General features: G+C 40.3%; 1 protein-coding gene and 2 long non-coding RNA genes across 3 annotated transcripts; all 3 read right to left on the reverse strand.

The window, feature by feature from the left end:
• Positions 1-17,631: 17,631 nt before the first annotated feature.
• LOC121654649 lies at positions 17,632-19,509 on the reverse strand. Its single transcript, XM_042008867.1, has 2 exons — positions 18,730-19,509; positions 17,632-18,510 (listed from the first exon to the last, which is right to left on the reverse strand). The coding sequence occupies exons 1-2, from the start codon at positions 19,507-19,509 to the stop codon at positions 18,175-18,177; spliced, it is 1,116 nt and encodes a 371-aa protein (XP_041864801.1). The 3' UTR covers positions 17,632-18,174.
• A 1,431-nt stretch (positions 19,510-20,940) lies between these two features.
• Positions 20,941-29,331, reverse strand: LOC121654057. Its single transcript, XR_006012901.1, has 3 exons — positions 29,322-29,331; positions 26,661-26,665; positions 20,941-22,106 (listed from the first exon to the last, which is right to left on the reverse strand). It is a non-coding gene; the product is annotated as an uncharacterized LOC121654057 (long non-coding RNA).
• A 19,169-nt stretch (positions 29,332-48,500) lies between these two features.
• Positions 48,501-50,746, reverse strand: LOC121654055. Its single transcript, XR_006012899.1, has 3 exons — positions 50,637-50,746; positions 49,696-49,946; positions 48,501-49,397 (listed from the first exon to the last, which is right to left on the reverse strand). It is a non-coding gene; the product is annotated as an uncharacterized LOC121654055 (long non-coding RNA).
• Between the last annotated feature and the right edge of the window lie 21,124 nt (positions 50,747-71,870).

Genomic DNA, 71,870 nt, shown 5'->3' on the forward strand with positions numbered 1-71,870 from the left:
ACATTTGATCACGAGCTGTGGGTAGTGACCGAAAGAACAAGATCGCAAGTACAAGCAGCTGAAATGGGTTTTCTCCGCAGGGTGGCCGGGCTCTCCCTTAGAGATAGGGTGAGAAGCTAGATGAGGTGGCTCGGGCATCTGGTCAGGATGCCTCCTGGATGGACTACATCTCACGGCTGACCTGGGAACGCCTCGGGATCCCCCCGGATGAGCTGGTGAGCGAAGTCTGGGTTTCCCTACTTAGGCAGCTGCCCCCGCGACCCGACTCCGGATAAGCATTAGAAGATGGATGGATGGATGGAGGTAAGCCCGGAATTTTGCTTAAACAGCAAAGGTTTGCTCACCATGTTTTTCTCTTTTGACTGCAGTTCTGATTTGAAACACTAGGTGTCAATGCTACTTATTTCACCTCAACCACTTAACTCCTGGTAGCAGAGGGTGCAGGTACAAGAGGTTAAGCTAAACAGTTAAACAGTCAAGCTAAGAATGCAAGGTTAGAGAATTTTTCATAATGAACCACTGAAGGTGCATGGATGGAAGTTATTGTGCATATTGTGAATATTTCTCTCTCCTCACCATTTAGAAGCTGTGAGATTCTAATCCTGCTTTCTGTCTGTTCACCTGATGGCTGATATTCATCAGATATTCTTCCTTCTGTGTTTAGAAGGAAGCAGCTTCAAAGCTTTAAATTAATCCTGCTGACTTTTTACCTTTTAGTTAGTAAATCCTGAAAATTTCATCCTTCTTTGTCATAAATATTTAATTTTTTTACTTATTTAGAAATATTTTAACTGTTGCTGTTTAAAGAGAAAACTGCTGCTAAATCTGTGTAGTGGTCCGTCTCCATATCGCGGTTCATCTTCTGCGGTCTTGCTGTTTCGCAGTTTTTTTTTTGTATGCAGCACTACATATTTAAGTATATGTAAATCCTATTTCAACCATTCTATGTCCAAATTTTACTGGAGGAATCAGCCCACTGTGTTTTGTGTCTTGATTGGCCAAGTCAGTATACTTCGTGTCCCGCTGTCTTTTTCTGAAAAAGACAGCAACAGCCGGTGTTCTGTAAGTTTAACATACATTGTCAGATCAGCATACACATAGTGCAAACTGACGACTGCACCTAACCCTAACCTTAACCCACATGCACATCAGCATAATGTATGCTACTCTGATGCGTATGCTAAACTGACAGAACACCGGGCCTTCTGCGAAAAACAACGTTACAGACGAGGGTGGGGACGCAGTGCCAGCAGAGAAGTTGTAATATATTTTACAGGGTGAGTAATTATTAAGAAATTCACGTTGTAAAATATATCTAGGTTTTTGAGAGTGTATGAAGTGTGTGAGAATGTTGAAAATGTTCATTATAGTTTGGGAAAGGTCTATAAACACTCTGAGGAGGAATAATTAGGCCTTAACCTGCATTTGAATTGTGAAAATGAATGTCGTCATTTCACAGATTTCATTTATCGCGGGGTGTTTTCAGAACGTAAGCCCCGCTATAAATGAGGGACCACTGTTTGTGTTTAGTGCAGGGGTCTGCAGCCTTTCCAATCCAAAGAGCCATTTTACCTTAGCCAGCTAAATGAAACCTGTTCAGAGACGCAAATGTTAGAAGACCTTTTGAAAAAAAAGACAACCACATTTTTCTTTCTATTTTTAGTTTTCAAAATAAAGTAAAACAAAAAACTTTTGCAGTAGACAGACTTTCTTCTATGGGATGTAGATATTTGTAAAAATGATGTGTTATAAAAAGGGAAAAAACGCCCATAGTTTTCAACCTAAAGACAAGGAAATGAGATTAAAAAATATTCCTGGTACCTTTAGTATCATTATGTTGTGGAAATTCAATGCAATTATTCCATGAAAAAACAGAAAAATTGCTGAGAAAAACAAACAAACAAACAAACAAAAAACTTCATTTGTTATTATATCTATATTATAAAAATGAGTTATTTTGCATTTTTAGTCATTGTGGAAAGTCCAGAGCTCCAGCTGCTCTGGAGCTGCAGGTTGAACACCCCTGACTTAGTGTAAACCAAAATTTACTGTATTTTCTTCATATAGCTGTAGGCCTTCTTTTAAAGGAAAATGACATTTTGCGTATAACAATGTGATTAACAGCGATTAATAATTCTAATCGTTGCCCAGCAATAATATATATATATATATATATATATTAGTGCTGGGCAACGATTAAAATTTTTAATTGGAATTAATCGCATGACATGCTAAAATTAATCGCATTACGCGCAAAATATCTCTTTCCTTTAAAAGAAGGCCTCCGGCTTTATAAAGAAAATGCGGTAAACTTTGGTTTACTAACACGACATCAGGGGTGTCCAACCTGTGTTTCTGAAGCTGCAAGTGTCTCTCTGGACCTTCCACAATGCCTCTAAATACATGGCTAAAATATTTTTTTTTTATTTATTTTTTTTTTTTTAACTTGTCCTGTCCAGCATCATAGCAAGCAAAATGATAATCTGGTTGCTGTTTCGTGCTGAACAAATTTGCTCTGCCAAGGGGAGGCCTATGGGTAAGGCTCCTCTTGATAATGTGATTAAATAATTTATTTATTTACTTTGAATTACCGAATCTATGTAATCTTGCTGGACCTGACTGGAGGGGACAGAAAAAGATGGAAAATAGCAAAAAGAGCAAAAGAAGAAAGGAGACAAAAAGATCACAGACAGAAGGCAACGACCCTTCAATCCACACCATCACCAGACAACAAACTGTTATACCTGTACATGAACACACCAGAAAATTTCCTACAACTTTTACAAAAGCAAGAACACACACACAGAAAAATCTAGTCATTAAGAGTTTTTAAATAATAACCAAATCAAAAAGACATAACAGCGACCAGATACTAACTCACAGGAAAAAAAAAAAAATATCGCTTAGTATTAAAACCCACTGGACAACTCAGTGACTGTGTCAGCATGCAGAGCATGAGAGACAAGGAGTGATCAGTGATGAAGAGTGGTGAGTGAGATCATGCAAATGCGACCATGCCTCCACGGAGGCCAGAGACAGACCAGGGCCAGAGGCCCGGGCCCTCAGCAGCAGACCTGGAGCACCAACCCAAGCCACCCCACCACGAAGACGACTCCAGCCCCACCCGAAGGGCGGCAGAGGAGAGCCCCAGCAAGGGACCCCCACAGTCCCGGGGCACAGGTCCCAGTGGGCCAAGATCAGCAGCCGCACACAAACATACCCCCACATCCACACAAACATCATCCAAAGTACAGACACACACACACAACATACAAGCATCCCTGTCTCACACCCCGAATCCCACTCAGCCCTCCTTCAAACCCCTACACCCCCCCTGCCCCAGGGCCATACCCTGGGTCCCAGGGCGTCACCCAGACCCCAGGGCATGCACCAACCCACACCACGGCAGCACATCCGGGCAGGCCCAGACCCCCGGCACATACGGACCCCACCACCCCGGAGGGAGGAGGACCACCCCCGGGCACCAGAGCCCAGAACCCCCGCCCAGCCCGCCCCGGAATAGCCTGGCCGCCCGGCACAGGACCGACGCCCACCAACCCAGGCACCACCAGTGGCCTCACCCCTTGCCACAAGGCGACTCCAACCACTGGCCCCTACAGCCCCCGACGAGGCCAGACCCAGAGCCACCCCCATCGCAGAGCAGCCCGGTCCCGCACCACGGGCAACCACAGAGAACCCGCAACCACCAGTCACTCCCGGCCATTTCCCAAACCCCCATAGCAACGAGGTCACAGTCCTCCACCTACACTAAGTGATGGAACTAAGCACAGGGGACACGAGGGAATGAGATTCAGCTAAATAGTTCTTTGAGGAGGCAGACATTGTCTCACTACTCAACTAAGAGATTCCTAAACTGCTGAATACACAGATTATTTTTGTTTTTCCAGTTCACAAGGATAGTTTTCTTTGCAATGCATAATGCTGTGCGTATCATGTGTGCAGAGTTAATTGCCATATTAATGTCACCCAAGTCACCTAGTAGACATAGTAGGAATATTACATTTAAACCATGTTGACATGTCCACACATACCTGAAGCCAGAACTTTCATTGCAGTGTGGGCAGATGTTTGATTGTGACAGACCCATCCTGAACATCCTTTGTCCTGTATAATGAGTTCTATGCAGAATTTTGAATTGTATTAGTTGCATATTTGAATTCTTAGTCATTTTAAAGGTGTTTAAACATATTTGTGACCATTTATCTTTATTACAGGTAACGGATAAGTCACCCTCCCATTTTGAAGTTGGAAGACAGATTGAGTCTTCTAGTTTGGATAATAGTCTATGTGTTTTTGATAACAGCTTTGGGGCATTGAGATTCATGAATTCTGCCACCCTAATAGGTAGCTTTAAGTTTAATTGATTAATGGTGGCTTCGGGTCTCCGGTTGTCTCCTGGGTGGGGATCTCGGCTGCTCCGCTGCTGGGTCGGCTGGGGGTTCCGGTCTGGGCGGGCGGCATTGGGTGGGCCCCGGGGTGGGACTGCCTCGTGGTGGTGGGGGGTGGCTGCCGGGGTGCCTGGGTCGGTGTCCGTCGGCCCCTGGCCGGGTGGCCGGTCGGGCCCGGGGTGGGCCGGGTGGGGGCCCCGGGCTCTGGGGTGTCGGGTCTCCCCCCTCTCCTGGGGGTGGGGGGTCTGCCGCTGCTGGGGGGGCTGGGCCCGTCCGGATGTGCCGTGCCGGGGGTTGGTCCGTGCCCTGGTGCTTGGTCGCAGCCCCGGAACCTGGGTGGGGGTGTGTTTGTATATAGGTGTGTGTGTGTGTGTGTGTGTGTCTGTAGGTATGCGGGTGTGTGGGTGGGTGTAGAGGGATGTGTGTGCTGTATGTGTGTGTGGGTGTGTATGAAGGTCTAGGTGTGTGCGTGTATGTGTGTGTGAGTGGTGTGCGGGTGTGTGTGTGGAGGTCTATGTGGGATGTGTGTGTGGGTGTGTGTGAAGGTGTGTATATATGAGTGTGTGCACGTGGAGGTCGAGGTGTGTGTGGAGGAGTGAAGGAGTGGGTGGAGGCGTGAGTATGTATGGAGGTGCTTGTGTGTATATGCAGGTATGTATGTGAGTGCGTGTGTAGTGGTGTATGTGTATGGAGGGGTATGAGAGTGTGTGTGTATGTGGGTACCGGTGTGTGTGTTTATAGGTATGTGCGTGAAGTGTGTATGTGGAGGTATGTGCACGTATTGAGGTGTTGGTGTATAGATGTGTGTGAGAGGGTGTGTGAGTGGCTGGGGTAAAAAAAAAAAAAAAAAAAAGAGTGTGTGTGCGTTTGCAGGGGGTTATGACGTGTCCTCTGGGGGGCGCCCTGGCCGGGTGTTGGGGGCGTGGGCCTGGGGTTCCCTTCCTTTGCCTCGCCCCCCTCCCACTCAGAAAGAGGAAAGTGGCCCCTTGGGCTGGTGGCTGGCCCCTGGGGGGGTTCGTGGCGTGCCTGGGTTGGGGTGCCTGCTCCGGGCCTGTGACGCCCTTCGGGGCCGGCGGGGGACGGGGGCGCCCTAAGCCACTGGCGGGTCGTCTTCCAGGGGAGAGGCTTACTCCCCTCTGGACCTACATCTCCTGACCCCTCCCCTCCCCCACTCTTCACTACATACACAGGTAGGGCTGTGGGAGGTGTGCTTGTTGCGCTGGGCGGGGCAGGGGGGTCATCATAGTGGCCCTGTTGCTTCGCCGAGCGGCAGCATGCCTCCCAGCTTTTAATTCCACTTAGTCACTGAGCACAAATAACATTTGCAACATACAAACACGTTTTGGGGGGTGGAACATGCGAGGTCAGGTGGGTGGGACTGCTCAGGTGGCCCCACCCCCTCCTCAATGCAGTTACTGCCCCCCAATTTTAACCCTCTTTTTTTAATTGCAAACAGCACATAATATATTCCATCACTAGTGGGGGAGGGAGGGGGGATGGGGTCTTCAAGCGCCCCTGTCTCCATGGATGGCCCGGGGGCGGGGCGGGCCGGGTGGCCTGTCGCGTTGGCCCGGGGCGTAGGCGGGCTGTCCCGGGGGGTTTTGGCTGCTGGCCCTGGGGGGAAGGTGCTGTTTTGGGGGTGGGGAGTGGGGGGCGGGGGCGGGGTGGGTGGTTGGGGGCCTGGCTCGTGTCTCCTCGCCTCCTGGCTGGGGCTGTCCCCCCGTGGCGTGGGGTGGCGGGAGGATGGTGGTGGGGGGATGGTGTTTGTGTGTGTGTGTGTTGGGGGGGGGGGGTGGTGTGTGGGTGGGAGAGTGGTGTGGGTGTGGGGGGATGGGTGGTGGAGGGTGGGGTGTGTGGAGGTGCATGCGTGGTGTGTGGGAGGGGGGGTGGTGTGGGTGTGGGAGGATGAATGGTGGAGGGATGATGTATGTGTGGGAGGATGGGGTATGTGTGGGAGAATGTATGATGCAGGGATGGGGGAGTGTGTGGGAGGATGGATGGTGGAAGGATGGTGTGTGTGCGGGAGGATGGATGGTGTATGGGAGGGAGGATGGTGTGTGTGTGGGGGAGTGGTGTATGTTTGGGAGACTGGGTGATGGAGGGGTGGTGTGTGTGTGTGGGAGGATGGGGTACGTGAAGGTGGATGTTTGGTGTAGGAGAATGATGTATGTGTGGGAGGATGGGTAGTGGAAGGAAGGTGTGTGTGTGTGTATGGGAGGTGTGAAGGTGGATGAATGGTGTGTGAGAGGGAGGATGGTGTATGTGTGGGAGGATGAGTGGTGGAGGGATGATGTGTGTGTGGGAGGATGGGATAGGTGTGGGAGAGTGTATGGTGGAAGGATGGTGAGTGTGTGGGAGGAAGGATGGTGTGTGTGTGGAAGGATGGATGGTGGAAGGATGGTGTGTGTGTGTGGGAGGACAGAGTATGTGAGGGTTGAATGGTGTATGCGTGGGAGGATAAATGGAGGAGTGGAAGGAGAGTGTGTGTGTTTGTGTGTGTGTGTGTTGGTCTGGGGGGGGGCAGGACTGGTTCTCGGGGTGTGCGGCTGGGCGCTGGGGTGAGGGGCTGGCCTCTGGTGGTGGCCGTCTGGGCGGGCCGGGTCCCCCCGGGTGGCGTGCTGGCCCTCGGCCTGTGGGGGGGGGGGGGGGGGGGGGGGGGGTGTCCCTGCGCTCCTGGGCCCGGGCCCTCTGCCCCGTCTGTCCCGGGCGGCCGGTGCCCGGGGGGGTCGGGGACTGCTGGCCTCGGCCCGCCGGGGCCGGTGCCCTGGGTCCGCGGGGCGGCTCCTGCTGGGGTCTCCTGCTGCTGCCTTCCTGGGCGGGCGAGTGGTCGTCTCTGTGGACCGGTCGGGATCTGTTGCCTGCGGGGGGGCTGGTGGCCTGGGTCTCGGGACCGCTGGCCTGACTCTGGCCTCTGTTCAAGTGAGGTGGCATCTGCATGATCACTCTGCATGGTCACTCCTTCCTGAACGTCTCCACACAGTCTTTGCGTCGCCGTGTGGCCGAGTTCTCCAACACATCCACACAGGTTTCTCTGCGCGTGTTCTTGAATACAGCAGTTTCACTTATATCTATTATCATATTTTGTTTCTTTTTTTAATTATTTCTGTTCTTATTATTATTATTACTCTTACTCTTATTATTATTATTGTTACTATTATCAACTAGTTGTGTAATGACCTACTGGCTAGGATGATCGTAGCTATATATGTTGTAAGTAGTATGGATTACATGGTCTTCTGTATGATGTTTCAAGTCCCCACCCGCACTCCCCACACCCTTTCTGTCCCTCTCTCTCCCCTCCCTCTTCTCTCTACTTTCTTTTCTCTCTCTCTGTCCCCTCCGGTCGAGTCCAGCATTAAGAGTCTGATTTAATAAAGTTTTTCATCAAGAGGGACTTTATACATGTAGTATAAATCCCTGCTTGATAGAGTAAAATTGCCCAGCACCAGACAGCAGCCAGACAATCATTCTGTTTGCAACAATGCTGGACAAGACAGGTTAAAAAAAAATAAATAAATAAAAAAAAATAAAAAAAATAATAATAAAAAAAAAAAAAAAAAAAAAAAAATTGATTAATGGTATATTTTTTTACATATAATAGATTTAAGCTGGTGATATTCTAAAAATGTTTTGCTACTGATTCCATATTGTAAAGTGAGAATATTAAATGACAAGAAGTTTCCATTTTCTATTATATGTTCTAATTGTTTTATTCCTTTATTTTTCCATTGAGTAAAATTGATAAGCTTTTTGTTTTGCAGGATGTCAGGGTTGTTCCAGAGGGGTGTAAACTTACATGGAAAAAGTGAGGATTTGGTTATTTTTAGAAAATCCCACCAAGCCACTAAAGAGGAAATGATATTGATGCTTTTAAAACACTGATGTGTTTTGATGGTTGAGCTTATGAATGGCAGGTCAGAGATAAACAGATCCTCGAACAATGCTTGCTCTACATCTAACCATGATTCATGCAGACTGCTAGGTTTAAGCCATTTGGAGATATACTGCAGCTTGTTAGTTAAAAAAACATAATTAAAGTTGGGTAGCTCCAATCCGCCTCTATCTTTAGTCTGTTGTAAAGTTTTTAGACTGATACGTGATGGCTTATTTTTCCATAAAGATTTAGATATATGTGAGTCCAGTGACTTAAACCAGCTGGAGGATGGTTTAGTGGGTATCATTGAAAACAGGTAGTTTACTTTAGATAGAACCATCATTTTAACTGTGGCAACCCTCCCATGAGTGATATGGGTAAGTGCCTCCACCGTGAGAGATCATCCTCTATTGCTTTAAGTAGCTGGACATAATTTAGCTTTGTTAGTTCTGATAACCTGGGGGAAATGTTTATGCCTAGATATCTAATGTTTCCAGACTGTATTGTAGTATTGGGTGTGTTTTGTAGGTCACAGTTGATGGGCATAATAATAGTCTTAGACCAGTTAATAGAGTAGTCAGATATTGATGAGAATGTGTTAATAAGTGTGATTGTCTGGGGGAGAGATGTCGGTGAGTTCTGGAGGAAAAGTAATACGTCATCAGCATAAAGACTTATCTTGTGTTCTATATTTTTGGCATGGATTCCTTTAATCTCTTTGTTTTGTCTTATGGCAGCAGCTAGGGGTTCAATAAAAATAGCAAAGAGTGATGGAGAAAGCGGGCAGCCCTGTCTGGTTCCTCTCTGCAAACAGAAGCTGGGAGAGGTTTGATCATTGGTCTTCACACATGCATTTGGGTTGTTATATAATATTTTTATCCAATCTATGAAAGATGACTCAAACCCAAATTTGTTTAACGTTGCAATTAAAAATTTCCAGTTTACACGGTCAAATGCTTTTTCTGCGTCTAAAGAAATGACTGTGGATTCCAGGTTATGTAGAGTAGAATAATCTATGATGTTAATTAATCTACGCATGTTAGTAGAGGCATGTCTACCTTTAATAAAGCCTGTTTGGTCAGGATGTATTATTAGAGGGGTTATTTTTTCTATTCTTCTGGCCAAAGCTTTGCTAATTATTTTGAGATCTACATTTATTAATGAAATTGGACGGTAACTGGATGGAAGTGTTGGGTCTTTACCTGGTTTTAATAGTAGAGTAATATTGGCTAGGTTCATATTTGAAGGTATTTTTTGTTTTTCCCTTATTTCTAACATCATATTGTAGAAAGTGGGTGCCAGCATTGTCCAGAATTCTTTGAAGAATTCTGCTGGGTAACCATCTGGACCTGGAGCTTTATTGTTGGGCATATGCTGGAGAGCTTCTTGGAGTTCGCCGACTGACAGGGGGGAATCCAAGACCATTTTATTTTCATGTTTTAATTTTGGAAGATTGATGTTACTAAGAAATTTATCAATATTGTCATCTGTTGTAGTTAGTTGTGATGTATATAATGTTTATAGAATTATTTGAAAGTGTTATTTATCTTGTCAGGGTCGTGGCTGATGTTTCCTTCTGGATCGCTGACAGAGGAGATGGTTGTTTTCTCCTTGTTTGTTTTTAACTGATTAGCCAGGAACCTTCCAGATTTGTTGCCATGCTCAAAATTCTCCAAGCGAAGTCTTTGCACCAAGAATTGCATCTTTTTATCTATTATTTCATTAAGTTCAAGTTTAGCTTTCCTTATAGCATTTAGTGTGTGTTCTTCTGGGGAGACATGGTAAGCGTTCTCTAAGGATTTAATTCTGAGTTCTAACTCTGAAATTCTCAAAGTTTCCTTCTTTTTCTTTTGAGAAGAGAAGAAAATTATTTTCCCTCTCATTACTGCTTTTCCTGCTTCCCAAAGAACACTTGCTGAAGTTTCTGGCAAGTCGTTATTTTCTAGATATAAGGACCATTCTCTTTTGAAGTAGCTGATAAACTCAGGATCTTTAAGTAATGACGTTTTAAATCTCCAGTTTCTAGTTGCTGGTTTATTGCTATTACTTCTCAGAGTGAATGATACTGCTGCGTGATCACTAATGCTAATAGGATGGATTTTGATTTCTGACATGTCATTCATCAGCGAGCTGCTAGTTAAGAAATAATCTAATCTAGAATAGGAATGGTGAACTGAAGAGAAGAAGGTGTATTCTCTTAGTGTGGGATGGTGAGAGCGCCAAGCATCACAGAGACCAAAATCCTTCATGTACTGTTTTACAGTTTCTGAGGATTTCCAGACTCGATGAGCTCCTGTGGTTCTTTTTTTCTCCAGTATAATGTTAAAATCACCTCCTAAAATTAATGTGTTATCTGAGTGACCATAGAGTGAGGCGAAGAGGGAGTGAAAGAAGGAGGGATCATCTACATTTGGACCATATATATTTGCGATATATAACTTAACATTTTTAATAGATAATGTAACTATTATAAATCTGCCTTCTGGATCTATGATTGTATTATCTATGTCAAAATTTAACCTTCTATTAATAAGAGTTGCTACCCCTCTCTGCCTAGAATTATAACAAGCTGAATACACGTGTGGAAACTGGGTTGTTGAGAGAAGATCTATTGTTGAATTTGATAAATGAGTCTCTTGGAGTAATATTATATCTGCTTTCATTTCTTGCAAATGATTAAAAAATTTTAACCTCTTTTCCCCTGTGCCAGCTCCACGCACATTCCAAGTGACAAATGTGAGTTCGTTCATGAACAAACCACAGAAATGAGGGCTATATGATATTACTGAAGCCTATGTGCGTGCATCCCACTGCTTCTCCACATGCATGTGTATCTGCCAGCTGGTTGTGACAGAGATGTATGGAAATCGCGCGAAATTACCTATAAGCAAACAAACAAGGAATAAAATACAACATTAGGGTTAGGGAGTAGGGTGGACATTCGGACACAGCCAATGAGAGTGCCGCGACTCTGAGTATATCGACGGCTCTGCAGCGAGAATAAAAGCGTCACCTCCTGACCAATCAGATCCCATGAAAAATGGCCTGACCGTTTTTAGAAGATCCCGTTGACGTTGGTGCACGGATAGTGAAAGGAGCGTTAAGGAGAGAAAGAGTCTTTAGGGACAGATCCAACCCGTTGCACTTTCCTGATGACATACTGTACCAAAGGTACAGATTTTCAACAAACAGTCTGAGATACATGTCCGCTGAATATCAGATGAATTGTGCTCCTTTCATCCATACAACAGATACAATAATAAAGCCTTGTCACCGCTCTGAATTATGTTTTTATATTTGTTCTTTACTTGCTCCCAAGTCCTTTTAGCTCCACTGGGGTTGCTTCTGAAATAGAGGTTAATAATAGTGATAATTCTTTTTCATACATAAGTACAGAACCATTGAGTTATGAAATGCACAACTAGCCATGCATTCATGGATGAGGAATTGATATTCATATAACGCGCTCACATGGGAGCGGATCCTTTAAAGAACTGGGAAATATGACGTAAATAAAGCATTTCCAGAAATGTTTGTTCTGTAATACAGTGATATGAGTCCAGTCAGTTTATATTGTCCCATTAATTATTATTGGATAATCTGACGAACTTACACATTAACGGAGTGAACAATTTTCTTCCCGGCTTTTGCTGCAGCAGTTGCTTTTAGTCTAAATTATATTTTTAAATTCTTCGTATTTTTGAACAATAATAGTCTGCTCCTCCATGGTAAAATACACTGCTCTACAGGTTTGTCCATGTTTGCGATTGGTCAGAACCTCCAAACACCACCCTTTTATGTGAACGCGCACCAATCTTAATTGGGAAAACTCTGGGTTGAGTTACCGAGTTGATAATCAGCTTCGTAGTACAACTTATCCAGATCCTGAATGTCTGGGTAGTCAACCTGGGTAACGGAGAAAAATCTGCGGTATGTTAATCATGCTTCGTAGTACAGGCCTCAGGGTTCTGTTTATATGGAAGCCTATTATCCTCCACACAGAAACAACCAACCAACAGGAGGTAACTTTACTGATAGCAGAGCTAAGATCACAGAAAAGCATTCACATGAAATGTTTTCTTATTCTCCGCATGTTTGGGTGAAATGATGCAGATATGTTATCATCCATGGAGCAAAACTGGGTCAAGTGTGGAGGGAGTGTGGATGTAAATGCAGTATAAGAATGTAGTTACAGGGATAAATGTCTATAAGAATGTAGTTACAGGGATAAATGTCTGTAAGAATACGTATGTTGGTCTCTAAGAAAATACCCTGTTTTTTCCTGTGAGTTCATCCTTTGCAGAACAGAATGGCATTAATTTGATCTAGAAGAATTTCACTTGGTCAGGAGAGAAAAAATTGCTTATTATTTATCATTGATAGAGGAGAACATTACGGAGCCCCTCTGATGACGTGGTAAAAAAAAATAGATGTAACGTGCGCACAAACTACTAATTCGTGGCCACGAATTACTACACTGTGTCCGCGAAATAGTTAAAACGTGCGCACGCAATAGTAACTCATGGCCACGAAGACCTTATTAATGATATAATTCCTGGACGTTTGGTGATTGAGCGCACCCTCGTTAGAAGCTGCCACGTGTTCGTGCCAAGAAACGTATCCCATGTGCTGTTCTTAAGGTGAGTGTCTTTTCTTATTACTATTAGTCAATACATTGTTATCTCGCATTTAGGCAGTTATTCATTTAGGCCTGTGTCTGTGACGATGGCATTAAGGGTAGCATATCTGCTAACGTCTCGCGCAATTATCCAGCTGTACACTGTTGCTAAACGTTGTTTTGTTATGCTAATATGTAGCTGTAAACACATTTGTGTCTTCAGGAGCTGCAGCCCATCACACACATCAGGACACTTTTCAAGAAGAGCTGCGGGGATTTAGGCGAACTAAGTGAGGTATGTTGAAGATGTCACGAAGGTGTTTCTCTTTTAATGTGGGTATTTCACCATGCTAACTACTATCTACCTCAGACCAAATCTGGCCCAGACGAAATTCTGTTAACAGTTTCAGCTTTAAATTAACTTAAAAGTTCCCCTTTCCCTTATTTCCTTTATAAGTAGTGTGTGTCATAAAACGCGGCGGTTCATACAGCAACAGCAGCGTTTAACGACGCCACAGGACCATGCCTTATAGTTACAGTAGTCCTCACCGTATCACGTTGCTAAGGCAACATGTAGCCTAACAGTGAGCACAAACTATATTGATTTGCAGGTTGTTGTTACTCTGACTAAATATTTGGACTCTGGTAAGTGGGTGCAATCCCGGATTACCACAGACAATTTCCAATCAATAAAAACCATTCCACTTTGATTTGCCAAAGACAAAAGTGATTTCATATCATAGTGCTGAGCATAATGTTTAAATCAGCTGCATCAAGTTTATAGTTTCAGAGCTCTATAATGAGCACCTGTCACCAAAATAGAGGCAAAAAGTGTAGAATTGTAAAATAAGTTTTATGTTGTATTAATTTAGTTTTCTTGTGGTTTAGAGAACAGCTATGGATACTCGGCTGCGGGAATTTTTGATTGAGCGCAAACTTGAAGAAGATGTGATCCAGAAACTTGAAGATGAAAATGTAAGCAACTGCAGTTGATGTCTTTGCTTACCTTGTGAGTGTGTGTGTGTGTGTGTGTGTGTGTGTGTGTGTGTGTGTGTGTGTGTGTGTGTGTGTGTGTGTGAACCAGCTCCATGCACAATGTCAGAAGTAAAAAAAATGGTATATGTTTTCATTTTTAATGTAATCAATCATATCAAATGTGTTTACTGAATAATTTTGAATAATTCTTCGTCATCTTAAGGAGGAAGAATATGTGCATTATTATAAAAAAGTGAATAACTAATTAACTAATGTGAATAAGTACACACTTATACCATATAGCGATATTAATCTTAACTTCCATTATATATCCATCGACCTTCTGCATTTGTATGTACAGTAATGACTGATTGTTTTATTCACTAATTCATTTATTTATCTTTTGTGTTTTTAGGATTGATGAAACTGTCATTCCGTTAATGACAGACAGTGACCTGGCAAATTACATCCCCAAAATTGGAGATAGAGTCTCCATCGTGGCCTTCTGCAGACAAGCATCGCTGTCACAAAAATCACCATCCAGGAAAGAATCCATACTCTCAAGGCTACGACAAAGACTGTCTGGAGCTGATGGGATGCCTCCCAAAAAGAGATCTTCACAGTGGGCAGAAAATACAAATGCCAAACGCAAAGTGAGACGTATTGAGGTTGGCTGGATGGATTTTGATGAGGAGAACATGAGGTACAAACAAGTGAAGTCTGTAAGTGGTGGTGGAACAAGGCATCTCTCTGTTGACAAAGATGAAACAGTTGCAAATATCCAACTTATGGCTGAAAATCTTTTTTTCCCCAAAGGCCTTTCCAAAAAAAACAAAAGTCTTTCACACTATTCAGCTCATATTGAGAGCTCACAGATACATGTTGATATGTCCAGTACAGTTGATGAGTTGTATAAGCAAAGCAAGGTCAAAATACTGCGCCTTTATCTGTGCACCAAAAAGAAAACAGGACAGCAGTCCTCTGGAGTGGAGGGTGATTATGCTACAAGCCAGCCCTCTGTGGTAGATCTCACTAACAATGAACAGAATCAGGCTGGTGATGATCTGTTGGTAGAAAACAGAAATTTAGAATCACCAGATCACTGTGGGATTAATGATGGAGCCTCTGTATGTCATGGCCCATGCTCATTCCCACTCCCTGCTTCCTGCTGACCATATTTGGATCACCAATCATCACAGCTATTAGGACGGCGCAGCTGGAGGATATCAAGTCATCATTCTCATCGCCATATAAACCTCACCCGGACCTCCAGTCATCGCTGGATTATACTACTCATCGTGGTAACCAGTCGTGCACATGATCTAAATCGTATTGTATCTGAACCAACCTAACTTGTACCCTCTCTCTTCCAAGAACTGTACCTGAATCTCGTCTACACAACGGAGAATCCTGTCTGCCCGCTCCAGCCCGTCCTTCCAGCAAACCCTGCATACTGCACTGCACAATTCTAATAAAGTGTCTCTGATCATTCTCCGAGCGCTCCTCTCCTTGGATCCATACACCCAATCCGTGACACTGTAAGTGGATATTTGGATCTGAATGACACAGTACTATGGGATGGTCTGCCAACTGTGGGTGAAAGCGAAGATTCTGATATAGTTGTCATTATGAGTGCGGATGACAGGCTGGATGTAAGTCTAGATGAACCAAACCTTGAAATACTCTTTCCAGAAAATAAGTATGATGCACCTCTTCAAACGTTGGCTCTCTCACCAGTGGCTGCTGCAGGGGAGACCATGGTCCCAGACCAAGCACTTCCTGAACCACAGTCTTGCCCTGTAACACTGATTGTAAGAAGAGGCCACTGTCTCACTAACCTGATCAGTGCCTTCAAAGACCCAAATATTATTCCATCTGAGGTCAGCATCAAAATGCGTCTACCAAATGGAGAGCTTGAACAGGGGGAAGGAAGTGGTGTTTTGCGAGACTGCCTGACAGAATTTTGGACAGATTTCTATGACAGCTGCACACTGGGAGTTGAGGTGAAAGTTCCCTTCATCAGACATGACTATCAGTGTGAAGAATGGCAGGCTGTAGCTAGAGTGTTTGTAGTAGGGTGGAAACAAGCTGGTTACTTCCCAGTAAAGCTTGCAGTACCATTTCTGGAGGAGGTATTGTATGGCTCGACAACCAGTAGTTTGAAGGATTCCTTTTTGCTTTATGTGTCACAAGAAGAAAGATCTGTCCTCATGAGGGCTTTGGAGGACTTTAATTCAGTGGACACAGATGAATTGCTGGATGTACTCGATGCACATGAATGCAAGCAAGTCCCTACCAAGGACACACTGCTCCCTGTTTTGTCACAGATAGGGCATAAAGTAATTGTTCAGGCCCCAATGTTTGTTATTAAGTGCTGGCGTCCTATTGTGGGTTCTGTAGTTTGTTTATTACCACCAGAAGGACTGCATAACTTCATCACACAAAAAAAGCCAACTGCAAAAACAGTGAAGGAGCTTCTAAACTTTCCAGAGGAGATGACATCAGCCCAGTCAACAGTGTCTCGTTACCTGAAAAGGTACATCGGGGAAATTGATCTGAATCATCTTCAGCTTTTCTTGCGGTTCTGTACAGGATCCAATCTCTTGGATAAAGCCATACTAATTGAGTTCATAGAAACCACAGATTTCCTCCGCAGACCACAATCCCATACGTGCGGATGTGTACTCAAACTGCCCACTGGTTACCACAGCTACCCAGATTTTCGCAGTGAATTTAACTGCATTCTCATGAGCTCAATGTGGGTAATGGATGTGGTGTAGATGCCAGTAACATGAAAGATGTCACAGCTCCTTGTTAGAGTGGTTTGTTTGGTTAACTTTACCATGTAGCTTGTTGTCTTTTGTATGTGCAGCATTTTATCTGCTTTAAAAGTGGCTGCTCTGTTCTTTCCCAGTCAAATAGTAAGCTTAAAGGGATGGTTCAGTTTTTTTTTAAGTGGGGTTGTATGAAGTATGTGTGCCTAGTTCATGTATTACCCGTAGTGGACACAACTCAGCTCTCTACAAGTTGGCAAAAGCAGAGGAGAGTGCTGGGAAAGGAGCAGGCAATACATTGCTGTGGACAGGGACAGCAACACAGCAACAAACATTTTCATCACTTAAAAGAAGTCCCACTTTAAAAGAATATATCCAGATTACATATGCACAGAATTGGTGAGAAAAGTGTTTTCCTTTCACACTAATTCAGAGCTCCGATATGCCTGCACCTGAAGTGTATCTGTTACTGCTGCATACTGTATTACTCTGTTTGTGCCAAATGAAAAAACTACTGTATAAGCAGGCGAAGAGCTGAAAATATTTCAAATACAGTGTACAGTTACAGTTTTACAAATTAGGAGTACTGAGAGATGTCCACTGCACACTGATTAAGCACACTAAGCTCTACCTCATGTCTCAAACTCCAATTAATTAAGCACATTTTATATTACAGTATTGCAGTTGTTTGCAGCAACCTCAGTTGAAACAAGAATGTGAGCCTTATCAAATGTTTCAAAGGTGTTTAAAATAAATTAATCTTTACAGAAGTTTACACTTTAAAGTTGTTTGAATATTATTTTGTAACTATAAGCTTAAAGCTGGCTAGCAGGAGGTTTGAAGTGTTATCCTGTAATTATGTACAAAATACAATGTGTTGTTTTTTACTATGATGTGTTTTGAAAAAGACCAGTAAACAACTAAAGGTTGTGCTGTGATTTGTTATGAAAGACACTTTTCTTTTAACAAAAATTGTTTTAATCTCTTCCACAAAATGAAAGTGTCAGGAAAAATATGGAGCGTAAGTTATACAAACACAGTAGCCTACTTGTTCTTGTCAATTTATCAAAACAGACATGTGATATTCGCAGTCTCCGTGGTTGCTGTCCATGGTGCTATTCTCCTTGTTAGATATGGATACATGTTATCATTCAGGGGATGCCAGTAAGAGGTGAGATTAATTTTGTTTCTACTTTATCCTAAAGCAAAAAACATGACCACCATTAACCAATATGACCAATATTAATTGAAAGGTAATAACTCCAGCCCATGAAAATTCATTTTGTCTAACTTGTACAATTATTTGAGTCAAATATTTCTTATTTTCTAGCTAACAATAGCTATAATTTCTTAATGAGCTTAATTACTGCAGATTTCTAAAACTGAAAAGAGTTATATTCTTTTTTTATCATTATAGTACAAAGACAAAAGATAACCACACACTTGAAAAGTAACATGTACATTATGCGGAAAAAACGTACTGAAGTACCAAATGTACTACACAGTTTGTAAGCTGTTGCCCATTTAAATAGCCTCAAATAACTGTGGACGAATCGTGTCCCTCAGATGGAAATACAAATCAAGTGCCTGGGACATGGTAGATGGGAACTCCAAGCCTGATTCCTGCATTATTATTGTGCACAAATCAAACACGTCCACATCACATGGGACTGAACTGACAAATGTGCAGCTGTCTTTACATGAAGTAAAATCTTCAGTCAGTGGAACAAGACAGTCTTCTGCACCCCAAAGGTGAGGGGCCATGTACATAACATCAGGTATCCCGCTTGGCACATTGGTGTTCTTGGAGGGCCGTATACGGTGAGCATTCCAAACATCCTGGATGTCATTCAATACCTCCTGTTGAAGAAAGAAGTTAATTAGGTCACAGCTGGCATTTAGTGTAACTTTAGATCATGATAAGAGCCTATCAAAAGGTAAATATAGTCCTATTTAGTCTTTGCCTTTGAAGTGTGTAAGAAAAACAAAACTGTTAAGCAAATAAAAGCAGCTTAAATCACATTGTGATGTGTTTTTTCCACTGCATTTCTTACTGTGATCATAATATAGGCTGTTTACCTGAATGATTGTCATGAAGCAGAACTGTGATAGAGCTTTATCAATGAAATCCCCAGAGAAGAATCCTTCATCCTTTAGTTCTCCAAGAAGCTGAATCCAGGCTTCGATTCCTTCTTTTCTCATCACTCCCCACCAGCTCTCAATCCTCTGGTTCGCTGTACTTGCTCCTGTGATGTAGCTTTTATCAGCTGCTCTGTCATCCACGTCATTTCTCCGTAAATGACGCTGAAGGTCTCGGACCAAAACGTTTTCAGTGCCCATGTCAGTTCGCACGAGCTTGGGAAGCCCCCCACGGCGCTCCACAGCTTCCACAAAGTACCCCCCAATAATTTTTGGGTCGCTGTTAGTGTGGGCGGCCCGCAACCAAATGATGCTGCGTGAGAACCCGTCGATGCAGCCATTAATGCATATCCCATATGGCTTCAGTTTGTCATATGAGTCTATGTGCCACACAAAATTAGGTCCTTCAGCAAAATATTGCCTCCTTCTGAGACGCCTGCTCTGGCGAACTTGGGAGCCGACTGGGTCCAGTAGAGAGAGGAGGATCCTCACGTCTTCTTTTCTTATAGAAATACCATGTTGTTTACACTTTGTAAACATCCACCTGTAACCGTGATCCTTTCCGGGTCCTTGCAGTTGGTCAACAATGAAATCTATCCCGGTGTCCAAGTCGTACCTTCGCCGATAAAGTAACCTGGCTCTCAATATCCTGTTTAAATGTCTCTCGCTAATGATGGTTCCTTGTAGTGCCAGGCTTTTCAAGATGCATTTGTAGCTCATTCCTAGCCTAAAAAAAATCTCTATCATACTGTCCCGGTCCATCGTGTAGCCGCTCTGCCTATATCTTTCACCAAATAGAGGATGCGCTCTCAAGGAGCGTATTTATGTTATTATTTCGTGGCAACGAATTAGTATAATGTGCGCACGTTGTGTTCATTTCGTGGCCACAGTTTATTTATTTTTTGACCATGTCACCAGAGGGGCTCCGTAGAACATGAACAATCCCGAGTTTCTTTTCAGCACGGTAGCCAGGCTGATCAAGAGTTAGTGTTGTTGAGCTATGTATTCCTTTAACTCTCAGCTGTAATGACTTCATGAGTTTCATCATAAACAAAATGGTTTTCATTAGAGATTTCTATTAAAATCTATAATATTTGTCCAACTATTGATGATGTCTCATCTGCAGCAGCTTTAGAGACGTTTGTAGAAGCTGATTAATGTTTGGACCGTTTCTCTTCAGTACAGCTCTCTGAGTTAACCAAAATAATAGCTTCATCTTAACCTTCAACTTGGATGTTAGACCCCATCTCAGCCTGACTTTACAGGATTGACAGGATATGTACCTTCATCTTGTAAGACTGCTGGTTGAGCCTTTACATAAAATCCAACACTTGATCCATGAGTGTTAGCTAATTATAGACCTACAGTATCCAACTTCCCTGTTATAGAGAAAATAGTTTTAACTCAACTATGTGCACATTTGAGCAGAAATAATCTGTTTGGAGAATTTTAGTCAGGATTTAGAGCTCATCATAGCCCAGAGACAGACCTAGTGAAAGTTACCGATGATCTTCTCTTGGCCTCAGACGAAGGATTCCTCTGTATGTACTTATCTTGTTAGATCTCAGTGCTGCATTTGAGACAGTTGAGTACAACATTCTGTTTCAGAGGCTTGAACGTGTTATTAGGATTAAAGGAGCTGAATTAGGCTGGCTATAGTCATATTTATTTAGATTTCAGTTTTTAATGTGAGCGAGGAGTCTTCTTCACACACCAGAGTAATGGCCTTTACACACATATGTCGTGAGCTATATATGTGTCACTTTTCTTCTACTTCATTTAAACTTCACCATGGCAGAGCAACTTACTGCCTTTGTGTCATAGTGCTCGTGTTTGTTCAACAAGCAAGAAAAAAAATGACCGTGACAGTGATCACAAAGACTGTGTGGTGAACAATTGCCAATGAGCTCAATTGTGAAGATGGTATGTAGATCAAAACGTATTGATTACAATGTTTGTAGCCTATACTGTATAGCCATTAGCCTGCTAGCTATTTCCCTCTCAAGTTTAAAGTCATTTCAGCACTAGAAACTTAATCAAATTCAAGCATCAATGTACAGTTAATAAAAATTAATATAAAGTTTAAAAAATTATAAATCATAGGACCATTCTCTTTTTTTATTCTTATCACAACATTCATTGATGGTCTTGTCTAAATTGACACATGAGGATAGACACCCCTAGGTTGTAGTAAAAGCAAAAGTTTAGAAAATATACACTGACACACCATAACGTTACACTGAGGTTCAGAAATCATTATTATCAATGTTAAAACCAGTAAACCAGTATCATCATAAGTACAAGTCATCATCTGTATGAGGTCCCGTAAATAATGTACAATAGCTGAAATGTAGTTAGAAGCATCAGGAAAACAAATACAACACTCAGAACCTATTACCTGACAGGCTCCACCCAGGTCAGCCAGGAGGAATCCAGAGCCATCCCATTCTCCAGGTACAACACATAGAGCCTTAAGCTCAGGGGTCAGGGACTCAAAACCAGATGAAACTGGTACAGAGAGATTCTCAAGTTCAATAGCCAACTGATCCATGTGAAAAGCATTACGACCAGTACCATAACAGTGATTATACCACCTAGAAACTTAGACCATGGAGCTGATCTCTCCCTCTTATGGAGGCCAGAGTGATGCCTGCAGGAATAGAGCAATAGTTAAATTAGAGGCCACACGTGCATAAGGAATAAGGAAGGCTAAGTAAGAAATACCACACCAGTTACCTGAAAGGATGAGACAGGCAAGAACAGTGACCACAAACCTACACAACACCTGTGGGACAGCCAGAACCCCGAGAAGGTGTGTGTGAAACAGCATATTCATACCATGGAGACCCAAAGAAGTAAAATGCACATCATACAAGCATAGCAGCAGGACTACATCAGACATGTGACATGGAAATCTGTTTTCACAATAAAAACACAATTTACAGGAAATACAGGAAGTCCTAAGATAAAACGATGATGCTCCATCCAGGAGATGGAACATTCTGGAGCCTGTGGAGTGTGAACTGAGTGCGGAGTAATTATTACTCCACCAGAAACAGTCTTGTCGGTGGGTGCAGGGAAGTCGGAAGGAAAACAAGCTGAAGTGAATGAGATATCAAGGAGTGTTGGAAAATGTCTCCTTATAACGCTCAGATCCAGGAAGTGTTATACTGTTGTGAGTGACAACAGTGAACGCAGAAAGGACACTCAGCACAGCATCTGCTGGCCGAGGTCGCAGCAGGGGGGGACTCAGGTGTAGCAAATGGGATCAGGGAACAGACAGAACAGCTGGAATTTGTGAATTTCAGAGCGGTTTGCTCAGTCAGCTGATACCACACGTGTGTTTTGCTCATCATGATGATCAATCAGGTGATGTTTCACCCGCTCCTGTGGCTGTCAGCCTCCATGTGGACAAGAAAAGAAATGAAGCAGATGAGTATTGCTCCACAACATCTGCATTCAAGCTGCCGTAGTCATCTGAAGGCCATGGTTGTTGCTAGTCACCACTCAGGGAAAAGGGGACAGGACAACCCATGTTGATCCTGGTGGATCATATGAGTCCAGATCTCCCCCAGAGATGGAGATGGAGGGAGGCGGTGAAGACTGAAGATTTCCCGCTGGTGCTGGGACACGGTTGCAGTGGCTGGCCAGGAAGACCTCCCACAGGGGCACCTGGTAAGGACCCGTGAACCTCTGAGCCGTTCAATGCTCCTTCTGGGGTCCTCACCTACAATCCAGCCACCCTGCATCAGTGTGTGTGAAACCCACCCTCAGCTGGTTTTGGGAGAGCTGCTGTCACCACCTGTAAAGCCTCAGAAAGCACAAGGAAAAGGTTTCGCAATAAACCAACACTGAATCCTCACCAATGACGATTCCAGGTAGGGCCGGCTCAATTCCAAGACCAGGAGGCCTGCTATAGAGAACCTGAAATGGACTGAGGTTCAACCTTGTCCGGTTACACATCCTCATGCAGGTCTGGATGAGGTAGAAAATGTTAAGGGAGGGGCAAAGGAGAGAGAGCGAGGAGACATCGAGCGGGAGATGGCAGAGGGAGACAGACAGAAGTAACGGTGCCATCCAAGGTCAGCAACCCGAGACACGTCCAAAACCAGCTTACCATCCGGTTTTTAGAACTGTGTCTGCGTCGCCAGAGCAACCAGCTTTATGAGAGAAAGATGTGGACAAACAAACATTCTAAAACACATCGTTAACGTTCACTCAAACCACAGGATCGTGTCATACATGCACATACCAACATAATCATATCAGATATTTATTATAAAATCTGCTTGGTTCTGTAATCTAGAAAAACAAGTTATTAAAAAACAACCAAATTGTACGACTGGATCCTGAAGGCCACTGCTCCGGTATCACCCCTGTGAAAGCAGCCATCATCAGCAGTATGATAAGATGAATTAAACAGCACAAGCACCCGTATCCATGGTGATATCCTTCCTGTAAAAGTTTATCCCAGAATGTCATAAGTGTCAATATCATGTTTGATTTTCAAAATGTACATGCACATATTCAAAAGAGATTTAGTGTAGACGTCTTTTCCTTTAGACAGATCCACATCATCAGTCCTGCTTATCAGGAAAATAAAGGTGTTTCTGAAATGAAAAATGAAATGAAATGAAAAATACTTTATTAATCCCTTTGCAGGGAAATTCATGTAAATTCTGGTTAATGGCATCAGAGTAGCAGCATTATGAAACACAGCAACCATCCCTGTGTGGAAGCAGAGTAGCGTCCTGGAGAAAATCCTGCTGGAAGGAAAAGGTCAAGTAAAGTCCGTCAGTTCGTTCAGGTCAGTCAGAACTTTGTCAGTTACGTCACTCGTTCTGCAGAAAAGCCAAATCAGAGCAGGTAGATTTTCCCTGCATGTAGGAGGATCCTTGAAGGACAATATGGCATCGTTTTGGAAAGACATGAAGTCTGCTGGAGTTTTCTTAATCAATTTATTAAACTCCAAGATGATATGGACATTAAACCAATTTAAATTTCTTTTAATTATGTGTCCATCAGCCAAATTTTGCTCGAGCAGCTTTTTCTCTTTTGTTCTTTTACAAATCTTTTATTTTTATTTTACAAGACAATCAGTTTAAAACAACCATGGATATCAGATTGTTATGAAATAGTTTGTATTTTCCCCCGGTACCTCTCTGTATTAAAGACGATTTTATCTATATTAACGTAGGTTTGTGGAACTAATGTTGTAAGTTTCCTTTGTTTTACTTAAACTAATTTCCATCTGGTTATTTGTTGACAGTTAAAATAGGAGCTCCTTTAATTTGCTTTAACTTTTACCATTTATTAATCACCATTTTCTCTAAATACCAGGGATTTATTTTCCTCTAAGCAAACTGTTTATTAAGCCATCCTCTTTTTTTTAGACTGATTTCAGATCCTTACTCTGCTTGATTGAAACATAGATCAGGCCTTCAGTGTTTATTCTTAAAAGTAAAATAGCACGTATTACCAATTCGCCATGAAAGATCACTACCAAAGAAAATCATTCCAGTATATTTGGATGTGGCTGCAAATAACCCCTAAATGAAGCATGTTATGGTTCACACATGAGACCACGGGTCAAAGTTATTATGCAGCCTTTTGAAGAGCAAAATGGAAGCTGTTTTCAGGTTTATTATAAATTATAGATACCAAAATATTCAAAACCCTAACTTAAACCAATTGTGAACAAAAATAAAATAATCAGGACCCAGAGACACACGAGCAGTGTTAGTGCAAATCACGCACACACTTAACGTTGTCAGGAAATCAGGGGACTTGCAGCTTGCATCACCACACAGAACCAAGCAGGGAAACTGTTGTTCGGTATTAAATAAATGCACATAAGGATCAGTATGTTGGCATTTCCACCTCTGGCAGGAAGGTTTTACTCACTCTCACTGCTTCAGATGTAGGAATGAGAGAGAAACCATCTCATCAGATCCTGGGTCAGCGGTTAGACGGTAATCTGGAGGAAATATAAATTCATGTGTCAGTGAGTCACCGTTAGGATGCATCTGAAGGGATCAAATAAAGAAAATATTATTTTAATCTCGTTTTACTAATTTCTCTTTCTTTAAAAAAAATGAGCCGATTAGTTTTGGATAACTGAGGAAATGTTGTTGCCACCAGTTCGCTAAACATGTTCTCTGTTTTCTAAACAAGACAGGGTTAGTAGCTCTGCCGGGGATCAGTCTGATGGCAAACCGCCTTTTGATTTTTATGCCCAATGACCCTTCTCACCACATGGATGTTCTGTCTCTGGTCAGCAGACCTGGGTGGTTTTCCAACCTCTGGCCCCCACCACCCACCTCAGCCCAGTGGCCACGCTACCACAGAAACTGGGCCGGAAAAGTCACACATTTTCACTGTGTTGATGTGTTGATGCCTTTTACTATTTCTAAATATCTGTAATGCCTTTGTTTTATGTAAAGCACTTTGAATTGTCTTTAGTGATTTTTAACAACAAGCCTGTAAGTTTTACTACATTATGCGTAATCTTCAACCTTTTAAAAATGTTTCAAAAAGCAGATGAGGAACTTATAAATTAGTCAAGAGTTTAAGCATAGGCTTTCTGAGAAATCCTTTTTATATGCAAATGTTACACCCTGATACCAGGTTGTATCCGCTCTGTAATGACTGTAATGGGAAATTTAAAGAACACTCAAGAACCGATGCTTCATCTGCAGCAGCTCATGCGTGAATTTATTTCCATTCCAGAATCGTTCACAGCTAAGCAAATATCCTTATAACAAATAAAAACAACAGTTATGAGCATCTTGACTTCAGTGTCTGTTCTCATAAAATAAAATCAATTTCTACAACAGGTAAACTAATCGATCCTCACTTAGTGCTTTGTTTTTAGCAGTAAACCCAAATAGAGACGATATATAACACAATAAAAACACAAAGCTCACTCCAAACTGAGAAATAAAATGTCAGTATTATATAGAACATGTTTATATGCCTGCAGGTTAACACAGACTAATAATTAGTGAGTTAATCACTTTCTTATATTTGTATTACATACATTTATAAAAGCAGTCACACACCACTTGTGTCAACAACACATTTTAACACACGTTTTCCAACGGGTTCATAGCATTAACATATTCATATCATATCTGAAACGGGAGATTTAAGGAAGAACATTACAGACACGACGCTTCTTCTGTAGCAACTCTAGCATGAATGACGCATGCGCAGAGAGCTCCCTCTCCTGATCTCTCCAGGCATTACCAGTCCAATCTGGATACTAACCCAGACTTAAATAATAGATCACTGATTATCTCAACCTCTACATATGAAATGGTGTTGGTCGCAGCAGAGTGCATAGCAACCGTTACCGAGGTGATGCAAACTTTACACAAGGTGGGCAGAGTGGGGTTTCAGGTGGGCGGGGCGACCGTCATTGGATCTGCTTTTGTCCTTTATGACGTGAAATTTGACGTACGTTCGGTGTCTAAAGTTCTCGTCTATACCGAAGTGTTTTTTACTTTTCTGTTTCAGTACTCTGTCAGATAAAGGACAAATCACTGTGTTTTTAAAACGGACAAAACAAGATCTTCACCTGTAAATATGGATAATTTTGAATCCTGCATGCCCTTGGACTTAACACCAGTTGAAGGTAAGTCAAGTTGTTCACTTGGACTAAAATCAGTTCATTCGGACATTGAAAAGATAATGTCTACACCAGGGATTACCAGGACCATTTGGAAGATTAAACCATTACATCCTGAGGACTCTGACGACGAATCCTTGGACTCCTTAGAAATCCAAGATCTAACCAAAACAAAAAAGGTGAGGTGCGCATTTGCAAAAATTGATCCTATGCCAGAGAAGCAGCACTTTTTTGAAGAAACCTCTGCTGAAGTTGAGAAACCTGTTATGCCTCAGGCCACAAAATCGGTATATGATCTCTTTCTCGTGGAACCAGATGAGGAAGATTTAGATCAAGAGAGGGCGTCATTGAAATTGTTCATCAATCTAAATATTGGTGCAACAATTTCTAAAGCCATTAATAGATCTGACAATAAATCAAAGTTTGATCAAATCAAAAAGAGGCTGCTAAAGAAAATATGGGCTGAATTCATAGAAATAGAGAGTGATAGAGTTCCCAAAAGAAAAATAAAAAAACTCTCCAAAAAGATCTATGAAGATATCTACCGAAAGTGCGGTAACCCATCAAAGACGATGATTGATATATATTTAGAACAAGCAGTGGTAGATGAACTGATTGTCTCTTGTTTTAAAAAACATTTGATGAAACCAAAGAAAGCTACCATTACCAAGAGGTTAATATCCTTTGCAGACAACACAGCCAAAAAGATATTTAAAACCTCGGAGAAGAAAATACCAGAAATTGCAACAGACTCTCAACAAGCACATAGCAAGTCTCTGCAGAGTTTGAAGAATTTCAAAGAAAAAACTTCTCTTGGTACAAGTTCAAATGTCTCAGCAAGGTCACAAGACATCATCTCTGTAGCAGATGAGTCAAGTTGTCCATCTAAACTGAAAGCAGTTGATTCAGGCATTGAAAAGAGGAAAAATCCATCAAGTGCTTCTCATAAGCTCAAAGTGCTGAGCCCTCTGGACTCTGACGAAGAAGATTTGGACCCCATAGAAACCATAGATCTAAGCACAATAGAAGATACCAAGTGTCCAGACCTGCAGACCCTCAATTCTGATGAGAAAGGAGAAACTTATTCAATAGTTCACTCCAAAGCCAAGTTCGAAAATGGAAGAAGACTTTGTTTCATTGAAGAAACGTCTCCCGAATCGGCACTGTCTGATGACACAGTTGTATCAGTGCAGTCTTCAGAGGGCTTGCATGTGGAGCCTTTTGTATGTGATGAGAAGTTTTTAAAGAGGCCAAAATCCGTCTATGATGACTCCTGTACGGTGGATGAAGAAATGTTAAATGAGGAGAAAGCATCATTGAAATTATATGTAAACCAAAATATTGATGCAGTGATTGAAAAAGTCATTAAAAGATCTGACAACGAAATAACGTTTGATGTGATCAAAGAGAGGCTGCTCAAGAACATATGGACTGAATTCGCAGAAATCGAGAGTGATAGAGTTCCCAAAAGAGATATTAAAAAACTCTCCAAGAAAATTTACAAAGATATCACGCAAAAGTGTTATAGTCCATCAAAGAAGATAACTAAATTTTATTTTGAAAGTGCAATGGTAGATGACACAATTATCTCTTGTTTTAAAGAACATCTGATGAAACCAAAGAAAGCTACCGGTACCAAAAAGTTATTGTCCTTTGTAAAGAACACCACCCAAAAGATCTTCAGATCTTCATAATTCTTGTTATGCCAAAGTCTACAACGTTAATACTAAAACAATAGTGTGGTGATATTGTTTTTGAAAACATCTTTTATAGCCAAGCAAATCTGGTATATAAAAGGTACCAATTTACATAAAGGCTAATTGGAAATTGAAGATTTAATCAAAACTTTGTGATTCAGAACTGATCTGCTTCAGGAAACTAGCCATAATACTGAAAGCAGTTTCTAAAGCAAGTTAACAGCACTGATAAACAAAAATAAAACTTAAAAAAGGCAACTAAATTTAACCCTGCATATATATTTTAGCAAAGGAAAAATGATCTATGTGCAAAATTTGCATAAAATGTTTCCTGAAAAAAGTTCAGAATGAAAACAAATATCCAGAAAGTTTTCTTTTTCCCACCAGTGGAACCTGCAACAATAAAATTTCATTCATCTGAAGTGCTTTTGCCAGATACATAAAGAAATAAAATGGTCAGATAAAGAACAGTGAATTCACTATTCACCACAAATGTAAGGCATCTGACAAAAATTATACAAATATAAAACAGAGAAAACAGTGAAATAAGGCTTTACACATTATAGGAACAGCAGATGTCAGCATTATTTAGGTATACTGTAGTTTTTTTAAGTCGTTGGCAGTGCTGCTCTGACTCATTCAATCTAGGAGGCTGTTTTTTAAAGCAAGTGCTTTGCTGGAAAGTTTGCCTCCATCCAGTTCCATGAAAATGTTCTGGATTACCTCAAACATGTAGCGGAGATCAGCAGAGTAGCTTAGGTTCAGGGCACATATCAGTCCAAACATAGCGACAGCTAATGCTACATTGTCAAGATCCCTCAAGACCTTGATCCCCTCAAGGACAATGCCTATGTCCTCTGGTTCCTCATATGAAAAATGTTCTTTCACAACATAAATACCAATAGTAGTGTCCTCAATGGCCTCGTCCATGGCTTTTCCATCCATGCCCTGTAGAAGAGACAAAACATGTAAATGAGAAGTGACTTGGTGGGTAATGAGAAGTGATAACACTTGTATTGAGAAATTCCCAGCAAACTTTAAATTATTCACTTTCCAACAAAACCAAGAAACATTTTAATAAGAAAATGGTGGAAAATGAGAAAAGAGTCCCCTGTACACACCACATATTCTTTCACAAGGCTTTCAGGATCTTCACCCATATAGATACAGACCCCTTTAATGATGCACTCTCGTCCAGCATCTACATCATCACACTGAAAGGAAATAATTTGTTTTTAAGTAGAATCAAAAAACAAAGAAATAAACTTAACAGTCATAATTTATGGATATTAGGGAGATCCACAACTCCACCTAGAAGATCAAGTGAATTTCTTTTAACCTTATTTTATACACAGGGCGAAGTCACAAAATAAGAGAAGAAAAATAAGAGAAATAAGAAAGAGAGAAAAAAAGAGGAGTGGGCAAAATGAAAAGTGAGCCGAAGTGAAAAGAGAGTGGAGAAAAGAAAGAAGAGAAAGATACACCAAATAACTACTTGTTACACATGTACAGAAACATATCAGAGGACATCCTACTGCCAATGCAGGCAAACAAAGCTGACACCACCCAAAAAGATCTTCAGAGCATCTACCAACACAGAGCCCACAGCAGAACTGCCTCCATCATCAAAGACCCCACCCACCCCCAACATGGACTGTTCACTCTCCTCCCCTCAGGCAGGAGATACAGGAGTCTGAAATGCAGGACAACCAGACTTAGAAACGCTTTATTTCCTTCGGCCATCAGACTCCTTAACAGCTGATAAGAGTCTGTAACAACAGCCTGTACCCTGCACACGGTCTTTTATGTTGTCAACCACAGTTACTGCAATATTGTTTACTGTTTAATGTGTTTTATTACTTATAATAAATATGGTACATGCATCTTACCATCTACCTCATGACAGTTTTTTTGCCCAACTAATCATTCATTGTTGAATGTGGCACAACAATTTATGTAGCACACTGCACATTTATGTACATAAATTATTTACTCAGTTTTTTTTTATCTTTATCTTCTATTTTTTTACGCTATTTTTCTTCTATTTTATAATCTTTTATGGCATTCAGTGTGGACTGCACTGTAAGAATTTCATTGTTCAGGGAAACTTGTTTCCTTACTGGGAAAATGATAATAAACACCTAGAATCTTGAATAATAAAACAACATATAAAATGCTTTACTTTCTCTTACTTAAACCAAAATGTTTATACATTTATTAGGTAAAATGTTCTCAGGATTACATAATGCTACTAAGGAAATAATTACCACAAGTTACATTAGAAAAATCACGTATTTCCGTGTTTAAAGGAGACACACATAACCCCAAATGCAAGAAAACATGTCATGCCAATAATTCTTTTTGGCAGGAAATATTTTTCCCATTTTTTTATATTTATATCACATCATATAGCATTAAAATTACATCCTGCTAATATGCAAATAATACTACCATTTCAAAAGTTTAATGAGATGGTATTATAAGATGTTCACCCATGGGGCCCGGTCAGGCTTAGCCCAAAAGGGTGACATGGGCCCCCTCTTCCTGTGGGCTCACCACCTGCAGGAGGGGCCATAGGGGTCGGGTGCAGTGTGAGCTGAGCAGCGGCCGAAGACGGAGACCCTGGCGGTCTGATCCTCATCTGCAGAAGCTAGCTCTAGGGATGTGACACGTCACCTCCCTGGCGAGGAAGGAGCCTGAGCTGGTGTTGATCGGTTCCAGCTAGATATAGTCGGACTCACTTTGATGCACGGCTTGGGCTCTGGACCCACTGTTGTCAAGAAGGGCTGGACCCCTTTCCACTCTGGACTTGACCCGGTGAGAAGTGCCAAGCAGGTGTGGGCACTCTCATTGCCCCCAGACTTGGCACCTGTACTTTGGGGTTTACCCTGGTGGAGGAGAGGGTAGCCTCCCTCTGCCTTCAGGTGGGGGGACGGGTCCTAACTGTTGTTTGTGCTTATGCACCAAACAGCAGTTCAAAGTACCCATCCTTTTTGGAGTTCTTGGAAGGGGTGTTGGAGAGCACCAGTGTTGCCAACTTGGCGAGTTTCTCGCTAAATCTGGCGACTTTCCAAACCCTCTTGGCGACTTTTTTTGTCAAAAGCGACTAGCGACAAATCTAGCGACTTTTACTGTAGCTATTGGAGACTTTCTGGTGTTTTGGAGAGTCTTTGAAAGCACATATTGTTCTGCAGTTACTGTCGTGAACGAGCAGCGTGTGCTGCAGGAGCCCCTCCCCGTCCCCAAAGCACTCACACCGGCTCACAGTAGCTCGGGCAGAGGCTGCAGTCAAAGCAGCAGAGAGGAGACCTGCATCGCTCCGCTTACACGGTGAAAATGAATTGCGCGTGCGCAAAGGCACCGGCGATCCCGCCCTGGCTTACAGAGCGGGATGTAAATGTTTTGTCGCTGTCAGACTAAAATAAATAATTGCATTTGACTCACAGCCTTAGTCACTTACTCATCTCGTTCACTGTGTAGTGTGTGCGCCTTTTTGTGACTAAGCTAAACATCTAGCTAGCTAGCTAGCTCATCATGTCTCAGTCTAAACTGTACACTCAAAAGTATAGAAAGGAGTGGGAATCAAACCCTGAATTCAAAGGCTGGTTGAAGCCGTTTATTGGAGACGATACAAGGGCATACTGCCTGTATTGTAAGGCTGATTTCTATGCCAAACTCTGTGATATAAAAAAACACATGACAACTCAAAAACATACTCTTTTTTGAAGTCAGTGCTTGGTGAGGTACAGTTGGCCATCAAGGCTTTTGAGGGTGAGCAGGTAGATCCTCTTAAACTTCTTGACAGCTTGGTTAGCCTAATAAAGTCTGTGAGTAGCAGGGTGCTGAATTCAATGGCAAATATTGATGTGCTCAAGGAGCCAATTGATGGATACATCAGTCCCAAGCCGTACCTTGGTTACCTTTTTGAGTCAAAGGCAGCTGAGCTCCACCTTGCACCTGAGGAGAAGAACAATGTTCGAAAGCGGTGTGTAGCCTTCACCATCTCCCTCACTAATGAGTTGAGGGTGAGACTGCCGGACAACATCGAAGCATTGCAGTACATGTCAGTCTTCAATGTAGAGGAAACTCTAAAGCACAACAAGAGCCTGGGACAAATAGAAAAAATAGCCAATCTCATTGGCTACTCTCCTGTAGAGATAGACAAGATTGTCCAGCAATGGCGTGCCATCCATCTCAGTAAGTGGAATGAAACAAAAAACACACTGGGCTTCTGGAGTGAAATTTGGAAGTTCAGGGATGCAGCTGGTATCAACCCGTTTCAAGAACTTGCCATGGCTGCTGTTTCTGTGTTGTCCTTGCCACACTCAAATGCTGAAGTTGAGAGATTATTCAGCCAGATGAGTGTGGTAAAAAGCAAACTTAGAAATCGAATGTCTTTGCAGACCCTTAACTCTGTCCTGTATGTCCGAATGGTGAGGCTTGCTATGAGCACAAGCTGCCTGATGATGTTTTGCAGCTTTTTGGAACATCAGCTGCTTACTCATTCAAGACCACTCCCTCAGTTGCTGAACCTGGCATAGAAAGCCTTGACCAAAATGAAGATGATGAACTCTTTCTGTGAGCCAGCACAGCAGGGGGTTCTGAAAACAAAACAAAAAAACAAACAAACAAAACAAAACAATGAGCCTGAATTACAGCTGCATTGTAATTTTCTCACATTGCCACAGTCATTCCTGTTGTTTCAGTTTGGTTCATTTAGATTGTTAATGTTGTTAAAGTTAAAACTGTCTATCCCAAAAAATAGCTAAGAATGTTATATTTCTGACAAAAAATGTTCATGTTTTACTGTGACTCATTATAGGCTTCTAAGTGGAGCAGAAGGTTAGAAACTAAACTAAAAGTAAGAAAAAAAAAAAAAAAAAAAAAAAAAAAAAAAAAAACAACAAAAAAAAAACCTAAGTAACTCTGCCAAAGTGTCTCTTTTGTGTCACTTTGCCGGTCCCAAGCCCGGATAAAGGAGGAGGGTTAGACATAGAGCAAGCAATTCCACCCAACATAACATTCCTTTGGTTAAATTTAATATTCTAACACTTAACAATAAAGGACAAAATTGATTAATGTGGATCTCGACAAAGGTTATTAAAGCTTATTTTTAAAAGTGATGGCCTTTTTCAATGACAAAAATGCAAAACAAAACAAAAAAACAAACCAAGAATCAACAGAAAAAAATATTTATAGTTCTAAACATGTTTAGGGTGTTTTTGACTCTCCTTTTGTCTCGCCACAATGTTATTTCTTTCTTTACAATGGGCCGTTACATTACATGCAAATTGTCAGTTATGCAAATTAGGCTATGACGTCATTTAGCGACTTCTAGCGACTTTCAGGACAGCCAATAGCTACTTTCCTTACTGAGGAGTTGGCAACACTGGAGAGCACTCCTTCCGGGGACTCCCTCATTCTACTGGAGGACTTCAGTGCTCATGTGGGAGGAGTAGGACCTGGAGGGGCGTGATTGGGAGGAATGACCCCCCCTGATTTGAATTTGAGTGGTGTTTTGTTGTTGGACTTCAGTGCTTGTCATGGATTGTCCATAACGAACACCTTGTTCAGGAGTAGTGGCAGGGTCCTGGGGGTGTATGAGATCCACCTTATATTTGCCTCCTTTTGTGCATTTATTCTGTTACAAAACCACTTAATGTTGTTTACTATTTCAACAAAAATCTAAAAATTGCACAAATTAACAAAAAACAGCAAACCAGTCCACAAAACAAAGAGAAACAAACTACACGTCTCATCTGGAAAATGGAATGAAAGGTTTATATTTACCCTGCCTTTATTTTCTTATGGGCCAGTAAAGTTTTGCATGTGTGAAAGGACTGAGGAATGTTTCTCGGTAACATCTGTTCCCATAACAGGTTGACGGCAGAATGACCTCTATGGAAACAAACTCTTCCTGTTTACTATCTGAACATTGTCACTATTTGCTCCCTTGCTTTACACTATGTTGGAGTGATTTTTTATTTTATTTTAACCCCTGTAATTATTTTAATAAAATGATGTTTTTAATTTATGAATCATATCTGTCCATGTGCTTAATTTGAACCTTTGTGCCTTTTAGTTAGATTTTCCTGGGGTGACAGTCCCCAGGTGGTATTGTCATTGTTTTTTATTTAAAATTATTTTAATTAATTTAAAAATCCCAAATGTACCACTCGCCACCGTTGTATAAGGGCCTTCTTGCTGTTGTAAATATCTTATACATTTGGTCCTTATTAGCCACTTAATAGTGCTTGTTTGCAGGTTTTTTCAGCATGTTTACTAATTTGGCTGAAATCGCTTGGATCATTAAACTTTGTGATTGCATATGTAAAAGTAGGCCTACAATATGACAAACTGCAGCTTCACATCTAACAAGAGTATAAGCAATAGTGCTTGTTAGATAAATTAAATAGGATACATAGATTAATAGAATAGATAAATATGGTAGACAGATTAATAAGATAGATGACCAGATGAATAGATAGATAGATAGATAGATAGATAGATAGATAGATAGATAGATAGATAGATAGATAGATAGATAGATAGATAGATAGATAGTATTAAACCTTGTTATAAATACTAAATAGTATATTACGTATTCCATAAATGCATATTGATTAGCGAGGGTAAAACATCCCCTTCTGTTCAATCACATAAACTAACATGCAGCGCAGAGCTGACACCATTTACTTGACCACCATTAGGAATGTTAAAAGTAGGTAATAAAAATGAAGTTTTACCTCAAACCTACAGCTAGTCTCTGGTTTGGTTGAATAGACACCCTGAAATTGCTTCTCTGCTTCTTCAAGCCAGAAGCTAGCTGCTGAAGCAGAGCCTCAAATTGTCCAACAGAAATCCTAAAGTGGGTCCTGAAGCGGCCTTGGTAGAGCTTCAGCTCCCAGACTAAAGAATTAAAATCCCTAAGCTCTCCTTTCTTCTGTAGGATCGGATGTACCCAGTATGCTTTTTTTTTTTTTTTTTGCCAATATCACCGTCACTTGATGAGGAATCCATGTTTGTTTCTCCCACCTTGCAAGTTTGTTTTAGAATCTTTATAATTTATTCACAATTTTGCATCACACTTGTAGTGTACAGACAAAAATGTTGATATTTCACCTCAGAATTATTTACTTTTTGGTGTCGTTTATTCGCATCAGTCCCAGTGAATAAAGGCCTTAAGTCATTGACTTCCTCAGGGTTCTTCTGTACTTGAACCAATATTTTTCACAACATACATTCCCTTTAGGTAATATCATTAGACAGCATGGCATAAACTTTCATTGCTATGTGGATGATACTCAGATATACTTATCCATGAAGCCTGATGAAACCAATCAGTTAGTTAGATTACAAAGATGTCTTAAGGCACATTTATGCATTTGTCCATTTTGGGTGCCATCTGATGAAGACCTTGGAGAGGATGATTCTTGTCCACCTCTGGCCTCTAGTGAGCCCATCAATGGATCCGCTACAGTTCGCCTAACAGCCTGGTATTGGGGTGGATGATGCTGTCATCTACCTCCTACAGAGATCCCTCTCTCACCTGGAAAAGGCTGGGAGCACTGTGAGAATCATGTTTTTTTATTTTTCCAGTGCCTTCAACACCATACAGCACATACTTCTGAGAGACAAGTTGGAAATCACAGGGGTAGACCTGCATCTCACAACATGGATACCTTACCAACCGACCACAGTATGTGAGGACATGAGACTGTAAGGCTGACAGGGTTATCTGCAGTACAGGGTCCCCACAGGGAACAGTTCTGGCTCCCTTCCTCTTCACCCTCTACACTGCAGTCTTCAGCAATTCAGCAAACTGCCACCTACAAAAGTTCTCAGATGATTCTGTAGTCCTTGGCCTCATTGCAGACTGAGACGACAGAGAGTACAGAGAACTGATCCAGGGTTTTGTGGGCTGGTGTCAGCGGAACCGCCTTCAGATAAATGCAGGGAAAACCAAAGAGCTGGTGGTGGTTTTCCACAGGTGTAAACACTCTCCTCCAGCACCGGTGAACATCCAGGGAATGGACATCGAGAGGGTGACATCTTACAGATACCTAGGTGTTCACTTGAACAACAAACTGGACTGGACAGACAACACTAACGTACTGTACAAGAAAGGACAGAGTAGGCTGTATCTCCTAAGGAAACGCTTAATAGATGCAGCAGCATCTCGACTGCTGACAGGAAGAGACTAAACAAACTGGTTAAGAAGACCAGCTCTGTCCTGGGATGCCCCCTAGATCCGGTGGAGGTGGTGGCGGAAAGGAGAATGATGTCTAAGCTTTTGTCTCCGATGGAGAAAATGTCCCACCCCATGCAGGATATTTTAACAACACTGAGCAGCTCCTTCAGTGACCGACTGCTTCACCCGTGGTATTTGAAGGAGAGATACCACAGGTCCTTCCTTCCTACTGCTGTCAGACTCTACAATATGAACCGCTCCCAGTAGCTGCACAGCTACAACAGAAAACTAATAACGTACACAGACGTGCAATATCATTACTTGTGCAATATTGTAAATTCATTCTGTGTATATGCTTTTTATATAGACTTATTTATAGACTTTATATAAAATTTTTATGTAGATTTTGTTCTGTACAGGTTTTGTTCTTACCTCTGTAATTTTGTTTTTGCCCTGGTTTTACACTATCACCTTGGCTGCTGTAGCACCAAACTTTCCCCACTGTGGGACAAATAAAAGATTATTTTATTTTATCTCATCCTGTTTTACACAGAAGAAGGATTCGCAGTCGGACGGACAGTTTCGTCTGTCTTTTGCGTCAGTTATGCGTGTAATTTGGTCCATTTTCAAGGAGCTTAGCTATCCGTCACTTGGCGCAGAAGATGGAGTAATACGACTGGAAATCGAGGGGGGCAGTGATGAGTAGAACAGCGACATGCAACCAGGAAGAGAAACAAACCAGAGAAGAAGAAGTGAATCAGGACGGAAACAAAAACGCAGAAGAAGAATAAAGACGAGCACAATTGTAGAAATTGCACAAGTGACTATATGACTATATGCAAATGCTGATTTTTCTCCTTCTAAATTCAGACAAGCATGAGGTTGATGTCTAGTTATAATTACTATGGAAGGTATTACCTTGGCTTCCAGTGTAATGGAAAATTGACACATAACCCTTATGGTTTGTAGACTACACTTTGCATTGTTAAGGCTTTGGCTTATGTTTTACTCAGGGAGGAGAATGACTGTGTACCCAGATAAGGATTTAGTGAGCTCCCCTTCCCCCTTTTCTTTTCTTCCTTGTACCAGGCCATGAGGGGTTTACTACAATGACCTTCGACCTCGATGTTATCAGCTCATGCTCTGGCTATATTAACCAAGCACACATGTACCTCCCCAGACTCGTGCAGCCAAAGCTTCTTTGACTGTGTGATTCTCATTGTCTGTACAGCTCTTAATTAAATACTTTGTTTGATTCTCACTCAGTGTGTGATCTTTGATAAATAAATTCCACTACACCAGTACTACAGTAATGAACCTTGGAGTTATTCTGGAAAAGGATCTGTCCTTTGACTCACATATAAATCAGTTTTCTATAACCACTTTCTTCCACCTATGTAATATTGCTAAAATTAGGGACATCCTGTCTTGAAACGATGCAGAAAACTAGTTCATGGCTTTGTTACTTGAACATTGGACTACTGCACTTCCTTATTATTAGGCTGTTCCAAATATGCCCTGAAAAGTCTCCATCTGAGCCATAAAGCTACAGTGAGTGTTCTGATGAGAACTACCAGCAAAGATCTCTGGAGTTTTATCTTTGCTTCATTGCCTCCCTTCCTGACTCGCTGCCTTTCCTGCTGCTCATACTGGACAGATTCTGGTAAAAACCACATTAGGTCTGAACACCAAAGTAAAAACAGAAACCAGCCTGCATCAATTCATTGTTGCTCCATAGTTTACTTGCAGTGAACAAGCTGTTTTCTGGTCTTGGCCAATCAAGGTTTCCTTCTTCTTTTATCTCCCCCTAGAGAGCAGCTGTTGTAACTAGATGACATTGTAGTTTGGTCCACTTGAGGAAAGTGCAGTGTGAAAACAATCTCAGCCAAAAATGCAAAACTTTTCCGCATTCCACGCCCAAACTGATTCCCCTGTACCCTCCTGGCTTAAATGTGCTCTTAGACTGTTGACAGACGTCCTATGATACGCTAAGAACTTCTTTCCATTTTTGTCTCTGCTTTATATATAATGTATAAATTGGTATCATTAACTTGTTGCTAAAGGCAAGGCAAGGCAAGGCAGTTTATTTATATAGCACATTTCATGTACAGGACAATTCAAAGTGCTTTACATAAAACAAAGACATTACAGATATTTAGAATAGTAAAAGGCATCAACTCATAATCAACACATAATCACAATAAAATAATAAATTACATTAAAATGATTAAAAGTTGCCTGTTAATTCCTTCTTCTTGTTGTTTCTATCTGCTGTAAGTAGATGGCCATCCTTCCTGAGCCAGGTTCCTCCGGAAGGTTTCACTTCGCATTAAAAAGGGAGATTTTTACTTTCACCAGCCACCCTGTGCATGCTCAGGATGGGGGGCTGAATTGAAAAAAAGTTTCTATGCAATCTGGTTCCCTTAGCCAGATTATTATTTTTTTTAACTTATGAATTGGCTTGTATGAATACATTTATTATAAGGTTGACTTATGTGGATTTTTTAGGGTTACAATGAAATTAGCTTGAGTTGATAATGTCTGCAAAGTCCAGCTCTGTCCTGGGCTGTTCTCTGGGCTCAGTGCAGATCACAAAAGGCTCCTGGCAAAACTGCCATCCATGCTGGACCATGAGTCCCACCCCCTGCAGGACGCCCTGTCTGCTCTGGAGCAGCTTCAGTGACAGACTGATTCATCCTCGATGTGCGAAAGACAGATACACATGTGATCAGTCTTTACATATTTATATACATGTTTATGTAAGGCAAGGCAAGTTAATTTATATAACACAACTCAACGACAGAGTGATTCAAAATGCTTAAAGAATACGAGAACATATTTACACACTGTACATACACTTTTAGAAATTGCTGTAAATTTACCTCAAAATATCAACAGTATTATTCTGTTAGGTTTAAATGCAGTACATTACTGTTAATTTTGGTTGGTGAAATGACTCAGATGAAAAATAACGGTATTCGACAGTATTATTGCTCAGAGGGAAAAAAGACAGTACTTTACAGTATTTTTCTCATTGCATTGTGGGAACTGAAAACTGCTTTGAGCCCGCATGTGTTCAAGTTGTGATTTTTTCCATCCATCTTCATCTTGTGAATTAAAAGGTGAGTGCCTCTTTGGTTTGCTTGTTAGCATAGACAAAATACATAACATTTGTAATCAATGCATATTGTGCTGTGATGATTTTATAGCCTAGATCCCAACATCAATAAAACATTTGTAACATTGCATTTATGTCTTATTACGTTTAAAATTCTTTTACTAAAACTGTTTTCTTTAGCTAAATTATTGTCAAAGTAAGTAATGCCCATTGGATTTGAATCAAGTTAACTTGAAAGTTTTCAAGTCCTATTTGAGACTGAGCTGACACAAACAACGATTAAATCACTTGAATGCAGTTTCAAGCGGTTACCGTGGCCAGCTATGATTAACTACTTCTACAGTTGCTAATATTAATTTTTTTTTCATGATATTCCTTCTCTTCAAATTTGCAGAAGGTAAATGATACTGGAAGTGCAACTAACTTTTTAAACTCTTGTTTCAGTGGGAAGCAAACTGTGACACAGCGGAGTGGAGCTGGATTTCTAAACTGGATCTTTCAAATTACAAGGTGAGTTTTATGTAGGGATAGGCTATCTTCAATATCACCAAATAAATAAAGAAATTGAACTGAAAATTACATGGAAACATAAATGAAAAGGAATATTAACATAAAATAAATTTAAAACTGTTTAAATGACAGAAAAAATATACATTTTTTTATGATTACATAATTCATAGGTTTTCTGGATATCAGCAAAACAATACTGGGGAAAAGGGCACTAAGTTAGATACCTAAAAAGTTGCAACATAATTTCATAATACAAAGTATATATACAACTTTTCTGACTGGACTTGCTGCTGTTTTTTCTACTTACTACGCCTTCAATCTTCAGTACCATGATGATGCTGCATGCACACTGGAATTCATTCAAAGCTTAGATGCCTAGATCCCTACATCCTTCAGCTACTATTGTGTGATGTGAGCATTTAGAGGACCTTGTGTTGCTCACATTTAATCTCACAGATGCAGTATCAACTGCCCAAAACATCTGATTTCTGGAGCTTGTTAAAACAGCTTTCCTGCCACTAATTAGGGCAGTGAAAACTACCACTTTTCATGAATCATTTTTGTATATGGATTACAGGTGACAATGTGTAACTTCTAAAAAGATGCTAAAATGTAACATTGCCTACACCTTGTGTAGTAAAGGGCGGTGTTCTTGATACAAGAATAGACTTTGTTGTATTTATATTAGCAAGCAAACTTTAATTAGTAAACACCAATTCTTATTTTTCAGGTGGTTCATCGAGATCAATCCCGAGAGAGGCACCAAGGCTGGATGAGGAACAGTTCAGTCAAAGAAGACAGGAAAGATCGCCCAGAAGAAGGTGACATCAGTCAAATCTCGTGTCTCCAGTCTACTCAAGAAACTAATGGACTTTGCGTGGGACTTCATATAATACAGTCAGTCAAGTAATTCTCTCTCTCTCTCTCTCTCTCTCTCTCTCTCACACACACACACACAATTTTTTTTCACTTAGCTCAGATAGCCACTGACTTAAGTTATTCAGACGTTCACTTGACCACTTTCAGTTACGTACCTACTCACTCAGCCAGTCTGTTCGTGTCCAGAGTTCAGTTTTTAGACAGACTACAAGACTTGTTAAAACACGGTATTGATAATTTATATTATTTATATGGCTGAAATTAAAGTTTATTTACCTGAACAAGCTTTGTGCTTTGTTATTTTCTACCTTAAAATATTATAAGAATGTTTTGCAATTCCATTCATTGAAGTCATTTACTTGGTTTCTTAAATACTAATTCTGATTATATTTTTTGTATTTATTTGTGTCAAGTGTTCATGCTACTGCACTTCATGAAGTTTGCTTTTTTGAATGGCTGAAATTTTAGTTTTTTCATAAACATGTCTCAGGCTTTTATTTGTTTTTCAAGAAAGCTTTTTAAATGTTACTTAAAAGTTTAATAAAGAGTGACATGTTTTGAAAAGACATTTTAAAGCTGTATTGTTTGTCTTAAAATTTCAACTCACCATTTCAAAAGTTATATTTTTACACTGTTTTAAAATATGGTATTTTTAAAGCAAGACTGCTAAGCAATAATTTAACATATCACAAGATTGTAGTTCTTTTTGCTGTATTTGTACAGCAGTGTACAATAATATCCTGCAAATATACCTCTTGTGAAAAAATGTAAATAAGCATTAATTAACTGCTAAATGTTTTGGCAGTATTTTACTGTAAAGATAGAAAATAGCAGCTTTATGCTGTATTTACATAAACAGTAGCAAACAGTAAATTTCAGCAACAGCAAGACACTGTTAATTTTACAGTAACTTGCTGGCAACCGTGCTGCCAGTTCTTTACTGTTTTTTGACGGGACAATATTTAACAGTGTACCCTGTCAGACGATATGGTGTACATATTATTTTTTATTTGTGTGTGTGTTTGATATCACCTGTGTGCTTCTGCTTACTGCACCTGTACTGTTCCAACAAACGATTTCCTCACTGAGGAACTAATAAAGGTTTTCTTATTCTTCTTATTCTTATTTAAAGCACCTTGAGATGACTTTGTTTTGAATCGGTGCTATACAAGAAAAATGGAATTTAATTGAATTGAGAGTCCTGATGTTATCTAGGTCATAATGAAACACCTAATCATCTTCACTGCCATGTTTTTTTCCTCAAGGGTGTCTTTAGAAGCTTTAAATTGTACTGATTTAAGTGATAAATACTCAAACTGGGAGCTGTCTCACTGCAGTGAAAATTTTGTTGATACCATCTGTCATGAAGGTATGCAGCTCAGTGAGTTTGTCAAAATAGGATAAAAGCAACCAGTAACTAATAATAACATTTACATATTTAAACAATGACCAGAAAGACTGAAACATAGGTCTCAAAGCTGTGGGAAAAAAAGATGAAATTCTCCAGTTGGCTTCTCCTTGTCAGACTCCTCTCTGTTGAACCAGCTCCAAGATTGGCTTCAGGAAGCAGACACACTCTCTGCCTTCAGATCATCTTCAAACTAACTTTGTGAAATCTTATAGTAGGTCTGGCTTGGTGACACTTATCCATCCCTTTAGTTCTGCTACTATAGGCCAAGGCTGCTGGGGGATGTCCCATGGTGCACTGGGCTTCTCTCTGTTCTCTTTATTCTCCATGTAGAAATAACTAACATTGTGTTTGTGATTAATTTGTGTTTCTCTTCTTCTTTCTCAGCAGGTATCCCTGGCTTAGGGGCGGGATATACTTGCTGTTAACGATGCATCCACATACGTATCATGGCTGCCACACGTTCCTACCATTCGTTTAGCACTTAGGCTGCTTGCGTTGCGAGGTAACGTGTCGCATGTGCAAGTTGGAGTATTGACTATTTTTTTTTTTTTTTTTTTTTTTAATTGTCCTGTCCAGCATCATAGCAAGCAAAATGGGGAGGCCTATGGGTAAGGCTCCTCTTGATAATGTGATTAATTTATTTATTTATTTACTTTGAATCACGGAATCTATGTAATCTTGCTGGACCTGACCGGAGGGGACAGAAAAAGATGGAAAATAGCAAAAAAAGAGCAAAAGGGAAAGAAGATCACAGACAGAAGGAAAACGACCCTACAATCCACACCATCACCAGACAACAAACTGTTACACCTGTACATGAACACACCAGAAAATTTCCTACAACTTTTACAAAAGCAGAAACACACACACAGAAAAAAAAAAAAAAACAACAAAAAAAAAAAAACAAAAAAAAAACAGGGCTGCCAGTCATTAAGAGTTTTTAAATAATAACCAAATCAAATCAAAAAGAAATAACAGCAACCAGATACTAACTCACAGGAAAAATACAAATTTTTTTTTTTTTTTTCCTCCTCTTTTTCCTTTTTTAATAATTATCGCTTGATATTAAAAACCCACTAGACAACTCAGTGACTGTGTCAGCATGCAGAGCATGAGAAACAAGGAGTGATCAGTGATGAAGAGTGGTGAGTGAGATCATGCAAATGTGACCTCGCCTCCACGGAGGCCAGAGGCAGACCAGGGCCTGGGCCGGGCCCTCAGCAGCAGACCCGGAGCACCAACCCATGCCAATGCCACCCCACCACAAAGACAACTCCAGCCCCACCCGAAGGGCAGCAGAGGAGAGCCCCAGCAAGAGCCCCCCACGGTCCCGGGGCACAGGCCCCAGTGGGCCAAGATCAGCAGCCGCCGGCCCCGCCAGGGACCGGCCCACCCAGGGCAGCCCAAGCGAAGGGCCCAGGACCCCGGGAGCCCAGAGGCGGCCGCCCCACCCCTCAAAGGCAGAGGGCCCGCAACATGCCTAGGAGGACCAGGCCCCCCCAGACAGCCACCCGGCGTAGGCCAGCACACACCCCGATGTTCCAGCCGCACACCCCGGGAACCAGGGTGCTATCGGCCCCCTCCCCCCACTCCCCATCTACTTCAACCTGCACCCCATATAACCCCACACTCACACCCTCCCCCGTGCCGCACCCACAATCGCTCACCACCACACAGTCACGCCACACACAACCCTCCCACCATGCCCCATGGGGGACACCCCAGGCGGACCAGCGGACAGCGGGCCCCAACCCCCATAGAGCCAGCAGCCCACCAGCGCAGCCATCCCGGGACCCGGCCCCGGGGCAACCCCCCCCCCCCCCCCCCCCCCCCCCCCCCGCCCGCCCCCCCCCAGCCACACACAGGAGGAGCAGGGGCGTAAGAGGTCCCCAATACCCTCTCCCTCCCCGCTCCTGACTGTTTATGTAGTGTGTGTTGTGTGCAATTAAAATTGAGGGGCAGTGACTGCACTGAGCCGCGAGCCGGGCCACCTAAGTGGCCCCGCCCGCCATGCACCATATGCCATGCCCCCCAGGTGTTGTTTGTGTGTTGTTTTGGTGTCTTGGTGCAATTAAAACTGAGAGGCGAGCAGCCACGGGGTGCATCCAAGGAGACCACTTGTATTGACTTGAAAGCTAGAAGGGCTCATGTGAACAGTATGAACACGGCAGATTAGCGGTAAACACAACGGTCGATAGTTTTGTGAAGCATTTCTCGGACCATGTTTGCAACTAACAGCATCTGTGGTACGATGACAAACACTCGTACCTTATAGTTTTCACTATTTCAGCGTCTAAATGCTGTATACGGCCCCTAGTGGTGACAATAAAAATAAAGCTCCTCGACAGTGCCTTGTTTACACTGTTATCTACATTTTCAACATTTCAATCTGTGTAAGATTCAGTTTCAAGAAGATATTCAGCTTTTTAATTTTAAAACTTTTTTCTTTTTTTTCTTTTTTTAGAAATTGTCATGTTAAAAAAGGGCAGGTAATGTAAGATTTTTCTTTACTCTGATCCTTTTCATTGTTGTATTTGCGTTATCTTTTGTCTTCAAGTGTTTTGCTTCAAGAATGGATTGTATAAAAACATTAAACTAAAGTTAGCCAATTATTACGGAGCCCCTAAAGGGACACAGAAGAAAAAAACACAAATCCTAATAACCCGTGCTCACGAGAAACTATCTGGTGCTCACGAGAAACTTTCCGGTGCTCACGAGAAACTATCTGGTGCTCACAAGAAACCAAATGTCGTTTGCGCGCAAAAGTCCATTCATTACAGTGACGTATAGAAATGACAATACATGATTTAACTGAGCTGTATTTTAACCTTGGACTCGCCTACAAAGTGGCCCAGCGCCACCGTTATGTTATTTCGGAAAGACACTTAAAACGAGTTTTAAAGTCATGTGGTCTGTTTTGGCGCAGGGGATACACCAGCCTTGATCAGGTTACTACTTTCATTCAGGAACAGCTGCAGACATCTGGCCAACTCCATGGGTATCGGTGGATGCATACAAAGTGTGTCAAAAATGGATTACATGTAAGGAAAGAAGACGTCCGTCTGATTGTACAAGAACTTGACCCAAGAGGTGTTGAACTCAGAAGAACGAGACGTCTCCATCGACGCAGCTACTTTGCTAAGGGACCTAAATATATTTGGCATTTGGATTCCTACGACAAATTAAAGCCATTTGGAATTTGTATTAACGGCTGCGGTGACGGATTTTCACGGAAAATTATCTGGTTGAATGCATTTACAACAAGCAGTGATCCAAAGATTATTGGAGATTATTCCATGAATGAAGTTGAGAGATTAGGTGGCTGTCCAAGGATTGTCAGAGGTGATCGGGGCACTGAGAACGTCAGAGTTAGAGACTTCCAGCGTTTTCTGCGTTGGAATATACACGATGGCTCTGCTATTGATAGCTACATTGAAGGCACCAGCACATCCAATCAGAGAATAGAAAACTGGTGGGGTTTCCTGAGAAAGGAATCAATGGAATTCTATATATCTCTGTTTGTTGATCTGAAGGACCGTGGTTTGTTCGATGGTGCATATTTAAACAGAAATCTGATTCAGTTTTGCTTCATGAGCATCATCCAGGTAAGCAATGAATATTTTAGTGTAACAATATGGTATTTGGAGATTGAAGTTAATGTATAGCCGAGATGATGTTTTTGAGACAAACTGGAAAAAAAGAAAAAGGACTAAAATTTTGTTCAAGTCATTTCTATGAAAATCAACTGATAATAGGCCTTTTGTCATATAAACAGTTAATGCTGTAAGCCTTTTGTTTTGTTTATTAAAGACTATATTTTATTTCAAGCCCTCCTTTTTTAACTTAAAACCTAAATAAGTAGGCTTTGCTGTACTGCATACATTAGTTGACTTGTTTTCTTATGTTTTGCAAGGACGAGTTGGACGAAATCATCTGTGTCTGGGATTCACATGTCATTCGACCATCAAAGAATGACAGAGTACCAAGTGGTCGACCCAGAATAATGTACATGTTTCCAGAGCTCTACTCAGTCGATGACTGCATTTCCTCTGTGAACAGAGCTGACATACAGCTGTGTCTTACTAACTGCACATCTCGACCAATAGTACCATGTGACACAGACATCTATGACCTCTGCAATCTTCTGATGGTGGAGTCAGTTATAAAATCCATCCGATGCCTATCAAGCATTTGATTTGTACCTGCATTTGAGGAGTGCGATTACATCTTTTCTGTAATCTGAGAATGCAAGATCTGAGCAACACATTACACAATTCTTATCAAGTTCAGCAGGTTGTGTCATCAAACACTATCTTGTTTTATTGTTTAAGATTTCCTAGCATATATCATCACCAAGTCATTATTGTAAAGAAAACATATTAATTTTCCAAAGTACATGGCAATGAATAAGTTACATAAATGAAAATAGTTTTGTTTTGGACAAAGAGTAAATTTAGTCAAAATTACTTTTTCATTAATTTTGTATTTCTTTCTGATTGATACTGAACCTAAACACGGAGTATAAAAGGCAGAGTACTTATACTCTAACAAATGTAAGATAAATGTTGATAGTTTTGTTTTGGATATACACATTACATTGGTATACTCCATTTAATGTTAATTTTCAAAGTTTGACATTATTGGACCTGCATTTTAAGTATGTCTGCAACTTAAGTTTCATATAAACTCTGAAAAAACATCGTTTGGAAGGACTGATTTCTCACTTTACCACAGTGGCAGCACTATGTGACAAGACTGTATGAACAATTAAATTATTACTGGACAAGCAAAGTTATATTTTACCTTTCTTTGGACCTGTATTTGAGGACTGAAATTGAAGTATAAGTTCCTCTAAGTAATTTGCCCCGTAGAGTTACCGTTGTTACAGTTTGTTTAAATATCAATCACAAGCCATTTTATAAACAACAAAATAATATTTTATTGGAACAAAATTTTGCTTGATACTTTCTAACAATGTTTCCCATATGAGACCTGGTAAAGACAGCTACTGGGAAGGTATTCAAAATGGTGTTTGTCAACTTTCATTATTTCAGTACACAGTAACTTCTTAATAGATTTTCATAACAATATCATTGAATATTTAGAAACATTACATACCAGTGAAAGAGGTAAGACATGAAAACAGATCTTTTACTGATAAGATTAAACTGAACGTTACTTTTGGACTCAAGTACAGTTTCAAAATCAATTTGCTCACAAATTAACAAGAAAAGGCTAAAACCCTTGATCACTCAGTTCTTTTGATAACAACATTCCAAACATCTTTACCAAAGTCTTTTTCAGCAATGTTTGTTTATCACTGCGTGCATATACCAAGAATAAAGAAAAAAAAAATTCAAGTTTTGTGATTTTAGTGCAAATTAGAAAAAGATACAAAGAACAGACATCTTTTAAAACCTGAATAAAGAAAAAAAAATATTATCTACATTGCTGTACTTTATAAAAGTGTAAAACAAGTTTTGCTGTGAGAGATCTATTAAATAAAACTTTTAAAAGAAAATAAAACAGCAACAAATGCATTTTTCTGATAAATTCAAAGCTTTAGAACGTAATTTGTGTCAGACACAGAATGTAAGACCAAAGATGTAACAGGAGGGAAAATATGTAAGATCCAATTGATCTACTACAAAATATCCATGGTAAAGCAGTCGCCTGACAGGATGTTGTCCAGTTCTGTACGAAACTCTGGGTATGAACTATAGGTACATGGTAACTCAAGAACTGCTCCACATGTGTGTGCCACAAACCTCCGACCTAAACCAGATAGCCTATTGTCAAGCCAGGCTCGTGAGAGCTTGACAAGAAGGAAGCGGGACAACAAGGGATGCCAATTAAAGTATAATTTATTAAGAAAAGGTGACCAAAGTAAATAAACGGAGCTTAACAGTGTAACCTATGTGTATAATCTGTAGCATCAGTAGTGTATGGGAGTGTTGGTTGTGGGGAGGTGTTGTGTGGAAAAGCTAAAGTGGATAAACTAATGAGTGCACAAACAAAGGAAAAGGAGTGCTGCAGGTGAGCAGGCTGGTGCGAGCAGAGAGCACGCAGGTGTGAAAAGCCTGGTATTTGATCCCAAGCAGGCCACGCCCCCGCCAGGTAGCACGGGAGGACTGGAGCAGCAGACTGGCCACCTGAGAAGAGGAGGACAGAGGCGGAGAGAGGAGGAGGCAGAACAGGAGACAGAGCTGGAAGCAAAAGTTAAAGCCCCCAGAGACTGACAAAACACAGCCTGCTCTGGGGTTGTCACACTATTAAAGGTTACTTCAATTTTGTCTTTGCAGAGTACTGTGGACCCTGTGCAGAAGCGTAAGAATCTCTCTAGTTTTCTTCTGTCAGTGCTTCTCACATACCTCAGCAGGTGGTTAAGGGCTGACTGCTCTTGTGGATTCAGGCTTTCACTTGTTGGCTTTATCATTTGGGCCACGTTTTTGTTAGTTGGCCTCTTTGAGTCATAAAGTGTCATTATACTATCTTTGTTGGTGAGTGATGGCACAGCATTGTGAATAGTGGAGTGAAAACAGTCTATTACAAACTTTGGCTCTTGGAGAAGAACTTTATGTGCCATTGTTAAAAGGGAAGCCTGTAAACTGTCTTTTGAGGGCAGGCAGTGTGACCCCATTCTTGAAAAGAGCTCAAGTAAGTCTTCTTCAGCAGGTTCATCCATGTTGCCTTGCAGAGCTTTCTCAACGGCCACCTGCTCAGGTCCTGATATAAATCTGCTAAATGACATCATTAAAAGTTCCTCATCGACTGAACTGACTCCTTAACAAAAGCTGGTGACAGTCGGATTGGTATGATGTTGTGGTCTAAATACCCTTTTAACCAAACTCTTCCAACAGCTTGCCACTGCTGCTCCGTTAAGTCTGGTCGTAGTCTGGGAACCCGTTCATCCTCCCCCTCACACTGTTCTAGGAAATGTTCCCAGAAAGCAGAGTGCACTTCTCTTGACACACCATCACTATCAAGAGCTTTTTCATTTTTTAACTCCATCTTTAACTCAACATTCAGCACTTCTGGTTCCATGAAGATATCAATGACATGGTGAACTACACTGATTCGTCTGACTGTAACACAGCGGATCCTTGACAGACTGAGTTGGGGAGGCTGGGTTAGTGTTTGATGATACAGGTCCTTCATTTAGTGTTTTAATGCTGAAAAATTAGTAAACAAAGTAATTAATTGTCGTTATTAATCAAATCATTAGAAGAAAAAAGTCAACAAACTAATAAATAAATCTTTTTTTATAGTCAGTTTGATAGAACAAATTGACAGAACAGGATTTAAGATTTGAAATCTGTGATTGCTCTAAACTGGACATTTTAAAATGTCACCATATGTCACATATGCTGTTGAAAATGTGTAAAATGATTTTTTTTCATCAATTTTTTTTAAATAAAAAACTTAAATAAATCGAACAAAAAAACTAAACAAAATACACCAACATTATACCTGATGTGTGTTGATGTTATCTGGGTTCCAGGGTAGGGTGGAGTCAAGACTATCTCCATCTTGACTTGAAACAGGCCCAAACTGTACTTCAAAGTCTTCAAGAGATGCATTGATAGCCTGGGCAAGATGGGAATCGGACTCATTATTAAACTGTTCTGCATCTTCAGGTTCATGCCAGAGGATGGTGAATGCAGGATCTCTGTGCAGCTCGTGTCAGAGGGAAGTCTTAAATGCTTGCTTGATTCGCCCACCTGTTGAATTATAATAAAAGGATTACATTAGCTTTTTTTTTATCTTTGTTTATCTTTGTTAAATGTAGCCTTCAGCTCAAACCATGTTTCCAACTTCTATAGGCTTAGACGCAGTTTAAACTTTGTTGTTACCAATGTATGTTGTCTGGGGCAAAAACCTAGTCCTCCTCAAACTGCTGCTGTGAACAACTTTAAAAAAATATGTGCCTTTTCCTGCAGTCTAAACATTCACATCTATCTAAAGTTTTTTTGCTCTGGTCCAAATGAATTTTATAATAACTCTGACAACACTTGAGTTTTTCAGAGCTGAATCAAAGTATTCAAACACAATCAAACTTCAAAGAAACTGTACTGAGACCAACTACTCCAACAGGTCTCTGTAGAGGTAATTTAATCTACAACTGAGTTTGGTAATTGTGTTCATAAAATGACCAAACAGTACAAACAAAAGAAAAAAGCCACAGGGGATCTCTGAATCTTCAGGGACCGGTGCCATGCCTTTGTTTAATCAAAGAATTTTATGTGTGTATCATGGCGATTATTCACGATAAGGGAATGAAGATTAGCACTTGCTTGTATTTGCAAACATTGTGGTTTTTAGGTTATGGTTGTACTTTATGGAGAAACAAATGATATATACAGTATGTATCACAGACTGGATTGTTAATACTGTATTGTATTAGAGCTTACAATTCCATGCTTTTCCGGCGTTGAGACACTGGGTGATAGATCGGAATCTGATGATTTATCTGGATGATCCAACTGATGATCACTTCTTGTCTTCCTAAGATATTTCCTGGTTCGGGTCACAAATTTCCCTGAGGAATTTCTAAAGGGATTAATAAAGTATTTCTGATTCTGATTCCTTGTAGTCTGTCTCTGCATCCTCCTGGTCTATAAAAGAAGAGCAAAATAGTTATTTATAGGATTATGGCTACCGTAAAAATAGTTTTAAATGTCCAAACCGGTTTAAATGAATTTAGTTTAATTAGATGTATTTTAACAGTTCAACAGTGTTATTTGTTTTGCATCACAATAACAGTAGGAAAGCAATAAAATTTTACTTTTTAAGAAGACAGGGAATAAGAAATAACATATGCCAGCATCTTTTGTGTACGGTGAAATGGCAACTTTCTGTCAAGCCAATGCAAAAATCTATATACGAATCTGAACAAATTTCATAGTCATGATTTGTGTTTAAAGCTTTGGTAACAAGTGTGCCAAAAATGACCTTTACAGCTCTGTTCTCAGTGGGCTCAAAATCTGAAGATGTGTTGGAAAGAATGACATCTTTAGGATAATCCTCTTTGCCCTTTTCTTGGGAGCATAGGTAAATGTGCAGCATTCTAATCTATGTCTGCTCATATAGCTGGGCCACTGTACATTCAAGGGGAACTATGTTGTGGCTGAAATCCCGAATGTCAAACATGAAGCACTCTACTGGTCCTTTAGTACAGTGACCATTTGGAAACAACAAGTCTTTTCCAGGTATCAACAGCTCCTCCATCGTAACTGTTTTTTGGACAGACAAGTTCCGTGTCCACCTCATGTCTCTTTCGGACCTGGTGATAATCTCCATTAGAAAAGTGGAGCCATCCCATTTCAATCTGCTGACTGTCTTTGGCAGCATGCCGATTTCCAACACCAGGGCCTGCTGTATCGTCAGAGGAAGCAGTTTTCCGTTGTCCCTGAATTTTGTCTCTCACTCACCACATGAGAGCTGACTTTACTTCTGGCAGCATTAGCTTCACTTATCTTCTTCTTCTTCTTCTTTGGGTTTTAAGGCGGTTGGCAGCTAACTTACTGGTGCATTACCGCCACCAACTGGACTGGGGTGTGGAACATGAGTCTTACCTGTCTAACGTTTAAAAAAACAAACAAACAAAAAAAAAAACAAACAAAAAAAAACAACTAAATTCTGTACATTAGTCCTGTAGCCCTCAGGAAACTAAATACATAATTGAAACAGACTTCACCTGAGCTTCTCTGAAGAATGTCCTGCAAGTTAAATGTTATCTTTTGTCCCTGCAACAGTGAGACCAATATGCGCCTATCATCCTGGTATTTAGGGCAATATAAAAACACATGCTCTATGCTCTCTGGACTACCACATACTTCACAGTTGCCATCTGCTTGTTTCTTCATCATAAACAGACTGTTATTTATCCTTGTGTGCCTCATACCTCATTCTTGACAGAACATCCTCCTCCTTCTTACTTCTGTTTGTATTCCTGCCCTTTCCCACTTTGTTCTGGATGTTGTAGAACTGTCTACCAGTCTGCCCATTATCCCATAATGTTTGCCATCTTCCCTTTATTGTGCATTTAACCATGCTTTTGATTTCCGCTTTACTGTATTTGATTACTATATCTATGTTGGTATGTCCAGCTGCTTGCTTGGCACATTTATCTGCCAACTCATTTCCTATAACCCCTACATGACCTGGGACCCACACCAGCGTTAGATTAATACCTGCCTGAAGAAGGTTGTTAACAACTTGGATGATTTCAAATACAATGTCCTGCCTTGACTCTGACCGGAAGTTCTGGATACTGACCAACGCTGAGCTGGAGTCTGAAGCAATAACTGCCTTGCTTGGCCTATTAGCTTCCACCCACAGCAGAGCTAACCACACAGCTACCGGTTCTCCTGTATATACTGCTAGGTCATCATTAAATTCTTTTACCTGTTTTTATTTTTAGCTTTGGGATTACATATGCAACCCCCACTCTCTTGTCAGTCCTTTTAGATGCATCTGTATACAGAGTTACCCCCTCATTGTATTTTTCCATTAAATAATTCTGTACCACATATTTGTCTAAGTTATTCTCTTGTTTCGCCTCTAGTAACCCCAAATCAATGGGCACTTCTTTAAAAGACCATGGAGGGACAGCTGAGAAAGGCACAGTAGGGCTCACTTTTAGTTCACTAATCCCCATGTCATGAACCTTACTAATGATCACCCAACCAAAGCTTCTGACATGGGCTTTCCCACGTTCCTGGCACTCTTTCAAAACTGACTGACCCATATGCCTTTCATCATGTCCTCTTAGGTTTGCCCAATACACTGCAGCTAATTGATCCCTTCTGAGGTGGAGAGGTGTATCTCCCATCTCCACCTGTATAGCAGCAACTGGAGTGGTTTTGACAGCACCACAGCATAGTCTGAGTGCTTGATTTTGGATGACATCCAACTTATTCAGCAGAGTCTTAGCTGCAGACCCATATATTATGCACCCATAATCAAGCACAGATCTGATCAGCCCTGTGTAAATTGTCCATAACGCAGATCTACTAGCTCCTCATTCCACTCCACATAGACACCTCATTACATTTATGACTTTCTTGCATTTGTCAATTATTTTTTGTATGTACACTGTCCACGTTAGCCTCTGGTCCAACCATACGCCCAAGTATTTAAAGGAGCCGACCCTCTCCAATTCATTGGCTGAAAGTTTGATCTTCATCTCATTAGGGATTTTCGTCTTTGAAAAGAACACTGTCTTTGTTTTATCCACTGATATCCTAAAGCCCCATCTTATGGACCACTGCTCCACTGCATCAACTGCTCGCTGAACCTTGTTAATCACATATTCAATGTTTCGCCCTCTCTTCCAGAGCGCACCATCATCAGCAAACAGTGCCACTTCTACCTGACCCTCCACTTCCTTAAAAATGTCATTTATCATTATGGAGAACAATATAGGGCTGACAATACTCCCTTGTGGGATGCCATTTTCCACCTGGTATCGCTCACTCATCACCCCATTTATTCTAACCATCATTATTCTATCTGATAGGAATTCCTTGACCCATGCAAACACTCTTCCTTTAATCCCCATCTGTCTTAATTTAATCAAAAGGCCCTCCTTCCACATCATGTCATAGGCTTTTTCAATATCAAAAAAGACAGCCACTACAGTCTCCCTGTTTACTTGTGCCCTTCTCATAGTATCCTCTAAGTATACTATAGGGTCCATTGTGCCCCTGCCTCTTCTAAAACCACACTGGTAGTATTTTAACAAACCTTTTGACTCAATAGTATATGTAAGCCTGTCATTTATCATTCTTTCCATAGTTTTACCCATCTGGGATGTAAGTGCTATTGGTCTATAATTACTAGGGCTCTTTGGATCTTTTCCAGGCTTTTTGATAGGGATAATTATAGACTCTTTCCACCCTTTTGGCATTATACCCTCTGTCCAGACCTTATTATATAAGCACAACAACACTTCCTTTCCTATATCGGTCAGATTCTCCAACATGCCATAGCAAATCTCATCCCCCCCTGGTGAGGATTTACCTAGCTTTCTTAGTGCACTGTTGAGTTCAGTGATTGTAAACAGGTCATTCAGTGCTCCTCCTACCTCTTCTGTACTTTCAAAAGCATGCTTATGGCCTTCAATCGTTTCCGCTCTAGCTTTAACTTCAGTCTGGTTAAGGTTTTCAGTGCTATGCACCCTACCTAGTGTCTCAGCTATCATTCCTGCTTTACCCACACTGCTGGTAACTGCATTTTGTCCATCCATCAGCACCGGGTAGCCATATTCTCTCCCACTCCCTTGCATCTTCTTTATCATACCCCAAACTCTCTCTATTGGTGTAGTGCTGCCTATGGAGTCACAGAACTTTCTCCAGCAGCTATTCTTTGCCTCTCTTATTGTCTTCCTTAGTAAAGCTTGGGCTTTCTTATATTTAATCAGGTTTTGGAAGTTGTGTGTTCTTTTCAGGACTCTAAAAGCTTTGTTCCTGACTTTTATTGCGTTTTTACACTCATTTGACCACCATGGAACTAATTTGCCCAAGGTCCTTGGCTTAGATTTAGGTATGGCTAAACTTGCAGCAGTGATTATAGCACCACCAACATCTCTACATAGATTTTCAATATCTTTAGTGGTATCTACCTCTGACAGCATTCCATCACTAAGCTTTCTGAACTTGTCCCAATCTGCTTTCTGTAACAGCCATCTCCCATGTCCAACTTCATGCTCAGTCACAGCTTGTATCCCCACTTGAATTCTAATAGGGTAGTGCTCACTACCAATAGTATCGCCCCCTAAAACTTCCCACTCACAGTCGCCTGCTAAATGTATAGTAGACAAAGTGAGGTCTATTGCCGATTCTGTACCCCTAGCAGCATCAAGCCTAGTACTAGAGCCATCATTCAAGCAGACCAAGTCTTCCTCATCCATGAACTCTAGGATCAGATCCCCATTAGCATCATTTCTCTCCCCCCACAATGTACTATGAGCATTAAAATCACCACACCATACCACTCTCCCCTTTGTGTCCTGACACATCTCCGCCAGCTGGCTTAATTCAAGTTGTCTACATGGGTTGTAGAAGTTTATTATTTCAATATTGCCTTCATTAGCCCAAACCTCTATTTGGGTGTATTCTAGATCAGTCCCTCTTTTAATTTCTCTATGTTGAATGCCTTTTTGTATAAACGTTATAATTCCCCCACCTTTCCCAGTGTCCCTGTCTCTCCTGATAGAGGTATATCCTTTAATAACAAAGTCTAATTTGGGAATCAGCCAGGTCTCTTGTATACAGATGACATGTGGTTTAACATTTAGACTATCTATGTATCTCTTAAACTCCTGTCCATTTGCTACCAAGCTTCTCGCATTCCATTGCAAAATTATGAAAACCATTATGCCGGCCCACCACATGCTTGAGACTGTTGAACCTCTTCACTTAGGGTGTCTCTGACTGACTCCCACATTAAACCTTTAACTTCCAGGAATTTCTCAGCAGTTGATGACCTCTGCCATAAACAAGATAAAATTATTTTTAGACATGATCAATGTGTCCTCTTTAATTTGGTCACACTTTGTACACGTAACTGCTTCTTGTCTATTTTCATTACTAGCCAGGGCCAGTGCCACCACTGCCCTTTTAACCTTTTTAGTTGCTTCTGCATAGGATAGCCCTTGAGTAACTTTCAGCCGCTGCACTTCTTGCATTCTCTTACTCACTTCACAACCTCTGTATGCTGAACTGTGTTCACCACCACAGTTAATACATTTTAGCTTTGCATCCTTGTCACATTGCCCATATTTATGTTCTCCGCTGCATTTACTGCACCTTTGTTTTCCTTTACACACCGCAGCTACATGGCCAAACTTTTGACAGTTAAAACACCGAAGTGGAGGTGGAATATACACCTTGACCTCATAACTCATGTAGCCTATGAATACTCTGTCAGGTAGCTTAATTTCGTCAAACGTTAAGACAATTGATAAGCTATCAGTAATAGCACCATCCCGCTTTGTTTTCAGTCGTTCGCCTCCTTTACCTTCGCATTACTTATGCTTTCCTTAATGACATCTACTGATTCCCTCAGAGGGATTCCCGAGATTACTCCCCTTATAAGCTTCTTGTCAAACACCATTGAACATTTAACTTTATTATTATTTATTTTAGTGACACCGGTTGCTTTTCTCTGTTGTTCTTCATCTTTACATGTAATCAGCAGACTCCCATTCCTTAGCTTTTTAGCATTCCTTACCTCCCCAAACTCCTTATGCAGTGCTTTAGTTAATTGAACTGGGCCACAGTCATCAAAAGTAGCTCCCTCATGGACCAATTTCACAAACACTTTGTACTCGGGATCGCTCCTTATCACTACATCACATTCTCCGTCCTTGTCTGTGTAAGATGTTCTACCTCTAGATTTTAGTTTACGTTTTTTACTTGCTGTACTCCATGGTCCATATCTCCCGCTCATGTCCTCCTCCATCCCCTCGCATTCACTTCCAGGACCATCGCTTTCCCTTGCATACTCCTGACCATTCCCAGTCCAGGTGCCACCAACCGCCCTAGCAACACTTCCTCCACTCGTCTCAGCCATCCTCCGTCAACTCTGTTCCGCTTCACTTACCTGCCACCATTACAGGCTAAAATATTTTTTTTTTTTAAATCTGTCTTTCTTGCCATTAGGTTGGAAATCAGGGACTTTTTTTCTTTTTTTACTTTACATCATTTTCCACAAATATCTACATCCCTTAGAAGAAAGTCTGTTCATCCTTTTTTTTTTTTTTTTTTTTTAATATAAAGGTTTTATGTTTTTCTTTATTTTAAAACCTAAAAATGGAAATAAGAATGGGTTTTTTTCAAAAATAACAAATATCCTATGGTGGTTCTTCATTAAATATATATATTTAGTTGCCTTTTTAAAAAGTCTTGTAACATTTGTGTCTCTAAAGGAGTTTTATTTAGTCAGCTGAGGTAAAAATGGCTCTTTGGATTGGAAAGGCTGCAGACCCCTGAACTAAACACATAAACAGGTTTAGCAGCAGTTTCTCTTTAAAATAATTTATATCATATATCATTATATCATTTCTTCAAAAAATTATAAAATCAAATATTTATAAAAAAGAAGAATGACATATTCAGGATTTACTAACTAAAATGTAAAAAGTCAGCAGGATGAATTTAAAGCTGTGAAGCTGCTTCCTTCTAAACACAGAAGGAAGAATATCTGATGAATATCAGCATCAGGTGAACAGACAGAAAGCAGGATTAGAATCTCACAGCTTCTATGGTGAGGAGAAAGAAATATTCACAATATGCACAATAACTTCCATCCATGCACTTTCAGTGCTTCATTATCCAGATTTTTCCTACAAATTCTCTAAACTTTCATTTTTAGCTTGACTGCACCTGCAGCCTCCTACCGGGAGTTAATGGGTTAACATTTCGTTTCCGGGTGTAACGTTAGATGTGTTAATGCAACTATAAACATGTGTGGTATCCACAGAAAGTCCAGAATCTCAGCTAATAGCTCAGTAAAACCATTTCTATCACCAACAAACACAGTTAAGACAACAAACAATTCAAAGACCAGGTACACAAGTTTGTTCCACTTGTTTGCAGCATAACAGCTAAATGCTGCTTCTCCATGTTTAGTCTGGACTCTGGTCTGGACAAAATTAACCAGAGTCTTTAGATGTAAGAGCTCTGCTAGGTTTATATTCTCTGATCACAGAAGTATTCTGGGTCTAAACCGTTCTGGGATTTGTAAACGATCAGAAGGGTTTTAAAATCTATTCTGTGACTGACTGGAAGCCAGTGTAAAGATTTCAAAACTGGTGTGATGTGTTCAGATCTCTTAGTCCTGGTTAAAACTCTAGCAGCAGCGTTTTGGATGAGCTGCAGATGTTTAAAGCTCTTTTTAGGAAGTCCTGTTAAAAGACCACTACAGTAATCCAGCCTACTGGAGATGAATGGATGGATGAGTTTCTCTTGGTCTTTCTGGGAGACTAAACTTTTAATTCTGTTGATGTTCTGAGCTGGTAAAAAGCTTCTTAGTGAAGCTTTGATTTGGCTGCTGAAAGTCAGGTCCCTGACCCTCTTCTCTTTGCTACCAAACAGAATAATCTCAGTTTTGTCTTCATTTAATTGTAGAAAATTCTCCTTCATCCAGGTGTTTATTTGCTCCAGACACTGACACAATAAGTCTATTGGACTGCAGTCGTCTGGTGACAGAGACACATAAAGTTGTGAATTAAAGGAGCATAACATATTAACGGAGCATAATTAATCTCCTTTAATACATTTGGCAGAAATCAGGAATTATGTTTTGCAGGGGATCAGATTTCAGTACAACACCAGATCTTGCTTTCAGCAGTGTGGTTCCATTATAATCCAATAAGATCCATCCATTTTTCTCAATCTCCCTTTTCTCCTAGATCTGATAATCTTCAGTTAATTAAAGCTAATTATTTCCAGGCTATACTGATTTGGAACAGAAGTCATGGGGAAATTTACCTGACGTAAAGGCTGTACTACCCTCCCAGCTGGATTAACCTGCTGACAATAAGCTATGTGGAGGTCTTGGTGATGTGACACACCTTCACATACAAAACCTCACATTAAAACCTCACATTCTCTAGACGAGTCATTTTGATGCTGTGACGTGTGACTGAAAACTGTCAATATGTCATTCAACTGCGAGGTGTCACTGATTAGACTAAAACAATTTTCTCCGGAATCTTACTGATACTGCAAAGTAAATATTTTTTAATTTCAACTAGTGAAGAACTGGGGTTAATCCGAGTTCTTTGACCTGTACTTAACGGTGTTAATTAAGTGTTGCGTTAACAAGCGATTAAGGCAAGGCAGTTTATTTGTATAGCATTTTTCATGTACAGGACCATTCAAAGTGCTTTACGTAAAACAAAGGCATTACAGATATTTAGATATAGTAAAAGGCAGCAACACATAAGCACAATAAAATATTAAATTACATTAAAATGGTTAAAAGCAAGATAAATTAAAAAGTTAACGTGCAGATTTCATGCATAGGTGCATGAGAAAAGAAATGTTTTTAACCTGGATTTAAAAATGTCTACATTTGGTGAAAGTTTAATCTCCACTGGCAGTTTGTTCCACTTGTTTGCAGCAAAACAACTAAATGCTGCTTCTGCATGTTTAGTCTGGACCCTGGTCTGGACTCTGGACTGGACTAGTTGACCAGAGTCTTTGGATCTAAGAGCTCTGCTACGTTTATATTCTGTGAACATATCACAGATGTATTCTGTATTCAGAATACAGAATACAGAATACATAGCAGATTAATGCGTTAACGTGCCCAACGTGATATATATATATATATATATATATATATATATATATATATATATATATATATGTGGAACATATGTCAAAAAGAGTGACCTTTGAAATAGAATTGTTATTCTATCATCAGAGCAGAAATTCTTTACATATTCTGAAACTGGGAGTGGTATAGGTTATTATAGCTGTAATAAACTACACATAAACAGTGCACAAACATAAAAATGAGACTATATGAACTTGTTAGTGGGGATTTCTGCCACCAGAGGGCGAAATATGACAGGACATGGGAGGACCAGCCAAACATCTTTATAAAACTGGACAAGGACAGCAGAGGTGAACTCACAGCTGGACATGCATGAAACATAGATCAGTTGGAAAATGCACTAAGGTTATGTAAAAAAAAGAAACAAACAAACAAAAAACCCCACTTAACTCCGTTTTTTTCATGAATCAATTAATTTGCACCTCAAACTGTTAAAATAAACAAAAGCCTGACAGCATAGTATGCATTGCATCAATAAAACCCTGTTATTGAACGTGTGTGTTTTCTGTGAATGAAAGTCTGTCTTTGCTGTTTAACCTAAAGGCGTTTATTGGCCTTCTGCAGTCATGATCAGGCCAATCATTAACACACTCTGCGCCAGTTGTTGGGTTCATGCAGATGGAGAGTGAGACAAGCATGCACCATATAAATTTAATAAAAGCAGGAAACTTGTTGCTTTGTGATTGTTTTTAGTCTGTGTTCCTGCTTCAGGCTACTATTAAAGTTTACTGCTGGCTGTAGCCTTAGCAGTAAAAAGGTTTTTACCTCCCAAACACAGAAATATAAGCACATGTGAATAAATACTGGAAAAATTCTAAACTAATGTACTGACTTGGCCAGTAACTTCAGTCTACACTGTCATCCAGTCATTATTAAATATGTAAAATAAACATTTTTATGGATATTTATGTCCTTTGGAGATTAATATGTCCTGAAGGTGTGAGTTACAATGAATCTAAGACAGTCATTACTGAATGACCCACATTATGACTGTGAGCAAAATCTGTCCTACTCAACACATTTATTACCTCCAAGTGATTATGTACTATTTTAAGTCTCTCTCTGTTAAGTATTTTACTGCATGAAAATGAAGTTCGTAAGGATAAATATATTTTTGTGTGAATTCTCAGCGCAAACAAGGTCTGTGTGCATCTAAGTCAATGTTGTAGAGTAAGGTAAATATATGAAGTCTTATACCCAAAATACAGGACGACCTGAAGTGAAATGGATCAGTTATTTGGCAGCATTTCTAGTGACTGCAGTTTTGATTTACAGCGCTCTGCCACGTGGTGCCACATAAACAATACAGTGGCTGATGGGTGTGATGTTCACTTAACATTAAGAGCTTAGTCTCACATGTGTTTAATATGACACACCCATAGGTGCAGGTGATCAACTCCATTTGTGTGTGAAAATTGTGACAGTAGCAGTGCCCTGTAATGCATTCAGTGATTTCAGGTGTCAACCTCCTCTGATTCTTAAATCCAAGAGTAGCTGTAATATCAGTTCTTTATGTTTTGATGTGTTCACACCAACTGTACCAAGTCTAAAGTGTGGACACAGATGGGTGTACTGGTATGCTGCTTTGGTAATTAAATGGTACTCAGAAAGTGGCAAATATGGATGCATATACTCATCATCCACTTTATCAAGACCACCTTCTAGAACCGGGTTGGCCCCCTTTTTCCTTCAGAACCGCCTTCATTCTTGATGTCATAGACTCAACAAGGTGTTGGAAACATGTCTCAGAGGTTTTGCTCCATGTTGACATGACAGCATCACACTGTTGCTGCAGGTTTGTCGGCTGCATCCATGATGAGAATCTCCCGTTCCACCACATCCCAAAGCTGCTCTACTGGACTGAGATCTGGTGACCTGTTGTCTTTCTATCATCTCCAACCAGTCTGCCCATTCTCCTCTGACCTCTGACATCAACAAGACATTCTGGTCCAGACAACTGCTGCTCACTGGATATTTTCTCTTCTTCAGACCATTCTCTGTAAACCTTAGAGATGGTTGTGTGTGAAAATCCCAGTAAATACTCAGAACAACAACCATGCCATATTCAAGGTCACTTAAATCCTCCTTTTCCTCATTCTGATGCTCATTTTGAATTCAGCTAACTTGATGTGTTAACCAGCATGTTGTTATCTGCCACAATAAGGAGTCAAACTTTCTCTTTGAAACAGAAAACAAAGAGTCTGGAAGATCAAATCACAGCACATTGCACGGTTTGCCTAAAAGATGATGCAACAAACGTAAGCTAACCTGGAAGCTAGCTTGCTAATGGTGGATTTCTTCTTACTTTCTTTCTCACAAATCAGACTACAGAGCACAAGAACACACTATTTTATTAAAGAATATTGTTTTCGTATAAGCTTATTTTCCAACGAATCTCCCAAATCTTAGATATGTTTTGAAATGAGCAAACTAAAAGCTGCAAATGGGTTTCTTGGAACCTGCATTGTTTTTACACAGCATGACACTTTACCATGAAACTGGGGGTTCCTCACACTTCCAAGAAGTGCGGTTCATGAGGATCCTGTTAAAGCGGTTCTTCACCAAATCATAGTCTGATTTAACAATACAGCTGATCCCTGCTTGTCTGAGAAACACATACTGCAGCAGATATAAGCTGTTTTGACAGCTTTACTGGTTGTTTTCCCTTTTTCCATCGTCTCATATGTCCCTCGGGCATGCTGCAAGGTGCGCAGCTTCGACTGCAGCATGAATGTGTTTGAAGCATAGCCTAAATGGAATAGTAACCAACTTGCTGTGTTTACCTGATGATGGAACATTTCATACTGCATTTTTATGGCCGACAGGATCATCACCTGAAACCTACTCTGATGTTGTTCCTCTTCAGTGACTGTTTCCTTTAAGTTGTCTACAGAGCTGGTTCTCAAGGTCCAAGAAAAACACAAACAAAACAAATGCCTGATAAAGCAGTTCAAGGAATTCCATTCTGAGCATGTCAGGTGATGTTTTCAGGTTTTGTTGAGACAAGCCAGTCTTTGCAGACTTCTTTGAATTTTTCTTGGTTTCAGTCTAAGACATTCTGGTAGAGATCCACATTACATAATTTTTTAAAAGGCTACAATATTGCATTGTATTGCTGCAATTGTTTAATCTTAGTGATGAAAAATGTATGTTTTTTTTTTGTTTTTTTTTGTCATGTCTACCTTACCTTCACTGCTTAATTTATGTCTTAGTATTCAGATTTACTCTGACTGCAAAGATTAACCCTTAAAACTCTGCTAGGTCTCAACCGCCCCTATCGTATCTATAGTATCTCAGGAACAGTAGTATGTAACTCTGTGGGATAAACTGTGATGGATAGCTTACCCTTTGGGTGATCTACCGAAGTTTTCCAGGGATTTATATCCCATCCAGGAGGTTTACAATCCTGCCACAAAATGTAGTGTTTATTCAGAGACTATATGGTCGACAATGAGTGATCCACGATAACGCCCTTATTTATTACATTTTTAGCATAAAAAAGTCATTATCACGACTATGTTGCTAAGAGACCTCCATTTTGACATCAAAACTATAATGAAGTCACTACTTATCAAACTTTCCACCAATCAGAGAGCTTAAATTGACCGTAATGTCCAAACAGGAGCAGCCAAAGATCAATACGTGAGCAGAAAGTTCTATGTGTGTCTGAAAAGAAGAAAAATAATGCGCCGCAGGTCAAGATCCCTTGTGTAGTCTTGTTGTTCCTCTCCTCAAGTCTGTACTGGCTCTCTCTGGTTAAGCTTTATTTAAGCAACTTCACAGTTACCTGCGTTTGTGTCCGCCGGTTCAGCCTGATGCCAAGAAGATGTTTTTGATGTATGGTAGCGCCAAGAACCAGCTGAGTTGCAGTTGGTTTTGTGAGGATAGTAGGTAGGTAAGTAGTGGCACAAATTACTGGAAATGAGTGTAATTATGTAAATAGTTTCTCTTGAGTGTGTTTGTTTTAATGCCAATATTTTTTCTCCTGAAAGCCCAGACTTAAAATAATGATATGCAGATGAGAAAAGGCTTGGTCACCAATGATCTGTGTGTTATTTCTACAAAATATTGTCAGTAATAAATATTTTTTTGTTGTTTTGGTTGGCCTTTATGGTGCAATATCTATTCATATTCATTTTACATCATTTTAGCCTCATGCAACCCCCCAGGCCAAGATCGGCAACTGCCAGCTCCACAAACTGCCCCAGAGTGGGCCAGAACCCAACCCAATGCTCCAGCCGCACACCTTGGGAACCAGGGCACCATCAACCACTCACCCCTTCCTCCCCTTGCATCCAATGAGGCCTCTTAGATCGCCCCCTCTGCTCCCAGCCACCCGGGCTGTTCTGTTCTAAAAGAAAAAAATAATGCCTTTACACAGTATTTACTTTTTCTCATGATCAGTTGAGCATCAGAAAAACAAACAAAAAGAGGAATAAAGACAAAATGTGAGTCAAAATATGTAAAAATAGAAATATATTGAAAAAATACTAATGCAATCAAAACAGAAGAATATTCATACATTTATTATTATTTTTTTATTGGTTTTTGTATTTGGTTGCTAAATTCTTTGTATGTTTTTGTATTAACATGTTTATATACAGAACAGGGGTCTCGTGTACAAAGGGTGTGCACAAAAATGAGGCGTACGCATGAACAATGTGGGGCTAAAATACCTTTAAAACCAATGGCTGCTTTAGCAGTATTAAGGCCCATTTATTCACCCTTGGGTACATAAATAGGGACATACATCATACGCCGCCGTCCTCATACTTCCATGCGTCTTTGTGTTGCCATGGTTGTTGAGTCAAATCTTTCACTAGTGGGCAGTGCTGAGTTTAGAGTTCACTTGTGCACCGACATCAGTTTCAGACACCGTTTGGCAGCAGTAATGCATCGCTATAAAGTTGTTTCTAACCGCCCAACATGCCCTAAACACTTACACACAGTCTTGTCTTGTATGTCACTGGTCGCATGTCAGAGCTGCGGCCCGCCTTGGAGTGCAACATAGTGAGGAGCCTTGCGCTGCCTGTGCCCATACAGGTGCTGACCACACTGAGGAATTCCAGAGGGAGCTGGCAGACCAACCAGGACTGTGTCAATCAACCCTGAGCCGAGCCATGCCAGGTTGGGACAGAATTATCCACATGTCAGTATTTCAAATTCCCATACAATGCAGCTGAACAGGTTAACATTAAAGCACAATTTGCAACGACAGCCAGTTTTTCTTGATGTAATTGGCGCTATTGACTGCACACACATTGCTATAAAAGTGCCATCACGTGATGAATTTGTGTATGTCAACAGCAGGAAACATTTTCATTCAATCGATATACAGTACAGAGTATGTGCCCCCAAAGTCTTCTGGCATCTTTGCTATTTATTTTTTTTTTAGTAAAACTACAGCTTAAGATCTTAAGATCACGGAATCTCAGGTGTGCGCTCATTTAAATATGATTTGCATATTAAATGAAGGCGTGGACAGAGAGGAGTCAGGTACTCCAACATGTGCGCTCGATTCCACGTTGATTGGGATGTACAAATGAAATGTGCTTGGATTCATGTGTACGCACAGATTCATGGCACATGCCATGCAAGTCTTTGTACACGAGGCCCCAGATGATAGAAATTCTTTCTAACTTACAAGCCTGGAGGCTCAATAAAGTCAAAGTTATTTGAGCCGTCATTTCATATCACATTACATCGTATCCCGTATTCTCATGCAGGTGACCATGTAGAGGAAGAATATGGGCATTTTCACAGACTCTGCATGCCAACATTACAAAAGCCATCACATGGAAACATGAGATGGTTTTTGGGAAACAGCCCAGAAACATGGGCTGCACCAGATACTGATGCCATTTTTCTTTTCACTGCATAAAAAGTCTCCACTCTATCATTTTTACTGACTTTTTTAGCTGTTAGAAGCATACCTGACCCCAGGTACAACACTACAGAAAGAAGCATTGATCCTCAAACTTATTTAGTCCTTCAAATCCACTATTCAGTCCACACTGACTCCTCTGTTACCCTGGTCCACAGAAAGAACTGCAAGCAGCGGTTTGGAGTCAGCTGAACAAGTTTTGACAGGAGTTTTACTGTTGTGGCTGTGGAATGAGACGCAAACGAAGCCGTCAGCCTCACCAGGCCCCTGGGTGAATGTTCAAAGATGAAGAAAATGAGCTAGAACATGGAAGCACAATTGAATTTAGATGAACAGGTAAGTCACCTAAGTGACTTTAGGGAGCAACCTGCAGCATTGGCAATAACACTGGCAATCCATTAATTTCAAAGCAGGAAATGTGATGAGATGTATAAAAGAAGGACAATTTTATGGTTGTGGATAAAAAGTTTCAGTCTCAACCAAGCATATCTGGAGAAATGTGTTACTTTTTTTCTTCTTCTTCTTATTTTTGTATTTTTACAAGAAGACTTTAGTTGTCAAAAATACTCCATAACCTTTCATGAGTGCACTGTCCCATAAAACAACAACCTGATGTACAGTAAACTGTTGAAAATGGCATAACTCCCAATGCATATTTCTCAGTGTCTCATAATCTTCTGCACACACAGAGAACATTAAGGGCGTCATCCCAGATGATGAGGCAAATCTCTGAGGCTCCAGACTGAAAGTATCTTGGCATAAACATAATAACTACTTTCCCTAACAGCAAAATATGCTGGTGACTCCACCCTTTGCCTTTATACAGTACCTTTGTGCTGACTTCTTGCTTAATTGTCATCATTTTTCCCTGTTGCAGCAGCAGGCTCTTTTATGTAATCCCAGTTACTTTTCACATCACGCAACAGCAAACAGGTATCGCCAACCTGCAAAGAATGGAGCAGAGGAGTCGATACAGGGAAATGATTAACTCTGTTGCAGCTCTATTTTTGTGAAAAGCTGCCAATCTGTTATCTCTCCACGGGCAGTATAGTATTGATGTAATGCAGAAATTTGACTTCCACAATAAAAATCAAATCCCTGAAGACAAGTACACCTGGTTTCTAAAGTAAAGATAGAGTTTATTTATTAACTACATCAGTTAAAAATGTTTCTTTAAATAAAATGTGGTGCTGTAACAAATATCCATGCAAGTACAGGTCAAAGAACTCGGATTAACCCCAGTTCCTCACTAGTTAAAATTAAAAAATATTTCCTTTGCAGCATCAGTAAGATAACGGAGAAAATTGTTTTAGTCTAATCAGTGACACCTCGCAGTTGAATGACATATTGACAGTTTTCAGTCACACGTCACAGCATCAAAATGACTCGTCTAGAGAATGTGAAGAGGCGAGGTTTTGTATGTGAAGGTGTGTCACATCACCAAGACCTCCACATAGCTTATTGTCAGCAGGTTAATCCAGCTGGGAGGGTAGTACAGCCTTTACGTCAGGGAAATTTCCCCATGACTTCTGTTCCAAATCAGTATAGCCTGGAAATAATTAGCTTTGATTAACTGAAGATTATCAGATCTAGGAGAAAAGGGAGATTGAGAAAAATGGATGGATCTTATTGGATTATAATGGAACCACACTGCTGAAAGCAAGATCTGGTGTTGTACTGAAATCTGATCCCCTGCAAAACATAATTCCTGATTTCTGCCAAATGTATTAAAGGAGATTAATTATGCTCCGTTAATATGTTATGCTCCTTTAATTCACAACTTTATGTGTCTCTGTCACCAGACGACTGCAGTCCAATAGACTTATTGTGTCAGTGTCTGGAGCAAATAAACACCTGGATGAAGGAGAATTTTCTACAATTAAATGAAGACAAAACTGAGATTATTCTGTTAGGTAGCAAAGAGAAGAGGGTCAGGGACCTGGCTCTCAGCAGCCACATCAAAGCTGTCAATAAGAAGCTTTTTACCAGCTCAGAACATCAACAGAATTAAAAGTTTAGTTTCCCAGAAAGACCAAGAGAAACTCATCCATTCATTCATCTCCAGTAGGCTGGATTACTGTAATGGTCTTTTAACAGGACGGTTTAGGCCCAGAATACATCTGTGATATGTTCAGAGAATGTAAACCTAGCAGAGCTATCAGATCTAAAGACTCTGGTTTATTAGTCCAGACCAGAGTCCAGACTAAACATGGAGAAGCAGCATTTAGCTGTTATGCTGCAAACAAGTGGAACAAACTGCCAGTGGAGATTAAACTTTCACCAAATGTAGACATTTTTAAATCCAGGTCAAAAACATTTCTTTTCTCATGCGCCTATGCATGAAATCTACATGTTAACTTATCTTGCTTTTAATCATTTTGATTAAAATTTCTTATTATCTGTAATGCTTTTAATGTTTTATGTAAAACACCTTGAATTGACTTGAATGTGCTATGTGCTACGTTTAGTTTTACCTTTGGAGACCAAGAACCTACTTAGGGAAGAAGATGAAACTCACTGTGTAAGAGATGGGAATCATCATCCTCTGATAGTTTCTTGAAAACAGGAATGATGGTTAGCTCTCCAACTGGACAAGTGGAAAATGTAACCACTTAGTTTAAGACAACTCTCCTTTAAAGATCTGTGACTGAACCATGACACCAAAGAAAAAGATAAAGTGGGATAAAACATAGTCGCTGGGGTTCGGTCAATGCAAAAATATGAAGTTTCCTAAATAGATTCTGTTGACTCTTCTTACATAGAACTTCACAGCTGGCTTCAAAGATCAGTCCCCAGAGATTTAAAGGATTGTATGCCCTCGATGGTCTGGCCTTTAATTAAAGTGTCTCCTAAAATCATATCTTTTGTTTTTAAAATGTTAACCTGGACGTATAACTCCTCACACCAGTGTGTACAAGATCATCCACCACAGAGTCGTCTGTATGATTGATATGATTGATAGCTCTATTGTTGTGTCTATTGCAGCACAAATCGGTATGAAGAATAAATAACAGTGGTGACAGCGCATGGCCTTTCAGGGAACCAGTGGAAGTTTACTGTGACTCTTTGTGTCCTGTTGATTAAAATGTTTAAAATCCAACTCACCAGACTAAATCAAAACGTTCTCTGAACTTTCTGGTTTAAAAGAATGAGGCTGGATCGTGTTAAAAGCAGAGGAAAAGTGGCGAAATAAAAGTCAAGCATGTGTTCCCTTAACTCTCTGATGCATGAATTATTAAAAAACAGACACAATTTCTTCACATACAATATTTTACTTCTACAGACATTCACAGTGATACTTCACTTTATTTTCAGTCTTATTTGGCTTTTTGTTTATTTTAATAATTTTTAGCCATTCTATCTCATATTTATCTAATATATCTATTCTATTAATATACAGCTGTATTATTTTATTTTCCTGTTTATCACAGAGGCAAACTTGGTAATTACAATGTATGTGTATATATGAATTTTTTTAAATACATTCATTAATTCTTCAGTGAGTGGCAGAGTATTAATGTTCACCAAGGTGACTAATTTGTAAATATGCCATTCTCACCCATGCACATATTAGAAAAAAGCCTTTAAATAGGTCTCCAGTGTAATGGACACTATGCATGAAAGGGTTAAAATCCAAGTGTGTAAATAGCATGTTTTGCAGAGAATGTTGCATCCTTTATGCTAACTGCATACAGAATCCAAACTATGTTCAGTTTGAACATGCTTATATATGAGGAGGTGCTATCATGCAAAAAATGCTAAAATAAGAAAAATTGTCACATTTTCCCTTACACACGTATTTGGATGCACAGTGATGTAGTGGTAGGGTTGGGTTTAGGTTCCTTCCCCAGCCCCCCATGGATTAAGCATGTATAGAAAATGGATGGCTGTGTCAAGTGTGATATTACGGTTATTACATGTTTAAAAATGCTTTGGTGGGGATGGGTGGTGATGTGAAAAACATAAGTGTATAACTAGGATTTGAAATTCATAAAACGACGGTTACCCTCTTTGTGGGCAGAGGACCATGTTTGTACATGTCATTGGACATACAAAATATGTTTGCATGCTAGTCCATGAAATCATAGGACCACACAGAGTTCTCCACACCAGTCATCAAAGATCAGACTACATCAGCATAAAAATTAGAAAACAAAAATCTTATCACTGACCACGTACTACTGTATAACTTTTATTTAAAAAAAAAAAGTTGTCGAGTCTTGTAACCTCATCCAGTCTTATAACACACTGGTTGAAAATGTAGATTTCCAAGTATTTAAACGAGTGCCTGATAAAGGGTTAATGTTCAAAATAAACATGGTTTGGCTTGTTCATCTCATTGAAACATAACAGAAGATTCTGATATCTTCAAAACAGATATATTTAAATCCCTGCTGCTAGCTTAGTGAAAAACAAGGAAATCACATTATCTCCGTTCTAAGAACGAAGGAATTCATTTTCATTGTCAATAAGTACTTAAATGGTCTAAGCTGAATATTCTGACAGGGATAAGTGTTAACAGGTTTCAGATCTGCACCGACTGCTCAGTCAATTCCAGGAGGTCTAAAACAACATGCTACACCCATTGGATGTGGCATGTTACAGGCTCCACCTGTAAGTCAGGTTTGGTTCAACTGACTTTGTAACCCTTCACCCCCTTATGTATCAACTTTAATACATGTAGCCTCTGAGACCTAATGCATCACCTTAATATTATTAATGCATTTTATTTATTAAACACAATACATTTGTAAAACACATCACTTGATTAAAAACTTTGCTCCAAACCCTGTTCTATGGAGAATGTGCTTCAACACCATGAATGCACAGAGCTGTGGGATTGATCCTCCATGTTGGGGGAACCAACATTCTGTTTCCAGCAGTTTAGCAGTGATGTCGTCTTATTCATCTTTGTCTTATTCAGGACTTCTGACAAGCTTTTCATCTTTTCTTTGAGTTGTGTTATCGGCTGCAGCAGCTCTAAAAAAGAAATGAAGCAGCAGGTTTTCATTCTTTGTTTCTTTCTTGGAGGTATTGCAGTAATAAACACAACCCAGAGAACAGTGGACTTCTGCAGAAGCTTTTCCAGGCAGGTGATGTGCTTCTGGCTGAACGTGGGTTGGATATAAAGGACAGTTTGGGCTTTATGTAAGCAGATGGCTGCTTTTACAATGTGTCAGCTAAAAGAACGGAATGATGAGAGAACAGGTGAGGTGGTGCACCTGAGAATTCATGTTCCAAGAGTTAAGGATTTTAAATGAAACGGTACCGATCCTCTTATACAGATGAGAACATCACTTTCCTCCACCTGATTGTGATGTTTGTTCTCTGATTAACATGAGTCCCAGTGTAATAAATAAATATACTTACATGTCTCTGTTTGCTTTCATATTTTTATTGCTTTTGCTTAGAGATGTACAGTATAAAATTATTTAATCCTGTATCTTTAGACGTCTTTTCCGTTCATAAATCCCAAAATATATTTATCAGAAATTAATCAAAATAGAACACATAATATATTTGATTTCAATATATCAGAAGAATGACATGAAAATGAAACAAACTCTAATAATTCCAGGGGAACGTTATTAATAAATATTAATATGAAATATAACTTTCTATAAATATTACATATTTAAATATCAAATGTTAATAGATATCTAACGAACATATAAATGATGAGCATGATGCTGTAGCTGCAGCCAACAGTTTGTAGACTCCCAGGATTTTATCCATCTGGTTGTAAAATTGCTGCATGAACATTTAATGATCAGTAGTTTTTAAATTCATGACAGCCCGAGCGTGTCGATGGAAACAGTAACCAGGGTCCCCTAACATGGCGGACAAACCTGCAGTGACGTCAGATGAACATTCGCTATACAATCTGATAATTGTCTTCTGCGCCCTGGTGGATACCGTTTACACTATGAAAATTCAAACATATCACACAGTATTTTACCATATATATATGTGCCAATAATTTATGTTGATTTCTTTGTACACTTTGTTAAATAGCCAAATAAAACATGTGATAAAAATTTGAGTTTTCTGTCAATTATTTCTTGCATGAGGCGTTGCAGGGTTAAACCTCCATGCAAAGCCTGGTGGGTTGTCCATTTTAGAAAATGTAAATAAATGTGCCATCTTTATTTCACAGTTTCATTTTAACTTTTTTCTAACATGTATTAAATTTTTAGCTTCATTGATGAATATTTTCATTCTAAAAGGCATCATGGAATTGATGGACTTTTATAAAATGTTCTTGATTAAGAAACAACAAATCAGTTCATCATAATTTTCTGAATGTTTTTATTTTTTCATTGCAGCAGCATTGCTGAACAAACAGAAAAAAAATATTGTTCTTAATAATTTGAACATTAACAATCCGATAATTATCTTTAACACATTAAGT

The sequence above is a fragment of the Melanotaenia boesemani genome, chromosome 15 (genome assembly GCF_017639745.1).
Source record: "Melanotaenia boesemani isolate fMelBoe1 chromosome 15, fMelBoe1.pri, whole genome shotgun sequence".
Taxonomy (NCBI): Eukaryota; Metazoa; Chordata; class Actinopteri; order Atheriniformes; family Melanotaeniidae; genus Melanotaenia; species Melanotaenia boesemani.

Coding starts and splice junctions, on each gene's coding strand:
- LOC121654649 (XM_042008867.1), bottom strand. CDS start 19,509: ATGAGCTACAAATGCATCTTGAAAAGCCTGGCACTACAAGGAACCATC. Junction 18,511..18,729: donor GCTTCATGACAATCATTCAG/GTAAACAGCCTA, acceptor TTTCTTCAACAG/GAGGTATTGAATGACATCCA.